Source organism: Castanea sativa, chromosome 2 (genome assembly GCF_040712315.1).
Source record: "Castanea sativa cultivar Marrone di Chiusa Pesio chromosome 2, ASM4071231v1".
Lineage (NCBI taxonomy): Eukaryota > Viridiplantae > Streptophyta > Magnoliopsida > Fagales > Fagaceae > Castanea > Castanea sativa.
In genome coordinates this window covers 20,566,375-20,618,995 of record NC_134014.1, presented here as the reverse complement: position 1 = coordinate 20,618,995, position 52,621 = coordinate 20,566,375, and the positions used below count along the sequence as shown (strand labels likewise).

General features: G+C 36.4%; 2 protein-coding genes across 2 annotated transcripts; one reads left to right on the top strand and one right to left on the bottom strand.

The window, feature by feature from the left end:
- The first annotated feature begins 22,450 nt into the window (after window positions 1-22,450).
- Window positions 22,451-23,031, top strand: LOC142625040 (polyubiquitin 11-like). The gene is made up of 2 exons (XM_075798750.1): window positions 22,451-22,605; window positions 22,725-23,031. Exons 1-2 carry the CDS (start codon window positions 22,451-22,453, stop codon window positions 23,029-23,031), a joined length of 462 nt encoding a protein of 153 aa, XP_075654865.1.
- Window positions 23,032-30,824: 7,793 nt separating this feature from the next.
- On the bottom strand, window positions 30,825-36,498 carry LOC142625039 (metalloendoproteinase 1-like). The gene is made up of 3 exons (XM_075798749.1): window positions 35,895-36,498; window positions 32,881-33,034; window positions 30,825-31,474 (listed from the first exon to the last, which is right to left on the bottom strand). Exons 1-3 carry the CDS (start codon window positions 36,435-36,437, stop codon window positions 31,053-31,055), a joined length of 1,119 nt encoding a protein of 372 aa, XP_075654864.1. The 5' UTR covers window positions 36,438-36,498; the 3' UTR covers window positions 30,825-31,052.
- Between the last annotated feature and the right edge of the window lie 16,123 nt (window positions 36,499-52,621).

Sequence of the window (52,621 nt, the reverse complement as noted above, 5' to 3'; positions counted from 1 at the left end):
ATAAAAGGTAGGGTTGTAATGAGTTGAACTAAACATATTATTAAAAAGTTTAGGATTGTTCATTTAATTTTAGTTGCTAGTCATAATTCCTTAGTTTTCAATCCAATTTACTTTATGCATGTCATTCCAATTATGTTTATTGCAATCTCTCCCATTACAAAATCCTCTTAATTAAGGCATTGTACCAACCCAATTGAAGTTTGACACTTACAAAATTAAATTCATTATACGGTAGAATTTATATTTGTCAAACAATTTTGTAAAATACTTGTATTCATGTGATTTAGTCTCATGGAAGTAAGGATACAGTAATACAATTTTCCTTTTAATCTCTCTCTCTCTCTCTCTCTCTCTCTCTCTCATCTTCTTATTGTTGTTGACTATTTCCCTCACTACAACTCGAAATTTTCACTTTGAGCTCATCAAAAAACGATATTACATATTTAAGTTTAATTTATTTTCTTATCCAACATAATTGAACTTGTTTATGAACTACTTGATTAATTTATTCTTTTTCAATATAAACACTAGGATTCAAAGGATTTATTATTTATTCACAAATCTATGCTAATATTTAATAAATAAATTATAATTGAATTTATATCGTTTGAGTTAATTAGATAGGACAATATTTGCTTATAAACTTAATAAAATTAGATTCATCAATCTTGTTTTGTACAACGAAAATGACAAATTATACTAAAAATAAATGACAAATAATGATTTGATATCTTATTAATTGATTTACAAAAGCCAATATAAAAAATATATAATTATACATTCTTGAAACAAGCCTAGTACTCATGAACTTGTTCACACATTGTTATTTTTTAGCTTGATTCATTTAGTAGTCGAGACTAAATCTGGGCTTGAATTTAACTTGTTTTTTTTTTTTTTCATAAATAATTGAACATAAATAAACTTTTACCAAATGGAGCTTGGGCCATTCAAAAATAGATTAACTCATTTATATCCCTAAGGAGGGGTTTGGCAAGGTGGATTTAGGGATTCCAAACATGTGTCTCACATTTTCTTTTTTGATAATTTGATATTTACAATGGGGGAGGAGGGTTTTGAAACCTAGATGTCTACATTGGAAATAACATGACATTCTAACGAATTGAGTTACACGGCTATTGGCATCTTGTAGTTTTATTTCTATGCAATAAGTAATAACAAAGTAATTGGGATGTTGGGGTGAGTAGAAGATTGAGTTAATAGACTCTTAGATGTTCCACTATATTTTTTTTCAATTTTTTAATTCATGTGAGGCACAAATTATTTGATGACGTTGCCCACAAAACTCTCAAAAAAAAAAAAAATTTTGAGTCACAAAAAAAATCACAACTAGTAAAGTAATTTAGTTGTTAATGATAGATAATAAAAAAATGATGTAAGTGGTGGGTCCAAATAAAAAAGGGTAAAAACACGTCAACTCAATTGTTACGAATTTTGTATTTCCATAATATTAGTCTTGTCAAAAGAAAAGCAACACTTCCGGTTGTGTCATTTAACTTTAGTGTAAATGTCTTCTCAAAAAAAAAAAACAAAACAAAAAAACTTCATTGTAATTGCTATGATGACATGGGATTGAGATCCCGTGCGATTTTTAGGTAATGCACGAGATGTAATAATTCTTAAAGCTTGAGATTGAGATTTGAGAATTAAAAAAAACTAACTTTCAATCTCACTCTTTGGAAGTTTTATTTATTTATTTTATTTTACAAATTTTAAAGTTTTTACCTTTTTTGATACAAGGACTAAAATTGAAAGATAAATTTTTAATTCACAATCTCACCCATTAAGAAGCTATTGATTGTAATGATGACATGGGATTGAGATCCCGTGCAATTTTTAGGTAATGCACGAGATGTAATAATTCTTAAAGCTTGAGATTGAGATTTGAGAATTAAAAAAAAATTAACTTTCAATCTCACTCTTTGGAAGTTTTATTTATTTATTTTATTTTACAAATTTTAAAGTTTTTACCTTTTTTGATACAAGGACTAAAATTGAAAGATAAATTTTTAATTCACAATCTCACCCATTAAGAAGCTATTGATTGTAAAATCCCAAAGTAGAAAAAGAATCATATAGCAAATGAATAGATACAAAAACAATACCCCAAAAATTTGGGCTAATGTTAGGAGCTACTAAATCTTTTCAAAAATATTAAATTTACTCCCCTAAGCACAAACTCACTTAACGGCGTTTAAATATTTCTCTATTCTTTTGCTATTTATCTATCATTGGTTACCTAGACATTCAGGCATATAATTGCCATAATACAATCACTGTAAAATTTGTGTAGTCAAGACAAATTATTGGAAGGAAGCACAAAACTTGAAAGAGTAGGGAGCTTTCAAATGGTGTTAAGTGTGTGTTGAGGACTCTTTTTTTGCCCCACGTGGCACTATTTCATTGGCAACCCATGCCACATCAACATGTTATTGATTTTTTGGGTAAATCTATTTAAAGCCCAAAATAAGCTCATATTTCATTCAACTACATGGATTGGGCTCACATGGTCAGTGAGATCCTTACTTCAAGAGGCGGATTCATGGTCCATATTTCATTTTCATCAATTGAGATCATAACCCATGATATCATCAACATCAACATATGGATCGGGCTCACACAATGAATCAAAACTCACGGCTCATATTACCTCTCTCATATTCATGGAAAGCGGCTTCTTCAACAAAAGCCCATATTCACACAAAATGACAACAAAACCCAAGGTACGTCATCTCATCTTCGGCTTATGATCCAAGCTCATGAGTCTTTTTGGAGAAACTTTGGGAGTCGTGGTTTGGAGGGCCAAGAGGTATGTTTAGTAAAGCTCCAGCGGTTTAAAGTTGATAAAAAAAACATGTTGCTTGGTATGTCTTCTCTAATTCCCTGAACTCTGACGAGTCCGTGTGTAGCGGATAACATATGGTAAGCATCTTTTATCACATAACACTTAAGACGATAAAATTCCCCATTGCTCTTTTCCTAAAATTTAATATTTATCATATGACAAATACTTAATATCCCCAGCCATCTAAATGCTGAGAAAATAACTGTTCATTCAATCTCTAGCTGTTCCTATATAAATTTAGAAATTTAATTATATTATTTTACATAAACTACATTACTTCTTTCAGCTAAAATCCAACTCAAACACATGGTCTAATCTGATTGGCTATCTTTAAACTCCAAATATATAGAATATTCATAATATCTTTAATACCCAGCTGCTGTTTGCTACAATCAGATTAAGGGTCCGTTTGGATAGAGCTTATTTTGCTGAAAACTGAAAACTGAAAACTGAAAACACCGTAACAAATAATTAAAAAACGCAGATTGTAATTTTTTACTGTAGCTAGCTTTTTGTATTTAAGCCTTGCGTTTTTTACTGTTCTCTTTTTTTTGTGCCTTCTCTCCTCACCCACCGTAGCTCAGCAAGCAAGACCCTGGTAGAGAATGCCTTTGGTGAGGGATAAGAATGGTGGTGACGGGTCAGATTCCCAAGAAGGACGACGATACAAATCGATTAGGGAGGTGAGGAGTGGATCGGAGCTGCGCAAATGGTTCAGGGGAAGATCGATTTCGCCATCGACGATACAAGCAACGATCTGCAACTCTCTCTCTCTCTCTGTCTCTATCTAAGATCGCGACTGCAAAGCGCGTGGCGGCTCTCTCCCGCATCGCCTTCAGCTGAAAATAAAAACAGCTGCAGAACTAGTAGAGCTTCTACAAACCACTTTCTGTTCATCGGCTCCAAATTTCAGGTACTCTTTCTTTCTTTTTCTTTTCTCCTCAACTTTCTAGGGTTCCAAACACGTCTTACCTGAGTCTACTCCTTTTGTTTGACTCCAATCGAGCTCGGATTTCTCAGATCGGTTCTTACATTAGGTTGAATTTCGATTCAATTTAACCTCTGTTTGGCCGCCGAGAAAATGCAGGGAAAACAATATTTCGGTTTCTCAATTTCAATTTTTTTCCTCTTCAATTTATTAACTGTGTCTAAGCGAGTTAGAAGTGAAAAAGAAAAAGAAAAGTCCATGTTTTTGTGTTGATTTCTTAATTTCCCAAGCAATCAAACTGAGGATTATTGAAATCCTTGCACTTTCTGAATATTATTGTTATTATCTGAATTATTACCAAGAAATTGTTATTATTGTTGTTGTGGTTGTTGTTATAATATAAATTTGGTTTGAATTGGTGTAGGAAGTGGAAATGGCTAATCGAAAGGAGGATGAGCCATTTGAACGAATTATACGCGGTCTACTCAAACTTACTGAGAATCGTTGATGTATCAATTGCAATAGTATGGTATGCTATCCATTTCCCTTCTCCCCCATTATATTAACTAATAACTGAGATAGTTTTAATTGCCAAAACATTACATTTCAGAGTTGCTTTGCTGTATTGCATTGTGAATTAATGGAATTGGACTGCATGCGATCATTGATTGTTTTTTTATTAGTTTCTATTTGGCTTTGTTTAAAATGATGTGAAGTAAGCCAGTAAATAACTTGCCATGAACTAGTGAGAAATTGATTAGTAGTGGATGTCCTTAACTGCGGCGAGAAATTGTAGGTGAAAGAAGTTTGACTAGAGAATTTTCAAGAAAATTAGTGAAAAGTTTCTGCTTCTTATAATTAATATCATACAGAAACAGTTATAGACTTAAAGGACAAAGGAGTAAATTATGTTAAATTAGGTGATCATCATGACATAGCTGGATTGATACTTGGTCTTTGTTAATAGGTTTATTTGTTAATACTTTTTTCTTTGTCATACCGTTGTTGAAGGTGAAAAGCATAAAAAAAGTGACATAATTCATCTAAGTTTATTTCAGACAAGAAAGATACTCTTTCACATGGAAAGCAAGACCTTGACTTATTTGCATGTTTATGAGTTAGTGACAGCCTGCTCATCCTTTGCTAAACTCTCTACAAGAGCTTTGGAAGCATTTATAGAGCATCTTCTCCGATGACCACATTTTCAACATCTTGAGCGATCAAACTAAGATTTCTTTCTCTATTTTAATTTTTTAAAGTTGATCTAGCTAATTGATGATGCTGATAAATATTATACTAGTTCAGTCGCAATATTTTATAATATATGATCATTGGCGTGCCATTGATTTCTTTGGTTGAATAAAGATTACAAAGATCATCTTCTTTGAAATATGAACACTGCATTAACTGCTTAAGATAGCTGAGATACTGTCAGTTTATAAATGAATAAATTATCTAAGCGTATACGTTATAGAAATATTCCGTCAATGGTTGTGGTTGTAGTTGCAGATATGCTCTATGGTCTATATTATAAAGTTAAAATGTATTAATTTTACTCTCATTTCCCTTTTCTTTCTTAAATAATCTGTATAAGTAAACTTCTGGTTATATTTCCAAGTCATTTTTCTTCTATAAATTTCTTTTGGGCATGAAGTTTAAACTTGGATGTCTTTCATCTCTGAAATCTGTTTGAAAGGGCTATCTTGGATGTCTTTCATTTCCTTAGTGTTTTCTTTTAGGATTTACTTTACCTGGAATATATACTGTATCCAACAGTCCAACCTCAAAATCATCCCACTGTGGTAGACTCTCTAAGATTGTTACTTGTTTATAGAAATTTTTAAGTTGGTGCTCACTTACATAAAAAGTATTGGCATTGTTACTAAGAAGTTCAAAGAGTGTTTACACTCAAATTTTTCCTAAATGGAAAAGTAGATATGGTTTGTTTTACAAGTTCTACTTTATCTTCTGCTAAGCAGGGACCTCAATATGTTTGCACAAATTTCTGGACGTTTGTTTGCACCACCTGCAGTGGAATACAGTATAAGTGTTGATGTTTCTTAAAATTTCCTTTTCTTTGTGTGTGTTTGTGTGAGAGAGAGAGAGAGGGAAAATAGTATTTCCTTTGATGTCATACCTGCAGTCTGTTGATTAGTGTAATTATTTTTCAGTCGGGAGTTCACACATCGAGTAAAATCAGTATCAATGGCCAAACTCACTTCACAAGAAGTTACTGCCCTTCAAGAAGGGGGAAATAAGGTAGACATGCGTTTGGCTTTTTTTTGGAGATCTGCCAAGTTTTCTTTCTCTTTGTCTTTTTATCTTCTCAATTTTTCATGTTGCTTATCCATTAAATTGTGAAGTCAAATCCTTTAACCTTTCCGTTTGTTTTTGCAACAATTTTCTTGTATTTAATTCATTTTCTTTTTTACCGGTTTCTTACAGTGGAAGCATCAATTAGCTGCATCCTTCGGAACTTGCATTGAAGTTAAGGTGTATGATGAGAAGTTAGCTCTATTGCAATCAAAACTTTGAAATCTTTCATTAAAAAGTTGTACCACGTGATTTTCCATATGTGAGGAACATTTCTTAAATATGAATGTTAGCATCCAAAGGCATTGGAAATTAGAATATATATTTCCTTTTGTTGTATATGTGTATCTAAAAGACTTTGCCAGCAATTTCATACTTCCGATTCTTATTCTTTTGTAAGACTATTTTTAATCTGCAAGTTCAACGTCGTTTACTGTTGTAATCTTAAAATTCATTGAGTTAAAGGTAGATACTGTTGTAATCAAGGTATATACAAATGCATAAATTAAGTTTGTGAGCCATTCACTCTGATTACCAAAATCACCATAATTAGAAAATAGTATATATATTCACGAGGTAGTGAACCATCAGTTATGGTCTCCACAAAAAATTACCATAATGTGATATTTTCACGAACATATCGATGCTGTGATATTGTTTCGAACCTCTCTCATCTCGCCGTCCAACATTGAGATCACATCTGCCATGGCATCGTAATGACCTCCCTCACTACGTCCATATGTGCCCCCTGCAGAGTTGGCATGTTCACCGTCGTTGTTTTCATGTGCTCTAACGAAATTGTGAAGAACCATTGTAGCAACAATGATGCAAGCTTGAGTGCGTAAGTGAAAGGGTGGCATACTTCTCAAAATTTTCCATTTATTCTTTCAAACTCCAAAAGTTCGTTCTATGACCGAACGAAGTGATGAATGGAGATAATTAAATTTCTCCTCTGGACGATGTAGTTGTTCACCTCGGTTAAATTCGGGGATGTGGTATCTCTCCCCTTTATATGGTGTAAGGAAGCCTTGCTTCATAGGGTACCCTGAATCAACAAGATAGTACTTCCCTGCAAAATTATACGTTAAGTGCATTAACATTTGAGATTACATATACATACTTTAATACGGTCAATTATTCTGCATATTTACAAACCTGGTGGAGGTTTTGGGAAGTTGAGACTCTCATTATTGAGACAGCTTAAAAATATCTTTGTGTCATGCGCTGACCCTTCCCATCCAACACAAGCAAATGTGAATTTCATGTCAAAGTCACATGCGCACATGCAGTTTGTTGTGACGATCCCTTTCCTGCCTCTATACGGGTGTTGCTCATCAACAAGTGCGACCACTTCGACATGGACCCCATCAATCGCACCAATGCAACCTTAACCATTGCCACAAAAAAACAATGTGAAAATGTATACGCGGTATGACAATAAAAATATAATTTGAATAAAATCAAATCAAGATACGAAATTCACAAAGTACCTTGAAATGTGGCCAATATCGATCTGAATGCTGAATATGTTCTGGCACATTACGAAATGTACGATCAGCAGGCTTGATAATGTCTGGTGCCATAACGGTGGCTAACAATGTAACTACCGTGGCCACGTGTCGATGCACTGTCTCACCCGAATGCTGAAATCTATCCTGTACTACTCTGTTACCTGAGGCATGACCAAGTACCACCAATGTCATTGCCACAGACTCTTCCACGCAAACTCTTTTCGTACCGTTATATCCATACTGAGTGCGCAATGTATTACACAATTGTCCAAACACATGGCTTGACATTCTAAAAATATTGCGACATTTCTGCTCATTTCCATTTAATATATATTGTACCCATTCATACCCCGTTTGTATATTTGTATGCATTGGTACTTTGGTCATATAGGTCTCCACGTAAGCTACACATGCACACCCAGCTACATATGCCGCGAGTACAATGTCGTCCGTCAGGTCGAAGTCTGAATCATTTTCCAAATCCATCCTTCTTGAAGATTTAGGAATGCGTTATCTTACCAATACATACATATTCACCAGTCAATTGGATATAAAGCAATGCCACAGTACAACGTGAATTAATACAATGAATTTTATGTTATTGGAAACAAAAAATCTTAAATCAATTGCATAAACTACACGTAAAATTCATCAATAGTGAAAAGCTAAAAAATGGATTATTGTTGCCATAGTGGAGTTTCTTATTAGAAATTGCTACACATAAACGTGACATATGATTTGGATTTTTTTTTTTTATAGCTTTTACCAAACTTTTACCAATATAAGCTTTTTTTAATTATTTTTTTGTTAATTGATTTTTTTTTTATAGCTTTTAGAACCGTTGGCCACTTTTTATTTTATTTTATTTTTATTTTTGTTATAGTTTTTACCAATATAAGCTTTTACCAATATAGGCCTTTTTTTTTTAATTATTATTATTTTTTTTATAATAGCATTTCAAGTGGAGAGAACCGTTGGTTGTTTTTTTTTTTAAGCTTTTAAAGGGGAGAAAACCGTTGGCCATTTTTTTTTTTTGGTTATGGTAATTACCATAAGCTTTTTCCTTTTGTTGTACCGTTGTGACTTTTTTTTTTATTTTTTTTTTTTTTTAGCATTTAAAGGGGAGAAAACCGTTGGTGATATATATATATATATATATATATATATATATATATATATATATATATATATATATATATATTTTTTTTTTTAATAGTTTTTTTTATAGAAGCTCTTACCAAACTTTTACCAATATAAGCCTTTTTTATAGTTTTTTTTTTTTGTTAATGTTTTTGTTTATAGCTTTAACCAATATAAGATTTTACCAAACTTTTTTTTTAAAGAATCATATCAACAATGGCACATGAAAAATTCCCCTATCAAGGAGTTCATATATTACTTCATAGCAGAATGTAAAAGATGAGTACATATCCAAATCAAGATGAAGACACTGACCAAGAGAGGCCAAAGTTTTTTAACAGTAATAAATTTTGAAGACATATTTGTGAACAAATAAAAAAAAAAGTAAACAAAAAAGAGTGCAATAGGTAAATTTTTGAAAATCCGATTACTACACAACACCACATTGAAGCAACCCTATCGAGACAATCCCCTTTCGTTCAGAGAAAATGAAATTGAGGATTCCTTTGGAACTACATCTCTAGCCAGTTCAGCTGGATGTCCTTGTCATGAACAAGTGCTGTAAACATGCTCCTATTCACTGCTGTTTCCATGAAGAAGAGGGTGCTAAACATATAAAGACGATCGCCCGATTGTACCCCAGAAGACTCAACACCATGTCTCGTAATTTCTTTAAACTCGCAGTTGCCGTGTTTGCAACCGGTGGACGAGTACTTACAGCTTCTACTTTCAATAAAAACATTTGAGATACTCTTCAAAAGAGCCTCGGACATCTCTTGCACAATCGAACGCTTTTTTTTTGTTTCTTGCAAATTCCCCTAGCAATGTGGACACTATTGAGCTTGCCTTTTCCCTTATCTATTGCCGGGTCCCCGCTCGACAATGATGGGTCTTCAACCTCCATTGGGTCAACATTCACAGGGATTGACATTGGGGGTCAACAAACTCTTCTCTATCAACGGAGTCCCTGACCCTTCGGTGTTTTCCTTTGGCATTGGACCACTAGTGCAGAATGCATGTTTTCCCGTTGCAACTGTGCCTCCATACATAATGTCCATGGAGTCAAGATTCGGCATTCCTTTTTTTCTAAAGGTTCCTGCTAAGGGACATGCCTACATGTAGACAACCAGTAATTAGAACACAATATAGTTGTAGGCAATGGAAGTGAACTCAAGGACATGCGAAGTGAACTCACCGCAATCTTTCGGGTCCACCACTCATCGCAAAGATCAAGCCGCCCTGCGCCACACACCTAACCCACTCTCATGCTCAAAACAATCCTTATACTTCCTCCAATTTCTCCTCAGATGATCCCATTTATTTTTGAACTGCTGGTGAGTTACCACTTTTCCCATTTCTGCCAACTGCTTAAGATCTTCGTCAACCCCTTCCTTTCTTAAATATCCTCCCTTCCTCTCCGGCCCTCTAGGACTTGGACAAAGACAGAAATCACAAAATGCTTTTACTTCATTTTTTTCTTTCCAATCTTGCCTCACATCATCACCACCATCATTTGATTTCCCCTTACCCATTTTTGCTACAAGCTTGGTCTATACTCATTGAGGCATTTCAACAAACAACTCGTGTGCATGATATGCAATTGGTTACACATGCCCACATGAAAAATAAAAATTAAACTCACATAGCCACATACTATTGTCATGACAAACACAAAAGAATTGAACACATTCAACCACAGCAACCACGCACACACACGTTGCACACAAAAAAACCCACAGGTCTATACTCATTGAGGCATTTCAACAAACAACCCGTGTGCATGATATGCAATTGGTTACACATGCCCACATGAAAAATAAAAATTAAACTCACATAGCCACATACTATTGTCATGACAAACACAAAAAAAATTGAACACATTCAACCACAGCAACCACACACACACACGTTGCACAAAAAAAAACCCACAAATTCAAGCCTTAAGCCTCAAGCCTTATGGAAAATAACCACAGTATGAGAAGAGAGAGTATGAGAAGAGAGAGAGCAACTTACCCGTGAATGCAGATGGCCACAGTGGTGGCAACGGCGTCCCAAGCGGCGAGAAGGTGTGCTGGAGCAAAGGAAGAACAGAGCTCCAGATCGGCTTCTCTTCTTCCGTGTATTTCCGTGGTTCAGAGTAATGGGTTTCCTTTGGTTTAATGGATTATTGGTGGGTGGGTGGGTGGAGTTCATTGAAGAGGAAGAGGACAGATTATTGATGAAGAGTAATGAAGATCTGCCACGGTAGTTGGGAGAGAGAGGGGCTGTGCGAAATTAGCCGTTGGGAGAGAGGGGGCTGTGTGTTTGATAAGATCAGTAATAAATTTGAAGAAGAGAAGAAAGAAATATCTTGCTACTGACTCAAAACGTACAACAGTGAAGAAAAAAAAGCACAGAACAATGAAGAAAAAATAAAACAAGAAAAGGAAAGTCCAACGCGTTTATTTTGCTTTTGGTGTCCATCTACAGTAACTGAAAGTACTGTGCACTTGCGTTAAAAATATTTCAGCTGAGAAGCTCTTGCGTTTTCTGTCTTGCGCACTGTAGCCGTGGGACCCATACTGTGCTGGACGCAAACGCCAAACGCAGGCCTCCAGACGCTATCCAAACACTACCTAAGTCACAATACAATGAGACCTTGGCTAAATCTCTAAAGCTTTATTAGCTATCAACCAATCATTCTATTATCTACTAAAAATGTGTTGTAATAGAACCTTAGACCAAAAATACAAACACCCAAAAAAGGAAGCATTTTCAGTAGAACCCAAGCAGTGTATTCAGCATTTGAAATCTGGCTGAAACTGATATCACCAGCCATTTAATGCTGAAATCCCAGCAGCTAGTTGCTATACCCAAAATAGCAAGATACCCTTAAAAGAGAACTTACCATTTTCAGCTAAATCCATGAAATATCCATCTTGGCAGCCTAACATTTGACCTGATCTGCTTATGCCCAAAGCAACAGTTGTCTTATGACAGCTGTGACAGCTATCTTTATGATAACTGTGATAACTATCTTTATGACAGCTATGACAGCTTTTCCTGACAGCTGGGACAACTTTTCTTGACAACTGGGACAGCTTTTTCAGAACAGCTGTGACAGCTAACCCAGCAGCCTTAACATCACAAATTTTCCTTATTTGGTTAAGAACTAAAACCAATTAAAGTAACTATCTTTTTCTTGCTAAAATACTTTCTTTTTCTGCTACTCTTTCACCAACAGCTTTTACCCAAAACAGCAAGAACATCTTAAAACTAAACATATCATTCTTGGCCAAATCCTGGGATGAATTTTCTGAAGATTCATTGTTGTCTGGGATAGATTTTGGCTAAGATTATTTGCTAAAATACCCCATTAAACTCAGCTAGATAGAACCTCCCATCAACACCTCAAACAGGGACACCAATAGGGAAGAACAACTCTCTCATGAACTTATCTATTCTCTCTCCCTCTAATTATCTTCTTAAGTTGTTAATGAAGTTCTGAACTTCTGAAATTTTTAGTTTCCAAATCAGGAACTAAACTTTTCAGCCCTTAGCTCATAAATGCCCTTCATAAGCTTTCATACACCCTCCAGCAGAAAATCCTAGTAGTAAATCCCAACAATATTGCTAAACACACTACAACACTATTACCCTTCTTATACTCATTCTCTCACTCTCCATATTCAGAAAATACACATATCTTACTGCTTATATCTCTAAATACCTAAACACATCTCTATACTCTTCTCTTACAAAATCTTTTCTCTTGGAAAGCAATCTCTACAACTTCTCCAGCGGTTATAATCTCATATTTTTACTATCTTTAACCTCCATATTTGTCATACTTCCATATATCATACATATTACAAATACTATATCCTACATAATATCTATGTCTTTTATCATCTCCACACTTCTCAAGAGGTATCAAACACTCATACTAAAAGCCATTTTCATGGAAGGCATAAACTTCTAATGCTAAAGCCCTTCTCTTAGAAGGCACCAAGATCTCATATTAAAACCCTTCTCATGGAAGGCACAAATCCATCTTACATAAAGTCTTTCTCTTAGAAGGCACAAATACTTTATACAAAAGCCATTCTCATGGAAGGCAACACTATTCATAACTTCACAACAACTAAAAGAGAATTGTCAAGGAGAAAACTCATTTAAGTGCATGATAAGAGGGCCAAGCTTAACCAGCCCTACACACAGCTGGACATACTCTCTCTCCCTCTAGTTGCACCCATTTTTCCTCCTTAATCTTGAAGTTATCATAGTAAACTGCATCTCTACCGCTGGGGTCACTCTGTTGGGATATTATCAACTCACAGAAGCTGTACAGCTAGAGCTACAAATCATACAAAGATAAGTGACTTTGCTTCCATATCTTTAAAATTACATCATTGACTACATGGTTACTTCACCTGTAAATACAAATTACTTTATTTCAACTACTAATCAAAGCTATTATATCAAACACATATTACATATTTATTCAATCATTATCGTGATTCTTAAACGTTGGCTTTAATGGTTTTGTAGGCTTAAAAGTACACCGGTAGCCGTTGGACCACGTGGCCCAATGTTGAGTTTCGGAATGCAACTCCCCAAACAAACCCGGGACTAGCAAGGTCACCCCTTCAAAGGACCACACGTGGTCGAGCTCCGAAAAAAGGCACCCGAACAGTGTGTTTGTACTTATAAGGAGCAAATTGTATATTTTTCAATATTTTAGTATTACATTGAATTAGCCTAAATCTTCATGTGGTTTTTGTATCAAGTTCTTTTAAGACCTCACCATTTGCCACAACTTTTTGAAGTGGTTGACTATGAGTAATGGACAATCATTTTAACATAAATCCATAACTTTTTCTCCACAACTCAAGGATGATTACATCAAAATTGTATTATAAAAGTTTTATCTTTTTCCATTAAAAAACTGTCAATTATTTAGATTTTGTCAAAATTACAGTACAAAAGCTGTATCTTTTGGCTTTTCTACATAAAAAAAATGTTGTATCTTTAGATTTTTTTTTTCTCTTTGGTATTTTACGTAAATATTTGTAAGACATAATCCCAACTAGTTATGTCACTTGGGATCTGCATCTGGTGCAATACCTAAAAATTCTAAGATCACGGTGAATTTCACATCTATTTTTACAATTATCTACGGGTTGGTTGTGAATAATGGAAAAAAAAAAGTATTTTCATATGAAAAAGTCATAGATAACAAATCATAGTTTGTCAACTAAAGATAGTCCTTCTAAAAAAATAGTTTGTCAACTAAAGATAGTTCTTCTAAAATTAAGAAACTAAATATTGTTATAAAAATAGATATAAAATTGGGGAGTAATGTCAGGGCAAATAAAATGGAACAACTTTGAGCTGCAACTCGCCACGTGGCGAGTTGTGAGTGGTAGATGCATGTGTGTCCACACATGACCCTTCATTACACTTATACCACTCAAAATTCACAATGTAACGAGTTGTAGCACAAAATTGTGCCATTTATGTGTCCTTGATATTACTCAAAATTAAATTGTGGCGTGTGGTTGTGACAGTTTACATGCAAGTGAAGAAATTCAATGTTGGTCGCATCTAACCTTTTTTTTTGTTGAGAAAATGTCACATTTAATAAGTATTACTATTTACTAAAAATAAATAGGGATGTTTATCTTACATTGGTTGTGTGTGTCTAGTGACTGCTGTTTATAACCCTAGTTTACAACTATAAATGTTAGACCATTTTGTAGTTGTACTCTGTTTATATAATATATTATAAACTTGTTTTAAAACACTAATATTACTATTTTTGTGCGTATTCTAATAAGTATTACTATTTACTCAAAAAAAAAAAAAAAACTTAAATGAGCAAAGTGGTATATAACATTTCCAACATGTGTGTAAGTGGAACGGTTTAAATTTTATCAAAATCCCAAACAACATTAAAAAGAAAAAAGAAAAATGAAAGTCCCAAAAGGAGACAAGGAATTGAGGTGCATGTTTGTTTGATAGGCTAAAAAAAAACGGTTTTTTTTTTATTATTAATTTTTTTTATTATAATGAGTTTTACACAATAAAAAAAAACTTTTAAGGCATGTTTGGTAGACTGTAATAAGCATTATAATGTAATATTTATTCTTATGGTTTAACTCTTTTTTAGTTTGGTTATATTTTTATTACAAGGAATAGTAATTTCTTATGAATATCTATTTTTCAAAATAAGGAATAATTCTTCTTCTTTAAAAGAGTTGTATTAGCTATTCCTTAATAAGTGAAATAATTTCAAAATTTAGTATATTTTCAAATAAACAAATATAAAAATTAAAAAATCATAAAATATAACACATATCTCTTTTAAATTTAAAAAATAACAATTTTTAAGGAGATATATTTGTATGAGTAAGATATTTCCTAAAATAAAACTAAAGTTTTATTCTAATTTTATAATTCACAACCAAACTTATGAATAGGTTTAGTTATTACATTAAAACACATTTTATTCCTAGTAATAAAGATTACAATTTTTGTTGTAATTCCCATTCAGTATTCCAAACGTACCTTTATTATTTTAGTTCAATTGTCATCTCACAAGCATTAAGTACTTGAGAGTTAGAGGGGAAAGTGTTTGAGTTGCGGCTTAGTAGCATATTGCATTAGATCCTATTGCAACCTATGCAATATTTATGGGATCCAAATTTGTATAGTTGTTCCAAGTGATTGTTTTCTCATTCAAGATAAAAGTTGGGCCAAGTGATTTTTTTCTGTATAACAAGTGGCTACATTATCATTTTTTTAATAATTATTAAGATAGTTTAATTTTAGCTAAACTCTATTACCTAAGTTTCAAAAAAATTTGAAAATATACTCCAACTAAAATTATAATTATATTATTAATTGTTAGGATAATTTAATTTATGTAAACTTTTATTATCTATTTTTTAAGAAATTTAAAATACTACTCCTTTCTTGCAAAAAAAAAAAAAAAAAGAAATTTAAAATTCTATTTCAACTAAAATTCTATTACAAAAAATTGATAATATAATAAAAAATTTAATTAAATTTATTTTAATCATCAATCATAATTTGGTATTTAATATGATAAAAATTGCACATTGCATATATATTTTTTTATAAGCACATTACATATTATTAATATGTCAAATGACTCCAAATATACATGTATTACCATAGTTAATTTATATAAAATGCTAAAGTGATAAACTATTTTACAAACTTACAGGTTAAAAAGACTTAAAAACTATCATTATGACAATTTCATTAATATTTGTAAGACTTTTTTATATTTATATTTTTTTGTAACATAGAATTTTTAGTTAATAATCTTATAAAATTGGATATAACTAAAATAATAAAAGATCTTTTATTATTTTAGTTATATCCAATTTTATAAGATTATTAACTAAAAATTCTATGTTACAAAAAAATATAGAATTGTTTCTCAAAAAAAAAAAAAAAAAGAATTTGTTCAACTAATAAAATTTCTTATAACCAAATCAAACCTACTAATTTCTCAAAAAAAAAAAAAAAAAAATCAAAACTACCACACCACTCACTAAAACCTATGCAGAAGAAAGATACACCACTAAGTAAAACCTATGCAATAGAGTCACCGGCACTCATCACACAGTCTCCAGTTAAAGCCGCATGATGAAGAGGTTTTACCCCTTTGTTTTTTTGCTTTGATTAAACTCATTTATGTGTTAAGAAGCTATCATCATTGTCTCTGAAAACTTTGGTTGCTGAATTCTAGTAGTATCAGTTTTGGGATATCTTGTGTTAGTGTATAGCTTAGACTAGTTTAGCCCATTGGGCTTAGCCCAGTATACTGTACTTGTAGTTCACTCATAATACTTGTACTGCACACATACCTAGCTTATATAAGGCTCTCTATTGTACATTGTTATACACACATCTATATACAGACTATTCAGTCCTTTTCTCTCACTTTATATTATTAACATGGTATCAGAGCCATTCCTCTGACTTTTTGGTTCCTATGGACATCTCCGGCGTTCTTCCGCTGCCCTCGCCTTCATCCAGTGGTCACTGTCAGAAGCGAGTCACCACCGTCACGCCCACAGCCCCTAGAACACTCGATTTTCATCGGTTTTTGTTGATCAAACTGCCAAATTCAAGGCATAGATTGACAGATCTTCCGATTCCGAGCAAAACCCAAAAAAGCGTGGCCAGAAACTACCTCCCACGTGCCCACACGCGCTGGCTGAAGTTTCTGCCTCACGAGCACGCGCTCCACGCGCTGTGACGGGCCGCCACGCTTCGCCAGCCTCTCTCACGTGCCTCACGCGCCAGGACAGTGCCATCACGCGACTCCATGTGCTCTACGTACCTGCTTCGTTTCATGAACTACCACGTCAACCCTAGGGTGACGTCACATTGCCACGTTAGCACACGTCTGTTGACTTTGACCAGACCGTTGACTGTGATCGTTGACCGTTGACTTTGACCAAAGTCAAAAATTTTCAACCGGACCTGTTTTGCTCAGTTTTTCACGTAGATTTTGATTTTGGGCTCCATTTTTACATTTGAGGTCTCTAAATCCCATTTTTTTGTCCATTTTCCTCATTATGGCTCAACAAAATGATCGAGATATGATACGTCCTATCACCATTATGTTGGATGGTCCCACTAGCTATCATGCATAGTCTTAGAATATGCTTGTCTCCCTAAAGGGTCGTAAACTGTGGAGATATGTGACTAGTTCAATTCTTAAGCCAGCACCAAACCCTAAGTCCAAAGCCATAGCTGCTGAAGATGCCTCTAAGACTGCTGTTGCAACGGATTATTATGAAGAACACCTAGAGGAATGGGAGAGTATTCAGAGTAAGATCTTGTCTTGGTTTATCAATACCTTTATTCCCTCCATTCATAATCTTCTTCCTCATCTTGAGACTGTTGAGGTTGCTTGGAAATTTATAGCCGATCGCTATAATTGTACTAATGATTCAAGCTTGGAGTTGCACATTGAATCAAAGCTTTATCAAATACGCCAAGAGACAGGTCAGTCTATTTATGATTATTATTCTCAGACTTCTACTATGTGGGAACAACTTTCTACTGCAGATCCTCCACTAGTGTGTTCTAAGGACATTGAGCTCTTTGTCAAATATCAGGATTGCCGTAAATTTATGCATTTCATGATGGGATTACGTGAGGATTTTGAGCCTACTAGGGCTTCTCTGCTTAGCTGGTCTCCTACTCCTTCTCTTGATGCTGCAGTCAAGGAGCTCATTTTTGAGGAGAACCATCGACCTACTCATCACATGTCATCATCTGATCATGTATTGGCTATACCATCTCCACAGCCTCCCATTGCTGCATTCACTGCTCCCCCACGAATAAACTCTGGGCGTCCCACCTCTTAGTCTTTCAAAGGTACTCGCTGTGAGTTTTGCTGTGCCAAAGGCCATGACATCTCAGTTTGTCGCAAACTGCAGAAATTTGTGCAAGAGCAAAATAAAGCTTCTCTTCCTCGAGCAGTTGCTGTATGTCCTTCAGATCCATCAGTTCCTACAGGTCCATCTTTAGCTTCCTCACTTACTACGGCTGATATTAAGGCAGTTGTTCAATAGGTTTTATCCCGCACTTCCACTGCTCTTTCTGTCACCTTAGGTAAACAACCTCGATTTTTTGATACTACATGTTGTAACCATATGACTCCTGATGAATCCCAATTTTCTGACAAGACACCCTTAGCACATCTAATCACCATTTACACTGCTGATGGAACTCCTATGCCTGTTAGTCATAAAGGAACAATCTCTTCTCCCTGTTTATCCCTTAATGACACTTTTCATATCCCAAAGTTATCCCTCAATTTACTTTCTGTTGGTCAACTTTGTGAATTAGGTGTAGATCTTCTATTTACTAATCATGGTGTGGATGTGCAGGATCCCCGGACGGGTCAAGTGCTTGGGACAGGCCGTAAGGTTAGTTGCATGTTTGAGGTTCATGACTTGAAGATTCCTTCACAAGTTGTTTTTGCAGCTGCTACCACTGACACCCCCTCACCTGATCTATGGCATGCTCGTCTTGGTCATCCATCCTTATCTCGTCTTCAGTTGTTAGCGTCTCAAGGTCATTTACGTTCAGTTCAGTTTCAAAAATTTGATTGTACTTCTTGTCATTTTGGCAAACAAACAAAATTGCCCTTTAATAATAGTGACTCCTTTTCTTCTGCACCTTTTGATATTATCCATTCTGATATTTGGGGTCCTACACCTATTTCCACTGAGAGGGGATCAAAATATTTTGTCATATTTGTGGATGATTTTTCTCAATATACTTGGATTTATCTGCTTCACCATAGGTCTGAACTTGTGTCTATTTACCAAACATTTCATAATATGATTGAGACATAGTTCAATCGCACCATCAAAGTCTTTCGATCAGATAATGCTCAAGAATATCATGCTAAATCTTTCCTATCGTTTTTAGACAGTCATGATACCCTTCCTCAGTAATATTGTCCTTACACCTCTCAACAAAATGGTCATGCAGAACAAAAACATCGTCACATTCTTGATGTTGTCCGCACCCTTCTCATTTCTGCCTCTCTTCCTGAGCACTTTTGGGGTGAGGCCGCACTCACTGCTGTGTACACCATTAATCGTATTCCTTCACCAAATACACACAACAAATCACCATTTGAGCTTCTCTATGGTCAAACTCCTGACTGCTCCTCTCTTCGGGTTTTTGGTTGTGCTTGTTTTGTCTCTCTTCCTCCTCATGAACGAATAAAGCTCCAGCCTCATGCTCGTCTTTGTTGTTTCCTTGGTTATGGTGTATCTCAAAAAGGGTTTCGCTGCTATGATCCTATTTCTCATTGCCTTCGTGTCTCCCGTTATGTTGAGTTTTGGGAACATCGTCCTTTCACAAGTCTACAGCAGTTTCCTGCATCCTCTTCCTCAGAGTCTCCCATTTTTACCAATCTTTTCCTCCCTCTCTATCCTGAACTTATGGAGGATTCTTCGACATCGGCTGCCTCTCTAGACGACTCAGCTCCGGTTCCGTCCTCGGCATATGACCCGCCTGTCTTGGATCCTGTGGCACCACCCTTTCCTGAGTCTCCTATTGGTCCTGAACTTCATCGTTCTACCTGAGTAAGCATTCCTCCTCCTTATCTCACTGATTATCACTGCTCTTTAGCTCTTGCCACCCTCTATGAACCTCACACCTATCGTGAGGCCCATACTGACCCTTTTTGGCAGCAAGCTATGAACGAAGAGCTAGATACCCTTCATAAGAATCAAACTTGGGATATGGTTGATTTGCCTCCTGGTCAGTCTGTAGTAGGTTATAGGTGGGTTTACAAGATCAAGACCAAGACTAATGGATCTGTTGAACGATACAAGGCTCGCCTCGTTGCCAAGGGTTTTACTCAGGAGTATGGCATTGACTATGAGGAAACATTTACTCCTGTTGCTCGCCTTACATCTGTCAGATGTCTCATTGCTGTGGCTGCTATTCGTCGTTGGCCTCTTTATCAAATGGATGTGAAGAATGCTTTCCTCAATGGAGACCTCCAAGAAGAAGTGTACATGCAACCACCCCTGGCTATCCACACTCAAGCAGTCAAGTTTGTCGCCTTCACCGTGCTCTTTATGGCCTCAAGCAAGCAAGCTCCTCGTGCTTGGTTTGAAAAGTTTAGCTCAGTTGTTGCTCAGCAGGGTTTCACTTCGAGTCCTGATGACACTGCTCTCTTTGTCTGAAAATCCTCTGCTGGTATCACTCTTATTATTCGTTATGTTGATGATATGATTATTATTGGAGATGATTCTGCAGGTATCCGCTCTCTTCAGCACTTCCTTTGTCAGCATTTTGAGATGAAAGACTTGGGCACTCTCAGTTATTTTCTTGGGCTTGAGGTTACCTCGTCTTTTTCTCTTACTTTATATTATTAACATCTTGGTTGGTTAAGCAATATTTGGATGTGAATTATAAGGGTTTTTTATTTTTTGGATTATTTATTTAAAATATCGGGTTAATTTAATTTGGGCTGCATTGTATAAGCTGTTTCTCAACAGTGTTTTGGGTTAAAATGAGCGTTTGTAAAAAACCTATGAAGAGTAGTTGTTGTTAAACAACGTTTTGGGTTTTAAAAATTAGTGTCCAAGGACTTTTGAACTTTACTCGGAACTTTGTTCTTCGTATTAATTCTTTCGTGAATGAGATACAATTTGATTCTATTATAGTACTTGAAATCTCCGTTAGGTTTACATCCTGTGATATGTTTTCGGAAAAATTCTTAGGTAGTCCCGGAGTATAGTGAAATGGTGCTCCCTCCTCTCACATTCATGGTGGACCCCATTATGAATTTAATGAGCGGACCCCACCATGAATGTGAGAGGAGGGAGCACCATTCTCCGTGCTTCGGGAGTACCTAAGAATTACTCATGTTTTCGATGTTGGATCAGAAATAGTGCACTTTTGCATGTCTACCATGTCATCATCAAGAATGAGTAGTGTGTCACACGGTCAAATTGGTCAGGGTGATCTTGGGTTTAGACACTATTTGATGTATTGAATTGCTTTGTGAATCAACTAGCGTTATGTTTGGCTCTGCTTCTATATGCAATTTTTAAGTTAAGAAGATTCTTATAAGAAGATAGTTCTGTTGCTAATCAAACATAGGTACTTCCCATGGGAAAAACAAGATGATATCACTAAATCACAAGGCACTTGGTGGGATTTAAAGGTATTAGTGCCAAAGTCATTTGAAAAGAGTACTCTAACCTACAAGGTAATTTAAACACTTACAAGCACACATCCTTACTCATTAGCGATCAAATCCCATCTACTTAGTCTCACTCTGACATTGAGAATTTGATAGTAAAGATGTTAATTTAGTTATTACCCTCTAAGCTACCTTAGAGGTTAGAGACTTAGAGTGCTCACTTTGAGTGATAATTATGTAATGCATTTGGCATATTCATCATCTCGCACCGCACATAGAGCCCACGCGATTTAATGCTCAACAAGATGATGCATATGTTGGATTAATAAGATACCTTCTCCTTTTGGAGGTGAGTTTGGGGATAATACCTATAAGCCTCATCCCCTCATCTTAAACTCTATGTTTTTGGCATGATTTTTGAAGAACTGTTGCATCTTATATGGTGTCTGAGACATTGCTCACTGATTAAAGAAAAAGAATTGCTGGACAGCTTGGTTTCCTTATAAGATTTATCTGTGTTTGTTGCATCTATAAACCAAAAAAATTGACCCTTAATTTAACTTGTTAGGTTTGTAGTTTTGTTGGTTCTTACTATTTTCAGTTTCTCTCTCAACAGTTCCTCCATTGATACTCTTTGTGAAACTTCCATGCCTTAGTTTCTTCTCCTTTGCTTTTGCTCAGATTGATATATACTTGAAGCTCATCAAAACAGTAGCTGCGAAGGTAAAAAAAATCAGAGAATTAAAAATCTAAAAACAATGTTTTGGGAGAAGGAAGGTGTTCCAGAAATCTCTCAGGAGCTCTTTTTTGCTGGTGATCAGCTCAAGTATGACAAGACACTACAGGATTGTGGCATTCCAAGAAACTCCACTCTCCATCTTTTTATTCAAGACTCATTTGGGATGAAAATCTATGTCAAAATACCATCAAACCAGAAAACCATTGTGGTTGAAGCGAAGAAACAATACACAGTTCAGAACATCTAGTCCATGATACAGGCTCTGGAGGGGATACAGCCAGATCAGTACAGCCTGTTCCATGCTGGAAAACTCCTTGAAGATAACCGGACTCTTGCCTTGCTCAACTTACAGCATGTGTCAACTCTTAATTTGATTTTTAATCCAAACGATGTTTTGTCAATTATGTGAACGCACCAAGCGAGAAGACATTTGAACTTGATGTTAAGTTGTTGCACAAAGTTTGTGATGTGAAAGCAATACTTGGGAACTTGCTGAGTTCCCCTTTTGAAGATTGGGATCTAAGTTATGCTCAAAATCGACTTGAGGACTGGAACACTTTGGCCCATTATGGAATTGAGGAAAAATCAATCTTAGAGTTCTTGCCTGCTAAAATTCAGATATTTGTCAAGCCACATTCTGGGAGCAGTATAGTTCTTGAAGTGCAGAGGTTGGATATTATTTGTGATGTAAAAAAAATGATTTTTGACAAGTTGGGTACACCAGTTAATGCTCAGAGGCTTGTGTTTGCTGGAAAAAGGCTCATGGATGATCTGAATTTGGCTAGTTACAACATCCAAAAGAACTCCACTATCCTAATGGTGAAGCCATAATGCTGTTTTAGAGTATTTGCTATTGCACCGCTGAAGGTTTGGCCTTCAATTAGTAGTCATATAGTGAAGGGCAGTATTCATTACTCTGTTATCTGCTGAAGCGTTTATGTTTTGCAGGTGATCATAATGATGTAGTAACTTAGAAGTTAGAACTACCTCATTCCAATTTGGTCTTTTTGGATGATGTAAAAATTTTAGCTTAGATGAGGGGCAATGGCATCAATCATATCTCTGGTAGCTGTTCGCATTGATGCATTTGTACCCAGGAATGGGTAGTAATATTATTTCAAGGTAAAATTTCAAATGTCCATGGGTTTCTAAGGTTCTATTACTTAGGTATATATAATTTTTCTTTTTTGTTAAGTCGTACTCTAACTTTAAGATAGCTTATAAAATCAACATCCAATCTCTTTCTTATCAATGTGGGACAAAGCCCACTAAGGATATCTGATTAATCCTTCGATACAAAGCATAGCTCCTTAGGTGTAGCATTTTAAGTTTCCCAATTAAATTCAAACTAATGGTTGCATTGATCAATGAAGCACAAATAATGTTATCTTTTTCAAGAATAATTAAATTCAATATAGTTATATGTTTGAATTTAATTGGAGAATTTAATGTAGTGCATCTAAGAAATTGTAACTAAAGGCATATTTAATATTATGGGTGTTCACGAGTCAAGTTGGATCAGGTTTAGGGTGCACTCGGCACTCAACCCAACAACTTTAGGTGCTGAATCGTGCCACATGTTGTCGACTTTGGTTGCATCTTCATTCCATGGAATAGTTACTCTTGAAGAATAGCCTTTCCTTAACTCTAATAGCTGTTCCTTCTGTTTTATGTAACAGACAATCTCTTATGCCCGTTTATGTCGATCAAAATTTAAGTCAATATACGTGCTTTTCAAATTAAGTTCTCATCTAGAATAACCTTTAGAATCTCAATAAGAGCTTCAAGGAAAAGGATTTATTGGAAATGACATATTTCCTTTGCGTATTCATCTAATAAATGCATAATCTTTGGGAATATAGTCGAAGATAAAACTGAGCAAAATGTCTTGAGATTTTCCCATTGTAGAGTAGAATTCGCTTCGTAGTAGTCATAGTGAGACATTCTTTTATGGTATTGTAGAATTTCTTCTTAAAAAAGATGTTCGAAAAATATAAGTACCCGTTTATAGAATTTTTTTTTTCCATGACAATCTCCTCATCCAAATGCCGAGGGTTGTTTGGAATATGTAGGATGTAGAAGAGACAGCAATGACCTTCTTGGAACATCAAAAGCGCCTGAAATCACGGTGCCGCAAGGTAAAAATGCACTAGTAGAAATCATTTGGGCGACGAAGTTGAAGTTGTAAGAAATTTGGCAAGCTGAATGGAAACAGTCTTTTAATAAATAGTCATCGCTTTGCTATGAGGTGCACCTTAATTTTGGTGAATTCCTCCGTTTAGGCCCGAAAACAGTGATTTTCCCCTTTTCAATAATTTTGGTATCCTTAATAACTTTTTTCTCAAAAGTCATAATAAGGTCTTTCTTCTTTTGTGACGACCCTTAAGATTAGTAGTTTATGATTTTGCATTTAATTCAATTTTACCATTTTTGATAAAATATAGTATTTTGCATCATGATTAGTGCGAATTAGGGGAGTCATCTTAGGGTTTTACCTTTTCAGTGTTTATATGTTTTGTAGCATCCAAAGGCAAAGCAAATTATTATTAATAAAATTCAAAGTTTTTTTCTATTGTTTTCTCTAGTGGATTCCCGACCTATCACCTTAAGGATTCAAGGAACCCTTCATGGATTGAGGTTTAATACCAAAAATTAATATTTTAGTTTCTGTTCCATCTAAGAGAGCATTGTACGTGCTTTTGTCAGACTTTCGCGACATCAATGTACATTAATTATAGCAAGCCTGAAAAAACAGATAAATTCGTTCAGTACCAAAAAAAAAAAAAACTACACTGTGAACTCTTGTATGCTTTAAATTAGGTTATGGAGCTATTGTTCCATGGTGGTCACTTCTGGTGGTTGTGAGCTTTTGATAGTTTTGGTACATTTGGCATCCATTGACCAAGTCTGGACCTTGTAAACTTTCTCTCGGAAACTGGTAATTGGCCTTAAGTTGCCACAGATGGCATCAATTGATGGAGTATAAGTGATTATATGGTTAACTCGGGATTAGGATGGCCCAACAAATTGCTTGCATAAAGGAAAATCTGATCATTCAAATGGTACGAGTGTGATTAAGTGTGTCAATGTTTGACATGACCCATGAACATGACATAAACACGATACTGATTTTTACAAGTTAGGGTTGAGCCTTAGTGGGTTCGGGTCATGAATGGGTCAACTCGAAAATGACATGATAAAAAATGTGTCATAAGCGTGTCAACTCGCGTGACTTGCAATTGACAAATTTGATATGCCATTTTATTCATGTCAACTCGAAATGACCAATTTAATAAAACCCAATTAACTCATATAACAAATAAATATTCCTTTTATTTTACATTGTTTAAATACCTTTTATATCCAACCTATATTTTTAACTTAAAAAAAAAGTAATTACAAAAACTTATAAGTGATATAATTGTAAGTCGGAACATTACAAACTCTTCCCCCTTAGACCCCTAAGCACTTTGTGCATGGGGAGGTGCCAATTTAGTTACAAGACTCATGACCTTTACAAAATCTCTAAACCTTCATATAAATATTTAATTTGATTTTTTTTTTAAATTTTAGCTCATACTCACCTCTCACTCTCAAACCCTAAACCCTTCCTCTCACTCTAGATAGATAGTATTGCATTATGGACTTAATATTTATTAAGTACTTTGATGTTATTTATTCTTTTGGACCATGTGTTTTAAGTATTTGATGTTATTATTTAATTTCAAATTGTATGCTTAATAGGTATTTTTATGTTATGAGTTTGTATTCAATTTGTTGTTTATTAAATTTATAGTAGTATTAACCATTTTCTTTAAGCAAGTTAAATGAATTTTGTATCAATCCAACTTGTTTAATATTGTTCGAGGGCCTTTTTCGGTTGCTCGGCCACGTGTTATCCGCTAGATTAGTGACCTTACTAGGCCCGGGTTCTTTTTGGGGAGTTGTGTCCTGGAACTCAACATTGGGCCACGTGGTCCAACGGCTACCGGTGTACTTTTAAGCCTACCAAACCATTAAAGGCAAAGTCTAAGAATCATGATAATGGTCGAATAAATATGTAATCTGTGCTTGATATAATAGGTTTGATTAGTAGTTGTAACAGTAGTTGAAATAAAGTAGTATTTATTTATAAGTAAAATAGTCATGTACTCAATTATGTAAATTTAAAAATATGGAAGCAAAGTCACTTATCTTCGTATGGTTTGTAGCCTAGCTGTGTAGTATTAGTGAGCTGATAGGATTCCAGCAGAGTGCTAGTGGTAGAGGTTAGTTAAGTTTGCCTTTCTTATCATGCATTTAAATGAGTTTAAGCCTTGGTTAATAGTTGGAATAAAGTAATGTGTATTTAAATGTGAAGTAATCATGTATTCAATGATGTAAATTTAAAGATAAGGAAGCAAAGTCACTTATCTTTGTATGGTTTCTGCCCAGCTGTGTAGTATCAGTGAGATGATGGGATTCCAACAGAATGCCAGCGGTAGAGGCTAGTTAAGCTTACCCCTCTTATCATGCATTTAAATGAGTTTAAGCATTGGTTAATAGTTAGAATAAAGTAATATGTATTTAAATGTGAAGTAATCATGTACTCAATAATATAAATTTAAAGATAAGGAAGCAAAGTCACTTATCTTTGTATGGTTTGTAGCCCAGATGTATAGCTTCTGTGAGCTGATAATATCCCAGCAGAGTGACCCCAGCGGTAGAGAGACAGTTTGCCATGATAACTTCAAGATTGAGGGGGAAAAATGGGTGCAACTGAAGGGAGAGAGAGTGTGCCCAACTGTGTGTAGGGGCTGGTTAAACTTGCCCCTTTTATCATGCACTTAAATGAGTTTTTCCTTTGACAATGCTCTTTTAATTGTTGTGAAGTTATGAATAGTATTGCCTTCCATGAGAAGGGTTTTGTATGGAGTATTTGTGCCTTCTAAGAGAAGGGCTTTATGTAAGATGAATTTGTATCTTCCATGAGAAGGGTTTTGGTATGAGATCTTGATGCCTTCTAGGAGAAGGACTTTAGTAATAGAAGTTCATGCCTTTCATGAGAGGGGCTTTTATAAGAGAGATAGAGAAGAGTATTGATATATGTTTATGAGCAGCAAACAGTAGAACTTCAGAGTGAGAGAGAGTATGAGAGTGGAGTTTAGATGAGTGTAGTGAGTCATATGTAATGGTGTAATAAATGTGTATGAGATTGTGTAAGACAAGTGGAGAAAGAGATGTTTTGTGGGATGTAGTATTTGCAATATGTATGATATATGGAAGTATGAGAGATATGGTGGTTAAAGATAGTAAAAATATGAGATTATAACCGTTGGAGAAGTTGTAGAGATTACTTTCCAAGAGGAAAGATTTTGTAAGAGAAGAGCATGGAGGTGTGTTTAGGCATTTGGAGATGGGATCAGTAAGATAGGTGTATTTTCTGAATATAGAGAGTGAGAGAATGAGTATATGAGGGATAATAGTGCTGCAGTGTGTTTAGCAAGGTTGCTGGAATTTACTGTTGGGCTTTTCTGCTGGTATGTACTGCTGGAATTTTCTGCTGTAGGGTATATGAAGGCTTATGAAGAGCATTTGTGAGCTAAAGGCTGAAGAGTTTAGTTCCTTATTTGGAAACTAAAATCTCAGAATTTCATTCAGAGTTTAGGGAGAGAGCATGGAGAAGTTTTTTTGTAAGAGTTCTTCTCCCTTTGGTTGTCCTCCGTTGAGGTGTTGATGAGGGGTCCTATTTAGTTGAGTTTAAAGGGGTATTTTAGCAAATAATCTCAGCCAAAATCTGTCCCAAATAGCAATGAATCTTCAGAAAATCCATCTTAAGATTTGGGCAAAAATGGTAAGTTTAGCTTCAAGGTGTTCTTGCTATTTCGGGTAAGAGTTGCTGGGGAAAAAGCAACAGAAAAGGAATGTATTTCAGCAGGAGAAAAGATAGTTACTTAGTTGGTTTTGGTTTTAGCCAAATGTGAAAAAAATAGTAATGCTAAGGATGCTGGGTCAGCTGTTACATCTGTCCTGAAAATGCTGTCCCAACTGTCAGGAAAAGCTGTCCCAGTTGTTAGGAAAAGCTGTGGCAGCTATCATGAGACAGCTGTCACTTTGGGCAGAAGCAAAAGAGGTCAGCATGGTGATTTCAGAGTGTTGGAGAGGTCACTCAGCATTTACTTTATGGTTTTGGCTGAAAATGGTAAGATCTCTTTCAAGGGTATCTTGCTATCTTAGGTATAGTAGCTGGCAGCTGTGATTTTAGTATTAAATGGCTGTTGATATCACTCCCAGCCAGGTGTTAAGTGCTAAACATACTACTGGGATTCTGTTGGAAATGTTTCCTCTTTTGGGTGTTTGTGTTTTTGGTGCAAGGTTCCATTACAACATATTTCTAGCAAGTAATGTAAGGATTGGTTGAAAGGTAATGAAGCTTTAGAGATTTAGTTGAGGTCTCATTGTGTTGTGACATAATCTTGGTAAGCAAGAAGAGTATCTAATGTTCTGCTTTGGCAGCTGGTAGAGCAATATATGGTCTGATTATGGCAGATAGTAGCTGGGTATGAGATATATAATGAATATTTTGCATATAGTTGGAGATAAAGGATAGTCAATCAGATTAGGCCATGTGTTTGAGTTGTATTTTAGCTAAAAGTAGTAATGTAGTTTATGTAGAATAATATAATGAAGTTTCCAAATTTGTATAGCAACAGCTGGGGATTGAATGAACAGTTATGTTCCCAGCAGTTAGATGGCTGGGGATATTGAGTGAACAGCTATTTTCCCAACAGTTAGATGGCTGGGGATATTGAATATTTGTCACATGATGAATATTAAGTTTTTAGGAAAAGAGCAATGGGGAATTTATCATCTAAAGTGCTATGTGATAAGGGATGCTTACCATAAGTTACCCGCTACACACGGACTCGTCAGAGTTTAGGGAGTTGGAGAAGACATGCCAAGCAACATGTTTCTTTTATCAACTTTAAATCGCTGGAGTTTTACTGAATATATATCTTGGCCCTCCAAACCACGACTCCTAAAGTTTCCCCAAAGAGACTTATGAGTTTGGATCATAAGCCGAAGATGAGATGACGTACCTTGGGTTTTGTTGTGATTTTGTGTAAATATGAGCTCTTGTTGAAGAAGCCATTTGCCATGAGTGTAAGAGAGGTGATATGAGCCGTGAGCTTTGATTCATTGTGTGAGCCCAATCCATATGTTGATGTGGCATTGGTTGCCAATGAAGTAGTGCCACGTGGGGTGAAAAAAGAGTCCTCAACAAATATTAAGCAGATTGAAATGGGTTGTACCACATTTGTGTCAACTTTACACAACACCACCCATTTATTAAGCGTGTCAAGTAAGTCTTGTCATGTTCACTGACTTCAATAAAAGTTCGTATTAAGGTTGAAGAGTCATGATACGATTATTAAATAGGTTGAGTTTGGGTTGAGTCATTTTGCTAAATACCTCTACCTTGACATGACATGAACATGACACACTAACTCGAATTGACACCCCTAAGTGTGATGCAAACCTAAACTTTTTTGATGCTTGACCTAATGCCCACATTATTCACAATTGCGAGAATAATACGGTTGTGATTTTCTCATACCTCATGAAATTGGAATTCAACTATATTTATAGAGCTCTTGGGTCACTTAATCAGTCTTGTAATTCGAGCAACTATCATGATTTAGGCCAAGGAGGATTCTTTTCATGCCTTCGAGGGAGAGATTATATATGGGAGTTTTATTCATGGGTTACATAGATTCTAGGTTTATCCGTTTATGACCATTACTCTCGAAAATTCAGATCACATGTTTTGGGAATTATGTTTCCCTATCAGGAGACCTTCCTTGGTCTTTGGGGTAGTACATATCTCATACTCGTTTGTTGACTCGTATGTTTTTTTGGTTTGTAGAGTTCTAATTGAGGTCGTTTTTCCACAATGGCTCACCGGATGAGGATCCTAGACGAATACATCCTTATCCTTATCCATATCATTTTATTTTATACTTCATTAGTATGAATTGATAACTTGCTCTAAATAATATCCTACTTTAATTTTTTAATAGTTTTTGATGAGTCCAAGAAAATCAATTGGTTATCAACCACAATGGATGACATTAAGTCATCAGCAAGCCATCAAAGGAAGATAACCGTTCAATCACATTCAATATATTCATTGATGACCATTCAATATATTCATTGACGACCATTACTCAAAGGTATTAGACTCCATCAAGAAAATAATTGTTATACTCAAGGTAATAATCATCTACAATTATGTATAACAGCTACCTAAGTCACCTATAAAAGGGATAGCCGACCTTACTTGCTAAGATATGTCAAAAACTACTACAAAACTACTATTTATATATAGAAAATATGAGTTGATACTGACTCAAGCATTAGAGGCTCTCCCACCGAGCACAATTCAGTGGTCTCTTCAATCAATTCTCTTTATTTTGTAGATCTTATGAAATTGTCAAAAGTTCTGGATTGGACGAGTGACCCAACTGGCGATTTTTAGCATTATCAGTTTTCGTGTTGAAACACCATCATAAAAAATACTAAAGAAATCATTATTATTTTTTATTATAGTTAGAAATTTTTTTAAAAAGCTTTATTTACCACATCACAACAGACAAATCATTATTATTACCGCATGAAGAAAATTACAATCAAACATCACTTTCTCGTGTGAGTCGGTGAAACCTTTGTTATGCGTCTTGCAATAATCTCTTGCGCTTTTTCGAAGTATGTATACCCTAGTACCCCTAACGCCATGCATTGGCACTTTGTTTAACTAGTAGCTAGATAGCAAATGTTTTATTCTTTACCCGCTTATATTAAGGCTTACACAATCAAATATTATATAAGGCTTTGATGCCATTAATATCGTCCCTATGCAAACCTTGGGTCACTCCTGGACTTATGTTAGGCCACATGATGGCCCCTTGAACAGAGCTATGACCGAGTCCAAGAAGATGCCCAATTTCATGCAATGCAACAGTCTCCAAGTCAAACGCATTTGGGGTAGCTCCAACACTCCACTGCTCATCTCCATCATAATGGAATCTCCCATCAGTAGGGGCAAAAGCATGTGCTAAGATTCCACCAGCTCCATCAAAAGGGCTCCCATCTCCATGATCCCTCCTTTGGAAACTAACTTTGATATCTGCATTTGTGTGGTCCTGAGCTCTTGAGAACCTGAAGTGTGTGTTGGCAGCCCATGTTTGGAAAGCTCTTGCGACGGGACTCATTGCTATAGTTGGTGTTAGAAATACTGAATTGAATAGTATTGTATTTTTCACTGAAAGAATATACATGAGTGCCTTTATATATGAGGCATATGAGTGCAGTACAAGTAAATATGAGTGTAGTACAAGTAAGAGTGCTATACAAGTAAGAGTGCTAAACAAGTAAACTAGTTGGGCCTAAAGCCCACAACACTATATATGTTAACAGCTCCCCTCAAACTCAAGGTGGATGTGAGACCAACTTGAGGTTGTCAACCAAAGTACGAAGGCGTCCCTTAGGATGTGACTTGGTGAAGATATCTCGCAAGTCGATCCGTGCAGGAGACTGAGATTAGCTTGAGAGCACCATAGACAAGATGATAACGGATAAAATGACAATCGATCTCGATGTGTTTAGTCCGTTCATGGAAGACATCATTATGAGCAATATAAATGGCACTTTTGTTGTCACAATAAAGAGGAGTAGCGGAGGATGTCGACACACCTAAGTCTTTGAGAAGCCATCGTAGCCAAAGAAGCTCAGATGTGGTATCGCAAGTGGCACGATATTCTCGCTTCAGTACTAGAACGGGCCACATGAGTTTGTTTCTTGCTTCGCCAAGAAATCGAGAAGAACCAAGAAGAAAGCAATAACTGTGGTGGACCCGCGATCGTGGGATCTCCCGCCCAATCACATCGAAAATGCACGGAGAACAAGAGGAGACCGAGCAGAGTAGAAAAGACCATGGAAGAGAAGTGCCCTTTAGGTACCGAAGAATGCGCAAGCAAGATAGTGAGTCGATCGTGGAGCGACATGATATTGGCTCACCCGGTGAACAAGATAGGAAATGTCCGGACGAGTAACAAGGAGATAAACTAGGCCGCCAACTAAGCGTCCGTCAGAAGAGAGGTATTAGACAATGGTTTCCCCCCGAGGAGTCGATGCGCGTTAAGCTCGACCTGAGTGTCAATAGTCTTGCTATCATGAGTCCACTCTAGACAAGAGTTCGTAGGCATACTTGGCTTGAGTAATGTAAAGTCCATCCGTAGAATGAGTGATTTCAAGACCCAAGAAGTAGCCGAGATGTCCAAGATCTTTCATCTCAAACCGTCGACCGAGAAAATTCGAGTTCTTGAATGCCACCGAGGTCATTACCGCTTATGATCATATCATCCACATACAGAGAAGTAAAATAGTGCCTTTGTCGTGCGACGAAGAAATAAGGCGGGAATCATAAATGACCGGCCATGTAACCCAAACGAGAGATGGTAGAGCTGAAATTGGCAAACCAAGCACGTGGAGCTTGTTTAAGGCCATAAAGTGCACGTCGAAGGTGACAAACCTTGTTTGATTCAACAGAGAGACCAGGAGGAGGTTGCATATAAACTTCTTCACTCAAATCCCCATTAAGGAATGCATTTTTGATATCTATCTGAAAAAGGTTCCATTTACTGGGAACAGTAACAGCTAAGAGGGCATGAACAAATGAGATACGAGCAACTGGAGTAAAGGTCTTTTCATAATCAATCCCATACTTCTGTGTAAAACCTTTTGTAACAAGATGAGCTTTGTAGCGCTCAATGGACCCATTAGAGCGTGCCTTAATCTTGAAGATCCACTTACAACCAACCACAGATTTTCCAGGGGGGAGAGTGACCAAGTCCCAAGTATAGTTTTTAGTTAATGCATCAAGTTCCTCTTTCATTGCAATCTGCCATAAAGGGTCAGTGGAAGCCTCACGATAGGTGTGAGGCTCGTGCAGTGTAGTAAGGGCAGTGTAACAATGATAGTCAAGTAAATGTGTAAGAATAGACCTTACCCGAGTTGAGTGACGAGGTGGAATGTCTTGTACATGATCTTCAAAGTGAGCAGAGTGAGCAGGGAACCGTGATCAAGGTCAGGTAGCTCGTCTTCGACCTCGCCGTTCATCTTCCACCTGCTCATTAAAAGGGGAACTAGGAAAGGGATCAAGGATTTCGGTGGTTGGAATGCAGAAGTTAATAGTAGAATCGGGAGCGCCACAGAGGATCAGATCAGCTATAGGAGGGTCGAGCAACATGCATGAATTTGCGTCTCATCCGGAAATAGATCTAAGACAAGAGGAAGATAAAGAAGCACGGAAGTGAGAGAGCTCGATAAAGAGGCGATGTTCCCAAAAGACAACATTGCGGGAAACACGAAGACGATGAGAAATAGGATCATAACACCGATACCCCTTTGAGTTTCGCCATAACCAAGAAAAAAACAAAGTCTTGACCTAGGCTCAAGTTTATTATGCCTCACGTGGCCGAAGAAGAACGAAACAAGAGCCGAATGAGCGTAGGTGGTGATAGTCCGGAGGTGACCCAAAAAGGCGCTCATATGGAGTTTGATTTTGGATGATAGGATCGGGAATGCGATTAATAGTATGAACAACATGAAGAGCAAAGCTTCGCCCCAAAAAGGAGCAGAACTTTGCGAGAGAGAAGAAGAGCACAAATAAAGTGTCAAGAATATGACGAAGTTTTCGTTCGGCTCTACCATTTTGCCGAGGGGTACCTAGACAAGTTAGTTGATGAACAAGGCCATAGGAATGCAAAACAGCTTGGAAAGCATATTGAGTGTACTCAAGAGCATTATCGATCGAAAATTTTGATACGTTTAGAAAATTGAGTTTCAACCATTTTTGCAAAATTAGAATACACTTGCAATAATTCGAACGATGTTTCATATTAAAGATCCAACTATAGCGAGAGTAATCATCAACAAAGACAACAAAATATCGAGATCCACCAATACTAGAGACAGGAAGGTCTCCAAACATCGAATGAATAAGGTCAAAGATATCGTGGATATAGATTCACTAGAATTGAAAGGCAAAGCCGGTTGTTTTCCTAATTGACATGAAACACAATCAAAATTTTCTCGTAGACACCGAACCTAACAAACCTCTAGAAGCCAATTGTTGTACACGGGAAGAAGATGCGTGACCAAGTCGAGCATGCCAAAGAGCAAGAGAAGGAATAGAGGAAACCGCAAAGAGGCCGCGGCAATAGAAACAGGAGCAACAAGTGGAAGACGAAGGTTGTCCATGGAAACATACGTCCAACTATGGGACCGGTCCCTAGCTCCCGTCCCGTTCCTTGGATCCCGCACAATACACCTGCACAATCAAATATGAGTCGATAACCCAACTCAGCTAATTGTCCCACGTAAAACAAATTATAAGAAAGGTCGTGAACATTAAAGACCCTTAAACTTTTGAGAAGTTGGAGGTTGAAACGGAACCTATATTATGACCAGACATTGTGGAACCATTTCACGTGCGAATAGTAAGAGGGTGTGGTGCAGTTTAAGTTCGAAATAAGGACGAGTGAGGTGTCATGTGATTGCAACAAGCAGAATCCATAAGCCAAGAGGAAGGAGACATACCGGACAAAGCTGAGAGAGAAGAGGAATAAGATGCATTACCAACCATACGAATGACATTGGCGATGATGTTTTTAAGGTCATCTGTGGTCATGGTGAAAGTGCGACCTGAAGACTTAGACTGTGCAAAGACGGGAGCCATTGGTTGGACACTCTTAATGTTAGCAATAGTGGCAGAAGAACCTGAAACAGCTGATTTATTGCGGTGAAAGCAAGTCTCAATATTATGGCCAAAACGTTTGCAAAAATTGCAAAAGCGTTTACTAGATTGTCTGCGATGATTGTTGCAAAAGGAAGAAGACCTGTCCTTATTCTTCATTTAGAAGCAAAATATGCAAAAATGAAATCTACGCGAAAAACTGAGTAAGGAGAACCTGGGCCGCAAAAAGTCAACTCCAGAAAAGTCAACGGTCAACGGTCAAAGTCAATGGCAGGCTGACGTGGCTTGCTGACGTGGCAGGTTGACGTGGCAGATGACGTGGCAGCTCGGTTCGGCGCGTGGGCGCGTGAACTGCAGTGCAGAGACAACTGGCGGTGCGTGAGGGCGCGTGGAGACTCCGATGACTGTGAGGTTTTCACGAAAAGATAGATCGGAGCAAGACGATCTTCGTGGTACCTTCGGAAAATTTTTCGGAGCAATATTCACGGCGGTGCCGAAAAAGGCAATGGTCTTTGCAGTGTTCGGACTCCTCAACGGCGGCGTCGTAGGTCCGAACCCGAGGACGATGTCCGGAAGACTCGAAGGTTCAACGGCGAAAAGCTGCGGCGGCTTGTCGTGACAATGAAGCAATATCGAGAACGGAGTTACACCAATAAAGACAAGATCGCTAAGAAAAGGTCGAGCAAAGTGGTTTCGATACCATGTTAGAAATACCTGAATTGAATAGTATTGTATTTCTCACCGAAAGAATATACATGAGTGCCTTTATATATGAGGCATGATACGAGTAAAGACAAGTAATATAGCGAGTGTAGTACAAGTAAGAGTGCTATACAAGTAAGAGTGCTAAACAAGTAAACTAGTTGGGCCTAAAGCCCACAACACTATATATGTTAACAGTTGGGGTGCCAGGGAGAAATCCATAGGTGAGATGGTACTTAGAAGATGGCCACTTGGGATTTCCTGGGAAGAAAGTATAGTGAGAGACGGTATGTAAAGAGCCATGTTGCTGATGATATGTCTTCTTGCCTAAGCGCATCCAATTTGTACCATTGGAGATATCTGCCACCCCACAACGAGGCATCATCATTGTTGATATTGTTTTGGCATCCAAAGTTCCAGTGGCATTGAGATGGTAGTTTAGTTGGTATGTTTTAATTGCAGATTCCAAGAGTCCATCGAAATCATCATCATTGGTATGAGTGTGATTTTTGGAATGGTTAGAGCTCAAATAACCAAAATTTTCAAGGTAGGCTTTGAGGTTATGGATGCCTTTGACCTGTTCTCCCTTGTGACATCCCTGAAGATGTTTGAGAAACTCAAAGGGTGATGATTTTTTGTCATGGATGTTTTGTGAAGTTGCATGCGAGAGGAGAGGAAGGAGGAGGAGGAGGAGGAGGAGAGTGAATGAAAACAGAGAAAAAGCTTTATTATAAGCCATAACTAAGAAAGTTTGAGGTTAAGCTAGAACTTTTTTTTGAGCAGATGTTAAGCTAGAACTTGGTGTTGCAAAAGTGTTATAGTTTGGTTGCTATTTATAGATTATCAAGTAGAATCTATAATGGTATGTAATCATGTGAATGCAGGGTTGATACATCTTTTGCTAAGTCAGTCGTATATAAACTAGTGTGACTTGTACTTGCTAATATATATATATATATAACCGAAACCTTTGAAACTCTCACAATTTTTCACGTCAGTACAATATTTAAATAAAATTATCATTTTATTTAAATAAATTTATTATTTTTAGTTTAAATTTAACCAAAAGTGAAATTCTATCTATCTAATAAGTCCAACTTAAACTTAAACTCAAACTCATCATTATCATTTTTTTAAATAAAATTATTTTTGTTTATTTAAAACTTAACAAGAAGTGAAACTTTCTCTCTCTAACAAGTCAAACTTAAACTCAAATGTTGATAATCTATATAAAAACAAAAATTATGATAGGACTCAAAAAAAGAAAAAGAAAAAAGAGACTAACGTTGAAAAAAAAAGACTCACGTTAATAATCGTGGATTTGGTTTTTGGGTTGAAATTTCTACTAATTATTCTTTTATATTGTACATGGTTGATAAATTTTTATTTGGTATGTTATATATAAATTTGTTGAATTTGGTATGGTTCTAAAGTAGAGTTTGAGGATTCTATAAATTTTAAAGTTTTAAGTCTTGAGTTTTTGGTATTTGCGTATCAATAGGTTGATCTTAATTTATCACCTTAAATGCTTTTTATTTAGGTTCATGTAATTTTTTGTTTTCTTATTAAAAACTATATTTTTGGTTGATTAATTATTTATTTATATTAAATTCAATTAATTTTTATTTTTTTAGAATGTCTATTTACTCATTGTTGGATTTTTTTTTTTTCAGAATTAATAATTTTTTCATGCATCGCACAGATTAGCGACTAGTTAAATTTAAGGTTGAAGGACTTCCAATTCTTCGGTCAAAGTATAAGTTGATCTTACATTAATTATAGGCAAATTCTCCACGCAAGTATACGTTGATTAGCGTTATATTAAAATTATAAAAGGGGACCAATTCTCTAATTTTTGCGTCTTAACGAATACCCTAGGACTGGACTCGGTACCATACACTATGTAGTCTCCAAATTGATTGGGACAAAAAATGATTAGCGTAAACTGTGAGTTGGGAGAGTGTGTGTAAAATATGCTATGCAGTTGATTATGGGAAAACTTTCTTGAAATTCCATTGTTTTTTTAATTATATATTTTTTCTTCTTTACAAAATTCCAATTATATTGACAGGAAATTGCTACATAAAATTAAAAACAAATTCGAAAAACAAAGCTGCAATATTATAATCTAACTTTATACCTCTCACATATATTGTTTTCCGAAAAACGTAAATCTATCTTATTATTTTCTTGGCATTATTTCAAATAATATGTGTTAGGGTCATATTTTTTTTATATATAATTGGCTAATCCTTTGACAAAACGCAATTTACTTGTAATTAGGTAGATCTAAGTTGAGTTTAATACATAAAAAAATATGTTGTTCAAACATATCAAGTGTTAGTATTAGAGACATAAAGATTTATTCAAAAAACAAGTGAAGAAAAACTGTTTTATTAAAGCTCGACAGATAGCTGTTATTAAGACTAAATGGGAAGCTCGACACAAGCTCGATCTATCGAGAATTACAATTTCAGAATTTTCAGATCTGAAATTCGGCCTATACTGATGTATTTGTTTAGGGTTTCTTTTCTCACAACCCTAAATATATATAAGGCTTTTATTAAGAGCTGTCACACATGGATATAGAGACCAAGAGTTTATTTTATTTATTTATTTTTTCTGTGAGAAGCTACTGCGTTTGTACGCAATAGGATTTTGTAATCAAGTGCTTCTTGATCTTCATCGTTTATGGAGTGAAGAACTTTGCAGCCAACAATAATCATTCAAGTCGCTGGAGTTAGTCACGTACTGAGATCCGTGCAAAGGATTTAGTCACAGATTGGAAATTTGTGCATCAAAGAAAAGAAGGATACTATAAGATCAAGTTCAATTGGGTATTGGAGCGAATGTTCAATTATAGGTTGGTATTTCGGGATAGGCCAAGGTAGTGGTAAGATTTCTTATACTTATAATTGCTTGATTATTGATTAGTGGATTCTTGGAGTGGTGACCTTAAATTCATCTGGTGGGGTTTTTGTCTTGCGAAAGGATTTCCCCAGTTGTCAACAAATCACTGTGTCAATTCAATTTCTAGTGCATTTAGTTTATTTGGTGATTTGTTAGTATCTCCATGATTTGCATGTAATTTGACCTAATTTAATTTCCTTTTTATTCTTCTTCTCTGCTCACGTACCCATCTTCTTTTTTTCTTCCTCTACCCTCGTTGAAAGGGATTACTTCCCCATTCAAGGGTCTTCTTTGCAATAGGCCATTCTTAGCCTATTTTTCTACCTTTACCCTCATTCGAAGGGATTATTGTCCCATTCAAGGGTCTTCTGCATACCTCTATCCTCATTCAAAGGGATTTTTGCCCCATTCATGGGTCTTTTTGCAATAGGATATTCTTAGCCTCTTTTTCTACTTCTACCTTCATTCAAAGGGATTATTGCCTCTTTCAAGGGTCTTTTTGCAATAGGCCATTCTTAGCCTCTTTTTCTACCTTTACCCTTGTTCAAAGGGATTGTTGCCCCATTCAAGGGTCTTTTTGCAATAGGCCATTCTTAACCTCTTTTTCTACTTCTACCCTTACTCAAAGGGATTGTTGATTGATAGGCCAAAAATGTATTGACTCCTTTAGTAAATTAATCAATTAATTATCCAAGTGAATTAATTAGATTCAATTACATGCAATAAGTGTGGTAGCATAAACAAATCACCAACTAAGTTAAATGCTCAACAAAGAGATTGCTGCCCCATTCAAGGGTCTTTTTGCAATAGGCCATTCTTAGCCTCTTTTTCTACCTCTATCCTCATTCAAAGGGATTATTGCCCCATTTAAGGGTCTTCTGCATACCTCTACCCTCATTTAAAGGGATTGTTGCCCCATTCAAGGGTCTTTTTGCAATAGGCTATTCTTAGCCTCTTTTTCTACTTCTACATTCATTCAAAGGGATTGTTGCCCCATTCAAGGGTTTTTTCGCAATAGGCCATTTTTAGCCTCTTTTTCTACCTCTACCCTCATTCAAAGGGATTGTTGCCCCATTCAAGGGTCTTTTTGCAATAGGCCATTCTTAGCCTCTTTTTCTACTTCTACCCTTACTCAAAGGGATTGTTGATTGATAGGCCAAAAATGTATTGACACCTTTGGTAAATTAATCAATTAATTATTCAAGTGTATTAATTAGATTTAATTACATGCAATAAGCGTGGTAGTACAAACAAATCACCAACTAAGTTAAATGCAGCGAAAAATAAATTTGACACAGGCGATTTGTTTACAAATAGAGAAAACCACCGAGGCAAAACCCCATCGGGTGAATTTAAGGTCACCACTCCCGAGAATCCACTATTATCAAAATAAGCGGTTATAAGTAAAAGGAATCATAGTACCTAATACCAACCTACAGTTGAACTCTTGCCCCAATACCCAATTGGACTTGTAATGTAGTGGCAATCTCTCATTTCAATGCACGAATCCCCATACGTGACTAACCAATGATGCACGAATTCCAATATGTGACTAACACACTAACTTTAGGAAGATGTTGGCTGTAAAGTTCTTCAGTCCATCAAATAATGAAGATCAAGAAACTCCTTAGTTACAAAACCCTTGAAGCAAAGACGCTGTAGCTTCTAGAGAGAATATAATGAACTAGGGCAAATTGTCTCTGGTCATAATATGCATGTATTATCACTTTGCTTCACTTGAGACGGCCCTTAAAATAATCATTATATATGTCTAGGATTGTGAGAAAAGAAACCCTACACAAATATTCATGGATGTGTGTGAAATGAGATCTGAAAATTCTAATTTCGTAATTCTCAACAGATACAACTTTTGTTGAGCTTTTGTCAAGCTTCAATATTAATCCTTGATAGAAGGGCTTTTGTCGAGATATTTGTCGAGATTTAATGAATAACACTTCTTCACTTGTTTCTTGGTCAGACTTGCATGGCTTCAATACTAAACTTGAACACTTGTTTCTTGAAGTATTAAGCCCATCCTAGATCTACCCAATTACAAGTAAAATGCGTTTTGTCGAAGGATTAGTCAATTCCATCAAATATGTTCCTAAAAATCTCCCCCTTTGGCAATCCGTGACAAAACCATAACAATCAAATGAATCATGAGAGGAGTCTTAAATTACTAAACTCATAATCACTTGTTGAATTATAAAACAATTCTAACCTTATCACAAACTCTTGAAAAACTTTGCAAGAATAGAGGTCATGGCATGGTAGACTTTAACAACCTGTCTTTCTGAAACACTTTAAACAAAATTCATCAAGGAATCTTATGTGAAACAGAAATAAAAGATTTTATACATAAAGAAACATGTGTATAAAGTTAGAATAGAAACAACACATGGAGGGATAAGTGAAGAAACATACATCATCATATATATCAAAAGATAAGTACAATGTATGTCAATAAGAGAGTGGTCACAAGATCAGTATACAAGAGGATAATGTAACTAAAAAAAGAAAGAAATGAAAAGTACATAAAATCCTCACTACATCCCTCAAGAATATAAACACTCCCCCTAACAAAAATGTCCTATACTAACTCTCGTCCCAAAACTACTCCCCCTTTTTGTCACAAATGACAAATGGTAAGTCACTAAGAGGCCATCATCTCATCATCACTGGAAGAGCTAGCATCCTCATCCTTATCATCATCACCATCCTCATCTGCCGAAGCCTCTGGAGAAGGATATGGAGAAGTGGCGAAACCACCAAGGCGTGCCTGTCTTCGTGCTATACGATTGACACGGGTGTTCACCTAATACAACTCATCAGTGAGAGTGTCAAGGCGAGCATCTATGCACTGAAGCTGCGCCATGATAGCCTCCAGGGTCACATCACCAGCTGAGGAGGAAGGAGTGGAAGTGGAAGGAACAACAAAAGTTGCTGGACGGGTAGACTAGCACAAGGCTTTGTGATAGAGTTATAGTGAGACAGTGGAGTAAGAACAAAAGTCATCACCATGTTAAGGAATCTCGGACCTTTTGTAAAGCCTGAGCATGGGTTGTTTTGCTTCCCACCCCATGTGGAAGGTGTTTCACAAAAATGAGATAGAAACTCGTCTCTAGATACAGTTTATAGACGATCACAGCTGGGGTAGTTAGGACGTGCTACCCTCAGAACATGTAGTACCTCGAATATAAGATCCGGGGTAACTGCAATATGTGTACCTCGAAATGTCGTGGCAAACCGAGGTACAGAGGTATCGATACCATATATATTGGAGTAAAACTCTTGTATAAACACGATGGGACACCTCAAGGGTCTCTCACAAAGAGATTCCCAGCCCCGAGTTCGAATGACCATAGGGAATGAAGTGGCGGAAAAGTTCGACAGAACAACATGGCACTCCAAATGAACGCCACGTTTTTGAAAGTTCTTAAGGAAGTCCTGTTAGGCCTTCCCATCACGGATTCGAACATGAAGATGTGGGAACGGGAGGATCAGCAGAAGAAGACCCAGATTTAAGAGGGTTTCGAGTTGAAGTGGAATTGTGCTTAGGTGCCATGCGCAGTCTATTCGAGAGAGAGAGAGAGAGAGAGAGAGAGAGAACACATTACAACCAGAAATAGAGAAATGAAAGGATACGTATGCATGAAATATGCATGAACATGTGACGTGCAAGATATAACTTGCATCATGGGTAAAACCCAATCCAAACCTATCAGCACACATTCCAATAATCAAGCACACATCTAAATGCATGAAATATTGTTAAAATGCAATGAGAATGTGTGGACACCGCCACGTGACGCTTCTCGAGAAAGGTTTTTTAAGAAAAAGAAAGGTTTGGTTTTTGGAGTATTTTTTACTACTAAGAAAATCATGAGTCTAAAAAAAAGTTGAGGAATCGCCACTTATTTTATTATTTTTTTGCAAGGGAAAACAAAACAAGAAATAAAAACCCTTTCTTTTTTATTTGATTGACTCAATGGATAAGGAAAACGGTCTACGTCCACCAAGGACAAGTTCGGGGGTCAAATTAAGCCGTGGGAAGGTATGAGGCACCCATGCACGCCCGATATGTCTACCGGCCTCTACTAAATAAGTAAGGACTATTTGATGTTCAATTAATTGTTCAATGGGCACAATATTATTATCCAAATTCATTACACCAAATCAAGCAAGTAGTTGATTTTATGGCATGGTGGCCTAGAGCATAACACAAGATAACGATAAATAAAAAGAAGTGGCAAGTTAATAACAAGACAAAATGATGACCAAGAAATTAACAAGCATGTTAAGAAATTGACATAACAACTACTATTAAAAAAAAACATGTGTAAGCTTAAACTCTTCCAAGATATGATGTGAGTAATATGAGAACATTTCATTTTAGGGGACTAGAAGGATTGTAATCTTTTTAAATAAAAGAGTGGGGGCTTAATCAGATTGGCTTGTGACTTGGCTTTGATTTGAAGTAAAAACAAAAGTTTTATTCTTATTTTTGCTTGTGAAAACCGAAACCATAGACTTGGTAAAAAAAATGCATATTTTTGTTTTTTGTTTGTGGGATCCGGAATCAAACATTTGCTTTTGACTTGGAGTAAAACAAAAGTATATTTTTTTATATTTTGTTTGTAGAAACCGAAATAGTGGGAGTTGTTGGGAAAATCATGGGTCTAGGCAACTAGGGGAGATTAGCTACGGTGAGAGAAAAAAAGAAAAAAAAAGAACCTACGTCCTCATCACAGGCCATCAATGCATGGTCCACTTTTTCACTTTAGCTTTCTTTTTATTACATCCCAGCTCTACTCTTTGTTCAAGGCAGCCAAGATTCAAGTTTTAACTTTCAGACTGAAGAGGAAAAACCCAGCAAAGCAACCAAGCTTCAAACGGCTAAAACACACAAGAATAAAAGAGTGGGAAGGATGAATACATACCCAGCACCCTCAAATGAGTTTGATGGTGACTCCACTGAGACGAACGGCGACGGCAGCGACAACGGTGTTCTCTGATAGATGGTCCTCCCACCACGCGACGCTCCACCGGCAATGGTTGACGGAGAGGCGCTGAAAAAGCCGTATACAGTGTGGGATTTGTCCCCCCTCAGGAACGGATCTTCCCTCAAGAAATCTCAATCTCTCAATGTTTTTTTTTTTGTGTGTTTTTTGAAAGCTTTTCTTTTTTTTGAAGATTAGAATCAAAGAGGTTGTGATGAAATGAGTTTTTGAAATGAGGAAAAAAAATGGGTCTATCCTCTTTCTAGAATCCAGTGGAAAACCAAGGAAAAATGGTCTCCTTGTTTTCCTCTCTTCACTTTTTTTTTCACTCTCCGTTGCCTCCCCTTTTTCCCCCTTTTTTTTTCTTTTTTCGGCCTTATATGGTCAGCCCCTCTCTGTTTTTTCAAAATTTCAAAATCCACGCTTGCCCTCATTGGAACAGTGGTATGACAGCCAGGACCAAAAATCCCCAGAGGAGGGTATGCCGGACCTATGTGGGAGGTGTCTGTCCTGTGTACCCTCTCACCATTCTATTGTGTTTTTTGTCCTTTTCTTTTTCCCCACTAAAGTTGGGTTTATACCAATATATTTTGAAATAAAATGCAATTGTTTTTACGTTAAATTAACAGAGAGGGAGATTGGGGCACAAAACTTTATTTTTTATTTATTTTTTTATATAACTTTCAAAAATTAAGGATTTTGTGAAAAATGGAAAAAAAAAGAGGCATGCATGGATTAAAATAAAAAATGGTTGGTTCAAATGCACTTAAAATAAAAAATTGACAGTTAAAACTAAGAATAAATAAATATAGGAGTTAAAAAAAAGTAAAAAATAAAATAAAGATGTGCCAAATAAGAGAGAGATTAAGGAGTTATACATATCATTTAATCAGTTCATCATTGGGGGGACGCATGTGCAAAAGATATGCATTATAATTGAGGAACGAAATAGGGTGTCTACAGAATGCAATGCATGAACATATAATGACAATTTCACAAAGCCTAACCCAAAAATTTTAGGAAAAACTCAAAAACCCCAAAATTTTTGAAAAACCCCAAAACTTAGGTCTAAAATGCATGAATGCATGAAAAGAGAGAAGATTAGAACACTTACCAAGTGTTTTGATCTTGATATAGGTCTAAAAGCATAAAGGTAGAAGGTTTTGAGTGAGAGAGAAGTGTTTGGGGCAAGAGAAAAAGGTTTTCTATCGAGAGAGAGAAGAAGAGATGAAAATGGATTTGCCCTCTGACCTTAAATAGAAATTGCAGCTCGATGGATCGAGATATCTATCGAGATCTATTGAGCACTAAATCTCAACAAAAATGAATTTGTCGAGGTGCTATTGAGAATCTGTCGACAGCAAAAATACCTCGATGGATCAAAAAGCTGTCGAGAATCTATTGGTCAGACAGAAAGTTTCTCAATTGATTGAAGAAGCTGTCTAGCATCTATTGAAAAGAAACCTAGAAACCTCGATGGATCAAGATTGCGATAAGATCTGTTGAGACAAGAAGAAGGAGGGGCTCGATAGAAGAGAATCTGTTAAGGATCTGTCGAGAAGTTGTCGAGCTTGAAGAAAAGGAGTTTTTCAGGAGGAAAACCTCAAAGAGATGAATGCAACAAGCAAGTTACTCAAACATAGATCCAATCAACATATTAAGCTCTCAAAACATCTCTCAACATATATGCAAAGCATTCAAGATCCAAAACACACACACACACACACACACATACACACACACACAAACACGCACACACACACACACTACACAAGTCTAACGAATTTTATATTTCAAAAACAAGTTAAGACAGTTTAGTGAGCATATATCAACACATGTATTCCTTGTGATGGCCAAATCACATTGTACTTGCACATGTATCAAAAGTAGCAAGGAAGTTGCACGTTGTGTGTGGAAATATAGCAAGAGTGCATAAGTGTCTCATATTATGACAATTTGAGATATGAGAAAATCAAATACACTCACACACAATCATTACTGCTTGATGGGGACTATCACCTTTGAGGTATCACCTTCGAGGTATCACCTTCAAGGTACGTCCTATAACTCCCACATCTCCTAGAAACACGCCTGCAACCATATTTGAAAACATTTTGATTATTTTTGCTTATGATTTTCTTTGCATATTTTTCTTTTTGAGCATATCATGCATGGGCATATAAGAAAGAGAGAAGAAATATCCAATTATGTAAGCTTAAACATCACAATTTTACTATGCCGAAGCACACAAATGTTATACATGATTAGTGGGCTTTAGTGGTGAGATGGTTATTTATGCATTTCTCTTAAGATTTTTTTAGTTCTTCCTGTCAGAAAGGGTGATATGAGTGTTAAGTATAAGAGATTACTTAATCATACTCATCACAAATAAGAGCCACAAAGCTCATTTGCTTAGTTGTGCATTGAGATGCTCATCTAAGCTACAAGAGATAAAAAGTTAAGGAACTTTGTTTCAATGGTCATCCAAGGTACACAAGTACCAATATACACAAACACACACTGCTTTTGTATTTTTCTGATTTTTTCAATTTTTTTTATTTATTTTTATGAAAATAAAAATAAAGAAAAACTGAAAACAAACAAACAAAAACATGTTAAACAAAACAAAGCATAAAACTAGACTGACTCAAAAACAAGAAAGCAAAACAAACAAGTAATGCATAACCATAAGGGGAGAGAGAGAGAGAAGAGAGAGAGAGAGAGAGAGAGAGAGAGAGAGAGAGAGAGAGAGAAAAAGTGACTAAATCACTTTGAGCCTTTTTCCTCCCACACCTTAAAAGAACCTTTTCTTTGAGTGAACCTTTGATCCAGAGGTGAGGGGGAAGAGTTGAAACCGTTCAAGTTCAAAATGAACATGAGGGCATTGAGAAGATCTCCAAGGGGAGCAAAAAAGGATGGAAACTGATTCTGGTTTCCGGACGAGAGCATACTATTGCTTTGTTAAGTGGCTAACCACTTGTAGCAATTTGGACAAGTATGCTCTAAAGCTCCACAGTGATGACAGAAATGCGGCTTCTTTTGTTGAGACTTTTTGTTGTTTTCCCTTTTTGTCCTAGGGTTTCTAGCCCCTTTCTTTTCAACCTTAGGGGGTGCTCCCCAAACTGGTTTTTCAGAAGCAGCTTTCTGAAAGCTTAGCATCTCATTGAGCTTTGCACTAGAAGTCCTCTCCAATTGAGCTCTAACCTGAAATAGTTCTGCTTCAAGCTTCTTTGTCCTTTCACCAAGGAAGTTGTTTTCAAACCGTAGTGCTCAAATGGTTTGATTGGCTTCATTAACCTTGGTAGAGAGCTCCTCTTGATCTAGCTCAACATCACTCAGCTTCTTGGTTGCCAGTCTATACAATTTCTCATGCTTCTCGGAAACCTTGTACAATTTTGCATATGCTGTATGGATGTCATCTTGATCATCCATTTTTTCAAACTTAGAATCCACCAAGTCCTTTTCATCATCTATTGTTTCTGTAACCCCTTTAGTAGGATTAACTGTAGCAGTGAAGGCATTTAAAATTCCCTCATCATCACTTTCATCTGAATCAATCTCAGGCTCGGTGTCACTCAAGGTAGCAGCAAGAGCCTTGCTTTTCCCAATTGACTTAAGATATGTTGGACATTCTTGTTTCATGTGTTTGAAATCTTGACATCCTAAGCACTTTGGTCCGGAGGGAATAGTGTACTGACCGATATCCTTAGCATCCTTCTTTCCTCTATCTTGGCTCTTCAAATGAGAAGAACTAGATTGCTTGCGCTCCTTATCAAATCCTTTTTCATTGGCATTCTTCATGATCTTCTTGAACTGCCTAGAGATGTAGGATTTCATCTTGGAATCTTCATCATTAGAAGACTCATTAGTCTCATTACTTTTGGCCTTTAGTGCCATGCTCTTGCTTTTGCTTCCTTTCCCTATTCTAGTCAAATCAAATTCATAGGTTTGCAAGTTACCAACCAGCTCCATCAAATGAATTAAGTCAATATCCTTTGATTCTTCAATGGCAGTGATCTTGGCATGAAATCTCTCAGTCAAATCAAATTCTTGGCATGAAATCTCTCAGGCAAAGACCTTAGCACCTTTCTTATAACCTTGGGTGTGAGAATGGTTTCCCCAAGATTAAAGGCTGAGTTAACTATGTCCTTTAGCTTGGCATAGAACTTATCAAATGACTCATCCTCCTTCATTTTTATCTCCTCAAAGCTAGTAGTGAGCCATTGAAGCTTTGAATCCTTGATAGCCTTAGTCCCTTCATAGGTTGTCTGGAGGATAGTCGATGCTTCCTTTGCAGTTTCCGTCGAGGATATCTTTTTAAACTCCTCATTGGTGATCGCACTGAATAGGGCATTCAATGCTCTATTGTTGAAGTTCGCCGCTATGATCTTGGCCTCATCCCAATTAGCCGGAGCTTCCTTTGGCTTAGTCCAGCCAATCTCTACAGCTTACCACACCTTCTCATCTAAAGACTGCAAGAAAGTTTTCATGCGTACTTTCTAGTATGCATAGTTAGTGCCATCAAATAAAGGAGGTATAATAAGATATTGTCCTCTATCCATGACAAACAGGGGTCAATAGATAATACAACAAAGATTGAACCTAATCAGAGTGTGCCCACTCTGATATCACCTGATAGGCCAAAAATGTATTGACCCTTTTGGTAAATTAATCAATTAATTATTCAAGTGAATTAATTAGATTTAATTACATACAATAAGCGTGGTAGCACAAACAAATCACCAACTAAGTTAAATGTAGTGGAAAATAAATTTGACATAGGTAATTTGTTTATGAATGAAGAAAACCATCGAGACAAAACCCTACCGGATGAATTTAAGGCTATCACTCCCGAGAATCCACTATTATCAAAACAAGCAGTTACAAGTAAAAGGAATCCCAGTACCTAATACCAACTTACATTTGAACCTTTACCCCAATACCCAATTGGACTTGTAATGTAGCGGCAATCTTTCCTTTCAATGCACGAATCCCAGTATGACTAACCAATGATGCACGGATTCCAGTACGTGACTAACACGCCAACTTGAGGAAGATGTTGGCTGTAAATTTCTTTAATTCATCCAACAATGAATATCAAAAAGCTCCTTGGTTACAAAACCCTTAGTGCAAAGACGCAGTAACTTCTAGAGAGAATATAATGAACTAGGGCAAATTGTCTCCGGTCACAATATGCATGTATTATCACTTCGCTTCACTTGAGACAGCCCTTACAATAATCCTTTTATATGTTTAGGGTTGTGAAAAAAGAAACCCTACACAAATATTCATGGATGTGTGTGAAATCAGATTAGGAAATTCTAATTCTGTAATTCTCAAATGATACAGGTCCTGTCGAGCTTTTGTCGAGCTTCAACATTAATCCTCGATAGAAAGGTTTTTGTCGAGACATCCGTCGAGATTTAATGAACAACACTTCTTCACTTGTTTCTTGGTCAGGCTTGCATGGCTTCAATACTAAACTTGAACCCCTTTTTTTTGAAGTACTAAGCCCATCCTAGATATACCCAATTACTGTATTATCACTTTGCTTCACTTGAGACAGCCCTTAAAATAATCCTTTTATATGTTTAGGGTTGTGAAAAAAGAAACCCTACACAAATATTCATGGATGTGCGTGAAATCAGATCAGGAAATTCTAATTCCGTAATTTTCGAATGATACAGGTCCTGTCAAGCTTTTGTCGAGCTTCAACATTAATCCTCGATAGAAAGGTTTCTATCGAGACATCCGTCGAGATTTAATGAACAACACTTCTTCACTTGTTTCTTGGTCAGACTTGCATAGCTTTAATACTAAACTTGAACACTTGTTTCTTGAAGTACTAAACCCATCCTAGATATACCCAATTACAAGTAAAGTACGTTTTTTCAAAGGATTAGCTAATTACATCAAATATATCCCTAATATTGATGATGATGATGTGTGCATCCTTCTCTTCTTCGTCATTCCTTTGTTTGTTTCTTTATACCTTTGCTTTCTACTATGATACAGACTCATTTCTTTGCTCCTGTAGGGATACATTCTCATTTTCCTACTTCTGCAGAATATACAAAGACTTCCCGCTGCTGGTTTCTCCGCTTCTGCTACAATATATGTACTTATTTCTTTGCGTTAATACACCTCTTACTCTATTTTTGCTAGAGCAGCATCTATACTGTAGGAAGTAAAAGTTGTAGCAAATTCTATGGCCGAAGAATTAGGCTTGACTGCTTCAGCTAACTTACCTTTTTGCTTTCTTACTTTCCTCGCGTATTCCTTAGTATCATCTCTTCATTCTTCCATAAGTGTAGTTGCTTTTTGAGAATGGTCAGGAGACACAAATGCCGTGGAATCCTTCATTGTTGGGTTCTTCTTCATTGTGATGTTCTACATTTTCTCATCTTTGTAGAATGCTCAAAATTGGCTCTATGGATTCTTTGACTCTTCTTCCTCTTGCTGAATTTGCGAACAACACTTTGCAGAGCAAGGATCCTCCTTACAATCTTCGTTTTTCTTTTATTTTAGCCACTTAAGGTTGCTTCATTTCGGGCTTCATTCATTCTCTAAAAGTAGATAAAGTGTTGTCTCCTCCTACCTTCGAATCTAAGCCGATGACTGAAAAGAGTTTCATCAAAATAGTTCTGCCACGTTGCTTTCATCAAGTAGAGTTCTTTCATAAGAGGAAAACTTTCTCTAAGTATGTAGATCAAAGGGTGGCTTCGCTCCCTTTTCTTGTGCCTTCTTCTTCTATTTGCATTCACGTATCTTCATTCCTTTTGCTCACTTTAAACAAAGCGTAGAGCTAACACGTGTTCTGAAAAACACGTGTATTCTTCGCCAGGATGAAGTTTCTGCGGAGAAGGATGCTGGGCTTTGTAGAAAGGCAAGCTTCTTTTAGTGATGATGTATTTAAGGAGGACCCTATTATTTGGAGCTACTGCTAATATTGGCAAATGTATTGTTGCAATAGTAGAGGACCTTCTAGCCCCCAAGATCATCAATACTCTTGTAGTTTTGTTGTTTGCATTGCGGGCTGTTTCTGATTCTGCCATAAATTCTGGTTTTGCTGTAAAATTGATTTTTCTGCAGAAGTGACTGAGTCTACCACTCATTTTAAGGCGCCTACAAGTAATGCCGCTATAGATGTTTTTCCAAGGGGCAATGAGGATGCTTTCACGAGAAATCTTCATTTTCTTTTCATTCTAAATATTTTCTTTGTTATTCTGCCACAACAGCTATTGATTCCTTTTTCTTCTTTAACATATTCTTCTTGTTATTTTGCCACAGCCACTGTTGGTGAGGATATCACTGCTTCTTTGATGAAAAGCCATAGATGTTGTTGTAAACAAAGTCTCTTAATTTTGTTGTAGTCTTCTTCATAGGCAGGTAGGATACCCCAATCTTTTAGGAAGATTAAATGCTGCTCAAGAAAAAATTCCTTAAGAGTACCGCAGATCTTATTTCTCCCTATTCTTCTTTCTCATGTTGCTATGCTTGGCACTGACTTTGACAAGCTTCCTTTGCTTTCCAATTCTTATGGAAGGTGGTCCACCATTGAATGTGTTGCTAGAGAAATGTTTGGACTTCATCGTTGATTCCCATATGCTGTTTCTGCTGTGAGTTCCTTTGTTACTCAGCTTTTCTACAGAGCACTCTTGAAGCCTTAAAGTCTCGCAAAAAGCATTTATTTTCTGTTGTAGTGCTTGTTGGTTCACCTTTACATATGTTTTTGCTAGAGTGCTTGTAAGCCTCCTCTTCTTGCTTCCTCTCTTTGCTTCTTTGACATTTGTTGCAGCAAGGGTGGTAGAATTTCTTCACGAATTCACTACTGCATAGACTTTGTATCGTGTCAGAACTTATTCTCCAATTACTAGTTGATGCTTCTGCAAAAGATAGATGATGTTGTTGCTTTATCGCAGACTAGGATGTTACTTGACCATGGTAGGTTGCGACAAATTGCATGGGTGTTGTACTATGCCATATCATTATGTTTGAAGTTGCTGCAGATCAAGTGGCAGATGGATGTATATTTGCTGAAATGCCACAATTAATACTTATTTCGCAGTGGGTAATTGATAGGCCAAGAATTTATTGACCCCTTGTGATGAATTAACCAATTAATTAGCCAAGTGAATTAATTAGGTTCAATTACATGCAATGAGCATGGTAGTATAAACAAATCACCAAATAACTAAATGCAGTGGAAATAAAATTTGACACAGTGATTTGTTTAGGAATGGGGAAAACCTCCGAGGCAAAAACTCCACTGGGTGAATTTAAGGTCACTACTCCCGAGAATCCACTATTATCAAAACAAGCGGTTATAAGTAAAGGAATCCTAGTACCTTTTACCAACCTACAATTGAACCCTTACCCCAATACCCAATTGGACTTGTTCTGTAGTGACAATCTCTCCTTGTATTGCACGGCCCTCAGTACGTGACTAACTAAAAAGATGCACGGATCCTAGTACGTGACTTTATCACTAACTTGAGAAGGATGTTGGCTGCAAAGTTCTTCAATTCATCAAACGATGAAAATCATGAAGTTGCTTGGTCACAAAACCCTACGATGTACAAACATAGCAGCTTCTTCAAGATGAACTAGGTCAAACTAGGTTTTCGGTCACACTTTTCTTCACACTTGTGCAATTGTGCTCTTATGCAACCTTTGACGGCCCTTAAAATAATTCTTATATATGTTTAGGGTTGTGAGAAAAGAAAGCCCAAACATACATTCACGGATTGGATGAAAATCAGAACTAAAAATGTGTTTTTCATAAACCTCGACAGATACCCTATCTATCGAGTAGTTGTCGAGCCTCGGGCTGAAACAACTTTTTAAACCCCGATAGATACTAGTTGTCGAGCTTTAATAACCAACACTTCTTCACTTGATTCTTGGACAGACTTGCATGGCTTTAACACTTGAACTTGAAACCTTGTTTCTTGAAGCATTAAACATATCCTAGATCTACCCAATTACAAGTAAAGTGCGTTTTGTCAAAGGA

What these genes read in the sequence shown, in the direction of transcription:
- LOC142625040 (XM_075798750.1), top strand. Translation starts at nt 22,451, where the DNA reads ATGATACAGGCTCTGGAGGGGATACAGCCAGATCAGTACAGCCTGTTC. An exon ending in AACGATGTTTTGTCAATTAT is followed by an intron (nt 22,606 to 22,724) that starts GTGAACGCACCA and finishes TTGGGATCTAAG; the next exon opens with TTATGCTCAAAATCGACTTG.
- LOC142625039 (XM_075798749.1), bottom strand. Translation starts at nt 36,437, where the DNA reads ATGGCTTATAATAAAGCTTTTTCTCTGTTTTCATTCACTCTCCTCCTC. An exon ending in TTCTCCCTGGCACCCCAACT is followed by an intron (nt 33,035 to 35,894) that starts GTTAACATATAT and finishes TGGATCTTCAAG; the next exon opens with ATTAAGGCACGCTCTAATGG. An exon ending in CTTAGCTGTTACTGTTCCCA is followed by an intron (nt 31,475 to 32,880) that starts GTAAATGGAACC and finishes TATTCAATTCAG; the next exon opens with TATTTCTAACACCAACTATA.